The sequence below is a fragment of the Salvelinus namaycush genome, chromosome 21 (assembly GCF_016432855.1).
Source record: "Salvelinus namaycush isolate Seneca chromosome 21, SaNama_1.0, whole genome shotgun sequence".
NCBI classification, from domain to species: Eukaryota; Metazoa; Chordata; class Actinopteri; order Salmoniformes; family Salmonidae; genus Salvelinus; species Salvelinus namaycush.
The window spans coordinates 20,660,875-20,721,822 of record NC_052327.1 but is presented as its reverse complement, the minus strand read 5'-3'; the positions used below and the strand labels follow the sequence as shown (position 1 = coordinate 20,721,822).

At 45.1% G+C, this 60,948-nt stretch overlaps 1 protein-coding gene across 7 annotated transcripts; it reads right to left on the bottom strand.

The window, feature by feature from the left end:
• Nucleotides 1-3,724: 3,724 nt before the first annotated feature.
• LOC120066171 (A-kinase anchor protein 13-like) lies at nucleotides 3,725-59,117 on the bottom strand. 7 transcript variants are annotated; one of them, XM_039017340.1, is made up of 34 exons: nucleotides 58,756-59,117; nucleotides 55,560-55,755; nucleotides 52,927-55,243; nucleotides 50,201-50,280; nucleotides 35,463-35,550; nucleotides 31,635-31,759; nucleotides 29,374-29,750; nucleotides 28,514-28,570; nucleotides 27,686-27,745; nucleotides 26,464-26,635; nucleotides 26,179-26,278; nucleotides 21,879-21,921; nucleotides 21,642-21,756; nucleotides 19,046-19,202; nucleotides 16,864-16,931; nucleotides 16,507-16,570; nucleotides 15,948-16,101; nucleotides 15,591-15,703; nucleotides 15,072-15,218; nucleotides 14,582-14,835; nucleotides 14,336-14,461; nucleotides 14,006-14,123; nucleotides 13,574-13,825; nucleotides 13,273-13,349; nucleotides 12,564-12,745; nucleotides 12,043-12,125; nucleotides 11,740-11,937; nucleotides 8,988-9,152; nucleotides 8,798-8,868; nucleotides 8,105-8,149; nucleotides 7,825-7,875; nucleotides 7,232-7,696; nucleotides 6,629-6,962; nucleotides 3,725-6,493 (listed from the first exon to the last, which is right to left on the bottom strand). In XM_039017340.1, exons 1-34 carry the CDS (start codon nucleotides 59,052-59,054, stop codon nucleotides 6,435-6,437), a joined length of 7,212 nt encoding a protein of 2,403 aa, XP_038873268.1. In that variant the 5' UTR covers nucleotides 59,055-59,117; the 3' UTR covers nucleotides 3,725-6,434. The 7 variants fall into 7 exon arrangements, with proteins under 7 accessions (XP_038873268.1, XP_038873270.1, XP_038873271.1 ...); XM_039017342.1 differs by having other exon boundaries at nucleotides 7,825-7,872; XM_039017343.1 differs by having other exon boundaries at nucleotides 16,513-16,570.
• Nucleotides 59,118-60,948: the final 1,831 nt, after the last annotated feature.

Below are 60,948 nucleotides of genomic sequence, written 5' to 3'. Positions count from 1 at the left end.
CATAATATGGACTTGGTATTTTACCAAATAGGGCTATCTTCTGTATACCACCCCTACCATGTCACAATTTACCTGATTGGCTCAAACGCATTAAGAAGGGAAGAAATTCCACAAATTAACTTTTAACAAGGCATACCTGTTAATTGAAATGCATTCCAGATGACTACCTCATGAAGCTGGTTGAGAGAATGCCAAGAGTGCGCAAACCTGTCAAGGCAAAGGGTGGCTACTTTGAAGAATCTCAAATATAAAATATATTTTGATTTAACACTTTTTTGCTTACTACATTATTCCATATGTGTTATTTCATAGTTTTGATGTCTTCGCTATTATTCTACAATGTAAAACATAGTAAAAATAAAGAAAAACCCTGGAATGAGTAGGTGTGTCCAAACTTTTGACTGGTACTGTATATGTTTTTGCTGTTTGTTCTTTGTTATAGAGCCAGAAAAGATTGGAGAAGTGGTTTATCCATACATCTCCGTTTTGGATAGAAAACTTTTCGTGTTGTTTGTTTAGTGTGTTCCAATTCTATGGATTATTCCATTCCATTGAGCTGATTTCTGACCTGCTGTTCCTTCTTTTTCCGTAGTGTATTGTTTTATTGATTCACCATAGTGAAGGAGTAGACTCAGGTTTTCTGGGTCTCTGCCTCTACTGGGATCAATACAGCCCTAATGCCATAATTTACGAGTAATGTAAAAGGCTCGAAAAAATGGCCTATTCAGCACATCAGGGATAGAGAATCAATTAGCAGAAATGGAGATTGAAAAAGCAGAGGGAGGAATGGTGGGGAAGGGAGAAGAAGGGGAGAAAAACAAGAAGAGAAGGAGAGAGAGTGCTGCAGAGCGGAAGCAGCCTAGTTCTGAACCTTTAAGAGTCCAGGTGAAATATGATTTGCCAATGATGGGAACCACTGACGGGGTAAATTATGAACCACAGCGCAGCCCCCTCATCATACCCACCCCCAGGGAGAGGAGGTCCTGAGATTGATGGAAATGGCTTCAGTCCCTCTGCCTGCCATTTCCATCAGACAGTGACTGAGTTCAATATTAACCCATAGGCAGGGAGCTGCCTGCGTGGTGCGTGGGGGGGAGGGGAGAGGCAGGGAGGTAGTGTGAGCCACTGAACTGTGGTGCTTCCAAGGTGAAATATACAGAATGAAAAAAAGAACGTGAGACCTGTGAGCGGCACAGGCTTGTATAAACCCAGGCTGGCCAGTTCTACAGCTTTCATCATAAAACAGACATCAGGCAGCCATCCATCTGAGGACTGCCCGTCTCATCAATGTTGTCATCAGCAGACTCTATACCAGACAGGCTGGCCTCTTACAGTCTACGTATGATATATCTTAATATTTGATAGTCTTTCATTGATGATGCCTCTACATTTTCTAATAGCAGGAGGATATGCTTTATCCGGTATCAAGGTGTTTCCCAAGTCATGTAGGCTATAGGCCTATACTCTACTGAGGCAAATCATAAAACACTGTAGGGGAGAGTGGGGTAAGTTGAGCCACCCTTGTTTCTAGGGAACCATACACAAAATTAATAATTTGACCAAATATTAAGGAACAGTTCATCATTTCATGAGTCCGTGAAGAAAGAAACCACATAGAAAATGATTTTCACAAAGTCAAATTAATTTGTGTTTGAGGTTTCATGATGCTTGTATCTAAACCAAAGTAGATCATTTTAAGATTGTTTTATACATCAGTTGGGTTCTCTATAAGTTTCAATATGAGGTTCGAAACCTAGCATGAAAGTGCATCCTTGTAGCTGTATGGGCTAGTACAGTCAAAATGTTTACCTTGGGGTAAGTTGAGCCAATGGTTGAGACAATGGCAAGTTGAGCAAAATGACATGTTTTCTTCCCAGGTGTAATGCAAGGCACTATCACTGGGATATGAGGCAACAACTGTGTTAAAAGTGTAATTAAAAAAGTACTACGTTTTTGTTAGGTGTGAAGCATGTGTGTGAAGCAAGACAAAAAAGTGATTGTGATTGTGTTGAATTGTGTTTGGGGACTAGACATGGTGTTAAAAAGGTAGTGGTAATATTTCATTCAGTACAGAAATTTGTAGATGGCTCAACTTACCCCATACCTTAAGTTGATAAGTGGATAAGTTGTGCCAAAAGACCACTTTTTTTGGACAAGCTACGTTTGTAATGTTGTAAAGGAATGTAATGTTTACATGAATGCTGATTATTTCCAGGGATATACAACATCCTGAAATAGATGTAGATGTCTTTATTAGAAATAATACTATATTTCCCTTGACGGAGTGATGCTGAATGCAAAAAATGAACTCCAGCTCTCCACTATGTTTACTATCACACAGAGCAGCTCATTGAGGTTTGTCCTATAATACTGTACGTAAAAGGAGAATAATGACTCATATCACCAGGCTGCCACTATTGTTCTAGCGAACATACGGACAATATGTATGTGCCCATCGTCACGCAACACAACAAAGGCTCAGGTTTCTTTTGATTGTTTGTCCCTTTCCTTTCTTCCCCCAGATGGAGCAGAATGGCTTGGCTCTTTCACATTACACACCAATCTGCACCAGGAGCTGGAGAAAGGTCACTACTGACTGTGAGCAATGCATGATAATATCATCCTTCACAAGCCAAATCTTTGCTGATCTGCTCTGCTCACATTCTAATGGTGTGACAGGTCGCCCAGTCATTCTTCCACTGCAGTGGAGGGGGAGAGAGAGAGGGAGGGAGGTAGGGCCAGGGGATTTGGAAACACTTTGAAAAGGTCATACTAGCAAAGATGAATATGTGGTTAGGTGAAGTTATAATGGCAGACATCTTGTAGGCTGGAGCTCGGGGGGCTTTCGGAATTAAATAGATCTGGACCCGTGTGTGACATTTCAGAGAATCTGCCAGAGAATGCTCATTACAGCCAAAGACAGCGGTCTGTAATCCTTATCCAAATACCATTATCAATCTGACTTTAAAAGTCAAATATGGATACTAATTTGGACAACATAAAATTCAGTAACACAGAAACTAAGGGTGGTTAATGGGTTAGTTATACCACTGGTATTTTCATGAGTTTAAAAACATATTTGGATGAACCGTTCTTTTTATGACAAACTTGAGAAAAATGAGTGCACATTCTTCTGTCAAGACTTTGGATAAGATGAAGATTGGATCTGATTACAAACCATTTTCTTATCTTCTTCCCCTCCTCTTACCTTAAAGTCCTGTGTTCCTCCTCTGCGCAGTGCGGTATGGTGCAGGCCAGCTGGGCAGGGTCACTTGTCACGGACAAAGGCAGAGCTAGTCACGTCCAGAAGTGGGCTCCGCCACATCCTCTCCCACAGAATCCCTGCTGAAGCCACTCTCAGCCCAAAGAGCTAGCAGTGAGCTGGATGAAGAAGCATGCTACAGTGAGAAAAAACAGCATATTTCTATCATGTCAATGGAGTGGAACCCACCAGCTCAAAGACAGACAACGTCCCCTGCAAAGAAGAACGGCAGAGAGAGAGAGAGAGAGAGTAACAACAGGTGGCTAAATCAAACATACCCTCCGTACAGTTGGCATCAGTCAGTCAATTAAGGCATACATTCACCCAATAACTGTGAAACACAATCCTGTCCTGACTGACTGGCCATTATGTGTGGTCCAGAGGTACACCAAAGCCATTCTATTCTAGTACAAGCTATTAACACACGAAGACAAGGGTAGAAAATAGACACAGACACACATCTCAGTTGACAAACAATAATAGTTATTTATTAAGGGGAAAATGAATGTACATTTTATGCCTCCAAAACAGGGAGGACACTGATAAATAAAGCCTCATTATAAAAAGCTTAAATTGATCCAAAAATCCACAATCAATACTTTAAAAGTTTAATTTGTACATGACACATATTTACATAATTGTTGCTTTGCCCTTTTTTTTATTTTATTTTTTACATGGAATTCAGCAAGAAAATAAAAATTGTACCTTTTTAGTACAAACAACATATGACCTTAAAAGCACTGGTTTACAGTATCACTGTCAAACACACTCCAACCCCTCACAGATGCTGGTTAATAGTGCATTTCAATTTGAGCATAATATCTTTGCATTTGCGTCATGTACACAATGCGTCATGTACAACATTTCAGAGCTACTGTAGCACTGCTCAACTTCTATACCATAGACGGCCATGACAGTTCATGTTGACGGGATAATTAGCATATATTCCTGGAGGAATATAAAGTGGTAGGGTAGGATCTACTGTAGGTGCGTTCACACCTGTCAAAAGTGGAATCTGTCTATTAATGCAAGTCAGTGTGTGAATGAACCAATCAATCAAAATGCCAATGATCCCTTCCTATGCTTTCACTTTTCTAAAATCACTAAGCAAGGCCATAATACACCATGTTAACGTGGTGATTCACGTTTTATATATATGCCCAGGGGGCATTGTTGTGAGATATCAAGATGACAAATGCCACAGAGTGAATAGTGGTGGGAAAATTGACAAAGCTCTATGTGATGGTCAAAAAAAGGCAAGATTAGCCAAGGCAGAAAAAAGTAAGCAGAACAGTTATGAGTTAGTGATCAGCACCATATTTCAGTTTTACAGTCAGGAGAGGATGGTCTTTCTGTGCTTTCGCTTTCAATTCTGCTCATCGGCAGAAAAGAGAAAGAACATATCTCTGCTGAAATATTAGACTTTATGCAGCTCTGGTTATACGAATCAAAACCCGAAACTGGAACGTGGATGGGGAAAAATCCATGAATAAAATCCAGGGACATTAATTATTCTGGACCATTTGAGAGGCACAAGAGAGTTTATGGCACCACAGTCCATCAATACAAGAGCAGACTGCAGGGGAAATATGGGGTTGTGTCCAGAGTAAAGGTTTGGTTTTAATAAAAGAACAGCCTGTCCTGCAGGCTGATATATCAGTGTAATTCCAATGGGATTAACAAAGGGAATGGTTGGTCAGGTCTAGATTAATATATTCCAATATCAGCATTCAAATATTACTAGGGGAAGAAAATCATTATTTCGGTCCATTCTTGTAAGATAGCTATTCCTTAGTTTCGACTCAGTCTGGGTCATTTGAATGATTGTCACTCAATGTCAAGGAGAAAGTCTCTTCTCTTGTAACAGAGTGAATATAATCTAAAGTGCTCATCACCTTCAAACCGTGTGTGCCAGTATTGCATTGCAGTGATTGACAAATAAAATGGTTCACAAATTCAAGTGTGCAGTGGAGGAATACAACAAGTACCGCAAATGTTTCTTCTACCCATTCAGTCTGCTGGAACCGTAACAAACAGTTTTCATCATTACATTCAATTGCAAAGTGGACAATTATCTCCCTTACACAGACTCTCTTCCTCATTTGGCTCTCTCTATCTCTCTGAGACATGCTCATCTTTCTCTCCTCTGCTACAAGCTATTCTTTCTCTTTGCTTGTCTTCCATTTCTCCCAGACTCATTCATCCTCCTCTCATAACTCTGAGTCAGTCATGTTTCCTCTGCCCTGACCTTGAGTCGCTTTTCTTTAGAACTTCTAAAATGTTACCTTCTAGTCATTTAGCAGACGCTCTTATCCAGAGCAACTTACAGGAGCAATTAGGGTTAAGTGCCTTGCACAAGGGCAAAAAGAACAGATTTTTCACCTAGGCAGCTCAGGGATTCAAACCAGCAACTTTTCGGTTACTGGCCCAATGCTCTTAACCACTAGGCTACCTGCCACCCATTTGAGTGATTACATTGCAGAACTTCTGATGTAGAGTTGATGGGAGAAATTAGCCTCTAGTTCCTTACAGGCGGGAATGAAGCATTATGGGGCCCAGTGTTAAGCAATACCTTGACAAGTATGACAAGAAACACCATTGTATAAGCTTGACTCACTCAACTGGAGTTGTTAAATAGTGTGTATGCTCTCTTTTGTCATTTTGGCTATTAGGGTATACTTGAATTTGCAAAATGCAGAACATTCTATAACAGGTCCCACGGCACCCGCAGGTCTTCCCTTCAGATAGAAAATGAATGTTAGCTACTGTATACTTCATGAATGATAAAACTTCCTCTAGCCATGGTATAACTCCTGAAACTGTCCAAATCATATCTGAACACTATCAAAGCCAAGGCAACCAACCCATGCAAGCCAATCCATGCCACATCAGACTTGCAGAATCCTAATTCTGTTCATCCAAAAGTCACACCTCGACACTTCAGAATTGCAACTGGGAAGTGTCTGCATGTTTCTCTATAAAGGTCACAGGAAATGCTCTTGTCGTACTTCCTGTCCATGCCCATCCCCTTCAGGTCATTCGGTAGGGTACAGGATGTCAATGGGGTGCATATCTATCTTCCCACGCTAGTACAGCGTCTGGGCAGTCAGCTGATGCAGTCACTGTGATGCTGTGAGTGTGGGGCATTGTGGGATAGTGGAGGACCAAGAAATCAGCAGAAGAAGATCTCTCCATCGGCCTGAAGCTCTGTGACCCCAGTGTTCTGGGGATCTGTGTAGAAGAAAGATGGAGGTATAATTGAGTTTAAGACTACACTGTAACAACATCCCTCAGTGTCTAGCACAGGTAAGTAGACTTTTACCATGGCTCTATTTTCCTTACAAAGATGTGTGCTGCTAGTTGTACCTGGCTGTGATTGCTGTCCCTTCCCCTTCTTCTTCTTCTTCTCCTTCTTGTCCTTGGTCTTGGCCAGCTGCATCAGGCGGTTGGGGATTTGGTTCTGGCCCTCTGTGCTGCTCTGGGCCTTAGAGCTGGCGTTGGAGGAAGAGGAGAAGGGGTTCAGGTTCTTCCCTTTCCTCTTGGAGCCCATCCTGAGGAAGGGGTCTTTGGTGGCGGAGGAGGAGGGCAGCTCTGCCTCCCCTCCTCCAGGCTCTTTATCCAGAGAGGTGGAACTCTGGAACTTCATGGACTCCTCTGAGGTGGAGGAGGGCGTCCGCTGGGTCCTGTGTGCCTGCTCTGCCTACCGATCAAATCAAACACCACGCAACGAGAAAAATAGTTTGCTTTAGGATTAGAAGCTCAGGCTTGAGCCCAGGTGGAGGTTAGGGTAAGCAGTAAAAGGGTTATTCATTCTAAGGGCATCACTAAATAATGTATGTGTAGTCATTTGTGGTAAAACGCTGTTACATAATAGCAGTTACGTCCTTTCTGGGGCGCAGTAGCATAAGGTAGCAGACAGAGAGCAATGAGCAGCACGGTGGGATTGCAGAACCAACTGTTCTAGCTCACCTCAGCCTTTTTCATCTGCTCCACCATCTCGGCCTCCCGCCGCAGCGTCTCCCTGTCTCTGTCCAACTTCCTCTGGGCGTCCCTCAGCCTCTCCAGATCCTTCTGGTACTCCTCCTTCCTCTTCTGCAGCTCCTGCCTCTCCTCCTCCAGCTGCCCGCGCCTCCTCAACGTCTCCTCGTCCTGCTCTTTCACCTGCGCCTCCCTGTCGCTCAGCCCCGACTCCCTCACCTCCCACTCCCTCTCCCTCCTCCTTCTCTCGTCGGCGTGGGCTGCCTGCTGGCGCTGCAGGTTGGCCACCTCCTGCCTCTGCTTCTCCAGACTGCGCTGCTTCTCCTGCTCGATCAGGGAGTTGGGCCGCGAGGAGGAGGAGGACAGGGAAGAGGTGGAGGAGTGGCGGGAGGCTGGCCGCTCAGCCAGAGCATGACGCTGGTCCTCGATGAAGGTGTCCTGCTGAACCACCACTGCCTGCAGAGCACACACGGATGTAAACAGTTTTATCCCCTATACTAATGGATCGCATGTGTGTCTGTGTGCTTGGTTAGCAGCTCTTTGTGTTCTAACCAGAGAGGAGATGTGAGGAAGAGTGTCTGTACCTGCAGCGTGTTGAGGAGATCATGGAGATGTGTGACACTATGGAGGACCTGCTATTAGTCAGGAAGAGAGATGATAAAACACTTAACTTCTGCATATGGTTACACAGTAGGTACATATACAATAAAATACTTCCTATGAAATAACCTACTGCATAGCACTGTCCAGCAGAGACTAGAGAGGCGTGGGAGCAAGTAGTGATGCCTCTCTCACACAGCCAGTTAGTCAGTCAGGGATGTACAGTATGCTGGACGCCTAACATAGCGTGGGAGCCAGACCTACCTCACTGTTCCTCTTGAGCAGCAGCAGTAGGTTGTTGTTGCCCCCCTGTGGATGAAGACAAGCACAGCTGCAGTTAGTTACTGAGATATTAACAGCGCTACTGAGGCGAGGGGCCATGTTAATCACCTCCTTGGAGGAAGCGCTTGATCCCACCTGCCTGCCGGAGAGGCCTGGGCCTGAGCAGAGGAGATTATAGGCGTTCAAAGCACAGGGCTGCTCCCACACAGCCCAGCCCGGCCCAGGGGCATCACCTAGCCTAATGGAGCCTTAACGATATGGACTTCCTCAGCTTAGCTCAGACCTCAGTCCAGGGCCCAGGGCTGGGCTAATGTCTGTCTGTTAATGTCAGTGGTGGTGATGGGCAGAAGCAGGCCTACTGAGACACAGCTCAGTTTAAATCCCTCCTGATGGCATGGGTTAGGAGAGTTAAAAATAATGTAAAGTTCATGCACAAAGTGCACTGTGTGTGTGCGTGGTGTGTGTGTGTGTGTGTGTGTGTGTGTGTGTGTGTGTGTGTGTGTGTGTGTGTGTGTGTGTGTGTGTGTGTGTGTGTGTGTGTGTGTGTGTGTATGTGTATGTGTATGGTGTGGTGTGTGTGCATGTGCGTTGTGGTGGGTGTGTGTGTGTGTGTGTGCGTGCATCCTTTGCTGTGGCTCACACACACACATCTCTGAGCTTAGTTACTGTAATTACCTTCTTCAACACACTGTCTGACTCAGTCCTCCGAAGGTCTAATGAGTCCTCCCCCTCTTCTTTCTCTCCGTCTGGAATGAAAAATGGAATGAAAAAGAGGACACCTTTAGCCCACAGCTAGAGTTAATGACAGTCAGCTGCAGTACGACAGCCAGTCAGGGTACATCGGGAGAGAGGGAGGTGTTCTTACTCTTGGAGATGTTCATCTGGTGGCTGTCGAAGCCTCCGAAGGTCTCAGCGCGACGAGGCAGACACACCGGCCCCACACTGCCCCCTGATGCATCCTGGGTACTGGACACCTGCTGCCCCACGGCCCCGCCCAGACTGCCATTCACCAGCACATGGAGAGTCTCCACTGAAACGAAACAAACAAACCACACCCGTGAAGATAGGTCCTGCGCTCTGGTGTAGAGGGCTACAGAGATCATTGCGGCGTGGTTTGCATTTTTCATGCTGAGGGCGGGAGAGGGCAGGCGGTCAGACAACTGTGGGATTAATTTAAAAAAATTGGTGCAGAATATTTGGAAACGATAGTCTTTCTGCCTTGTATGCGTTAGCCTACATATTGTATTAAAATAACATTTTTCACATTATTCATACACTCAGAATTCGCTGCTTCAACTTCAGTAGCCTACCTCTCCTCTCCTAGCGTGGCATGTGAGATCAAGTGTGCCTAGTATATGTGTGGTCTCAATGAAATAGAGTAGGCTGCCTATGTGTGGCCGATGTGAAATGGCTAGCTAGTTAGAGGTGGTGCGCGCTAATAGTGTTTCAATCGGTGACATCACTCGCTCTGAGACCTAGAAGTAGTTGTTCCCCTTGCTCTGCAAGGGCCGCGGCTTTTGTGGCGCGATGGGTAACGATGCTTCGTGAGTGACTGTGGTTGATGTGTGCAGAGGGTCCCTGGTTCGAGGCGAGGAGAGGGACGGAAGCTATACTGTTACATATGCATGGGCTGAGAATCATGTGGCGGTTATCTTTCCAAGGATATGAACTTAACTATGATTAGGCTATAGTTTACTACAGTGTCTGTAAATAAATATTGATAACGGAAAGAAGTGGACGGCGCTCAACCAAAGTGAGTCGAGCTGCAGTCAGAACATTTGATCATCCAATTCATGTGGTTTGTCTGCAAGTGGGAGAACCATGTTAGGATTTTTGAAAGATGTTCTCAAGACATTTGTTTTACCAGTCGTCAGGAGTCAAACCATTATAAGTAAAGTAATGGTATGGTGGTTTTAAAGTAAGTAGTAGGCTGTTCATCTGAAATATGAGGAAATCAGTTCATCTGATTATTCTCTCATCATTGATTTCATTGACTTATTTCAGCAATTTGAGTTTTTCTTGAGTGTATTTTGGTATTTTATTAGGATCTCCATTAGCTGTTGCGAAAACAGTAGCTACTCCTCCTGGGGTTCACAGAAGACATGAACTAATACAGAACATTAATAGACAAGAACTGCTCAGGAGGAGCTGTGCGCAAAGCATGCATATGGGCTACCCTGGTGAATGAGCATTGAGCCTTTTCAATAAATATTGGTTACTCGTTTATTTGTCTTTGTCTGCAAATCGGTAGGCTATATCCAAATATGCAAAACGTAGCTCAAGACAAAGCGCAAGTGTCCCGCCCTTATCAGTCTTGCTGCTTCAAGTTCAGTAGCCGTACAGTACACGAGATCTGGTGCGCGTGTGGTCTCAATTAAATAGCCTAGAGTAGGCTATAGCCTATGCATGCGCGGAGAAGCACCGGGCAGTTATCTTTCCAATGACATTAACTTCCTAAATATGATTTGCCTATAGTTTACTACATTGCCTAGACATACATATTAATAACCCATATTTGTTCCCGTCTGAAAATCACTCCGCTCCTAAAAGGTAGGCTATAAGACGTAGCTCAAGAGAAAGTGCAAGTTTCCACTCTCTCTCCAAATCTATGCCTAGCATATTGGCTGATATAGCCCAGTAATACCGATAGCCTAATATAATAGAATACGTGAGAATCTCTTGTAATTTAACCTATTTCTTTGGTTATTTTTCCACTTTTTGTTTTTGCATATTTTGTATATATTTTATATATAAGTGAGCTGCGTCACATACGCCAAAAATAACATTGCGAGACAGCGGTTGGGTTCGCGACAAGTTCTTGCGGGAGCGGATGGGAGTTGGACAGCCAGCAGGAGGGAGCGGGCGGGTGCGGTATGAAAAGCTGGGTGCGGCGGGTGCGGGATGAAGAAATCAGTCCAGCGCAGACCTCTACTCTGGCGCAGACCTCTACTCTGGTGCTTTATTCTTGCAGTGCCGTGACATAAAATCATTCACAGTTGTGTGTTGTTTATCATTGCTATTTGCCAGGCATCGTGACCATTGCCTGGTTACATGTAAGCACACACATACACACGCACACACATCGTACTGTACGATTTCAGTAAAGACTACTACACACACTACTCTATCAGCTGAAGCAACCCGGTCAGACCTACATAAACTGGGTTACTAAGGGAGGAGAAAATGAGGAAAATATCAATATCTGGCCCATTACTCAACCTGCAGCATTAAAGCAATCCATTTGTTTTCTTTCTACACAGCTGAATCAGATTACACTTATGCATTGATTCCATCCCTGTCTACAGAGGAAAAACAAGGATATAAATAACTATGACAAGTAACCATATATCACTCTGACTTAGGTCAAAAACGTGTTTTCAGCAGTATTCTATAATCTCTCTGCCCTGGTCTTTCAGCTGCTACTGGCATTATATTATATAAAGGGGATTTTCAGGTAATTCCCTGATTACTTCTGATTGGTTCTGTGTGTCTTCTGGGGGAAATCACTGGTTGGGCCATGTGACCAAGTAATTCAATAGGTCACCAGTGATTGGATAAAGGGTCACCTGTGTTGTGTGTGTGGTCTCTGGGCCGCCGACCGTCCACTCTTGACTCACCTTCCCTCAGGGCATCCTTCATGATGGGCTCTCCCTTGGTAACGTAGTCTGGGGTGGCTCTGAACAGCATCTTGGCCCTGATGGACTGGGCTGGGCTGGTCTCCGCCGAGCCGCTGCCTCCCTCACACATGTCCCTGAACACCTTCACCTTCTCCTCCAACAGACACACGATCTGCTCGTCCTTCTTCCTCAGCAGCTCTGAGAGGAACAGACAGAGAGTTGTGTGGTTATTACCCATCTTTCACACCACCGACCACCGCTTTGGGACAAATGGTTAGCAGAACAAAAGAGAACAGGTTTTACCTCTCATCTCCCGCGCTTTGGTCTCCAGCAGTCTCTTGTCTTCCTCTGTCTCACTGGGGATTCCCTCATCGTCATCCTTCTCTCTGTTCACATACACAGTTATCAATCAAACCATTTACACTGCATGGGGAAAAAACGATGTAAAAAAACTCATTTTTTGTGAACTAACACTCACGTCTTTACTTTTTTCCCTACTAGCACTGACTTTGCTGATAGTTTCTTTATTGAGGAGAAATGTACTTACTATGACTGTGATATGTGGTTCTGCCACCTAGCTATCTAAAGATGAATGCACTAACTGTAATTCACTCTGGATAAGAGCATCTGCTAAATGACTAAAATGTCAACGTAAATGTAATGTCAAGCTAATATGCTCTATACTGTATCTGTGGATATACAATGTGTGTGTTCCCATATACATAGAATGACATATTCAAAAATAATAGAATTGCTGTGGTCTGAGGGGCTTCTCCCATTCAAGTATTTCTATATCTATGTGTGTTCCTGTCTAACTGACTCACATGGAGTGCATGGCGTCCTGTATGAGCTGCATCCAGGTGTTGCGTTCCTCCTTGGTGCTGGCCAATACCTCCACCATCTCTGGCTTCTCTATGCCTGCTGTGATCAGGAAGAGACCCCTCTCCTCGTTAGCCACCTCCCGCACAATCAGCTTCTGCAGGGAGATCACCGTCGACCGCTGGTCCTGATGGATGGGAGAGAGGGGGTGGAGGGGAAAGACATAGGAAGGAATGGAGGGAGAGGCGGGAAGAGAGAGAGGGAAGGAGAGGGAGGAAGGAGGTGAAAGGATGTTTAGACCAGATTTCTATTGAAGGATGTATAGACCAGTGGGAGGTTTCTATGGAAGATACTTTGGGGAAATGCAATGTTTAGCCCAAGGAAAAGGGAACTGAATGAAAACTCCAATCTCCACTGAATTATTAAAAAAAACTGCAGGATAGCAAAATTCTGCCAAGAGTGTAACTATGCCAATGTCACTGGTTCATTAAAACGTAATGTTTTAATGAAAATCTACCATACAATAGCCTTACACAATTTAGCTGGAAAAAGATAGATATACCTGTATTGTAACAGCAGAGCAAGCTAATCTTGCAGTAAACTAATACTTGATAGCTCTGTATTTTTTTTTTTTTTATGAATTCTTAGAGGTAGGAATACTACAGTGTGGCATCATAGGGAACAATGTGCTGGGAATAACAAAACATAACATACCAGTGAGGCAAAGACATATTTCTGGTCTTTCTCCTGGAGGAACACAAACACGTCAGACAGCAGCATGGCCTGGACATCTGTGGAAAATAACAGAGTCAGGATCAGTGGAGGAGAGAAGGGGGGAGATGGAGGGGAAGTAGAGAGAGAAAGAGAGGGAGAGAAGGGCAGGAAAAATATAGAAATATAAAGGGGGAGAGAGGAGAGGATGCGAAAGAGAGGAGATGGAGAAACAGATTGAGAGGATAGACAGGAGAGAGCAAGAAAGAGAGTGAGACAGTGATAAATGAGGCTGGTGCCGTACCCTTTAGCCTGCCTGCAGAGTTCTTGAGCTGCAGCGGTCCATCATGCAGCAGCCGCCGGCCTCGCACCAGGTCCTCCCGTGCAAACATCTGGCCGCTCTTCATCCTCTGAATGGACTTGCTGTCCGTACGACTGTACACCTCTTTTAACCGTTTCTTCTTGTCGTGTTCGTTCACCTTGCTGTCCACTGCATTTAGAATCTCCTTCACCAGCCTCAGAGCTTGGGTTATATCGTCATGGTCCTCCTCGTTCTCTGCACATGTCAAAGATCAGCATGTCACTTCAACACATATTGTACAGAGGTCAAGACTTCCCAACAATCTCCATCGCGGTTCTTTCTGCTACCAAGTGCCATTCAAAGCATACAGAATAAGACTATATAACAGTACTCAGTAGAGGTGCAGTTATAAGTCTCACAGGAGGTGTCTCTCACCTTTTGTGTGCTGCAGTATCCTCTGTAGTAACACAGGGTACTTGGTTATTCGCTGTGTCACTAACAAGATGCACTCTGGGATGCCTAGTCTTCGGACGATTGTGCTGCTCATCTTTTTCTGAAAAACAAATAAAATAGAGATACTCATATAGTGCTTCATACAATGTCTTAATGACGACTTTAGCAGATGTCAATGTGTGTTTAAATGCGACAACAACAAAAAAAATCACACCAGAGTGTTGGCACCCCCTGGTGGAGAGAGGGATTATTTTCCATACTTTATAATGGTGAGACTAGGATGGGTAAACAAACATCATGCTGACACCATACCTTGATAAAGGCTTGGAAGCGTTTGTCTTTGGTGTGAAGCTCCTTATAGAAGTTGACCGCCTCGTTGTGGCGGCTGCAGAATTTCCCATAGACTTTCTTCATGCGGTCGGCATTGGGACCTGAGAACTGAACACCACACAAGAAAATCCCGTGAGATTACTACCAACAAACCGATTTGCCTAATAATCAACATTTCTACAACATTTCCACAACGTTCTCTAAACCCCGAGTCTCCCCCATGCTGACCTGTGAGACGAGCACGTCTCCTATCTTGCGGATGAGGAAGCTACCGTCGTCCCGGCCCTCGATGGAGGATTTCCGCTTGAGTTCCAGGAGGTGTGCGAAGAAGTGTGTGTGTAGTTCCAGGAGCTCGTCCAGCATGGGGAACACTCGCTCCACCACCTGGGTATCCAGTTGCACCTCCTTCTGCAGGCCCTTACTGTACACCTCAGACATGATCCTCAGCGTTCGCACGTGGTGCATCTCTGTCTGGACCAGCTCTGGAGAGAGGCATGGGGAATGGTTATAGTGTTATAAAAAGGATATATGGTTACAGATGAGGGGTTATAAAGTGAATTCCCATTAAACAGCACCCTACTATTGTGTTTGTACTGAGTAACCGATATCCTAACCCGCAATACTGATGATACGATAACATCTCAAATAAATTGCTCGAACGAGACCAAGTATATCCCAGTGTAATGACATGAGTGGTAGCGCGACAGTGTCCTCCTACCGTAGATAACGTCCTGTCTCTTGACCACCTCCTTCTTGAGCCCCTTCACATACTTCTTGTCCACAGTAAAGGTCCAGGAGTCCGCCTCCAGATCCTTAGACTCCGCCTCAAACTCCCCCATCAGCTGGCTGTCCATCATTTCAGTCCCTACGGCAACAGACAGGAGCATGAGGGCTTGCTGTACCGTATACACCGTGAGCAGAAGAGCACGCTCCTACACATACACTCTTCATTATTGAGCGAGGATCAATACAATACATTAAAACATTGAAATAAAACAGCAGAAAACATCGGAGGCAATCTGAACATGTTGAATGTGTTTTACATTTGCTCACTCATTTGAAGCAAGCCCTACAATGATGGGGGAACATGATTAGACAATACAGGCAATGATGGGGGAACATGATTAGACAATACAGGCAATGATGGGGGAACATGATTAGACAATACAGGCAATGATGGGGGAATATGATTAGACAATACAGGCTCTGTGACTTGAGGTCTCTCAGGGTAACTCACCTTCATCGGTGAGAGACTCAGTGGACTCGTTGACCTTGGAGATCTTGTGTAGTGAGTCTGTGGACTGGGACAGGTACTTCAGGCCCTTCAGAGGCATCTCGTCCATCAATGGCCTGCACGGACAGACAGACAGGGTGAGAGAGAAACAGAGTTAGTGAAGGAGGGGCTATTAGAGTGAAAACATAAGTCCCGTACACACTCCGGCTGCACAATTGCGGTACAATGCATTAGACACGACACTTGTGATACAACAGGTCCAGTAGTGTTGATGAGCGCGTCGGCATGAGAATGTACAAGCTGAGTATGTGAAGGGGGCGATGGTGAGCTGGTTGCTGGTTGAGTGGTGTTGTGTCTCACCCTGCGATGTTGCTGATGGAGATGCTCTTGGACAGGTTGCTGGAGAGGATGCTGGTATTCCTGCGAGGCACCACCGGCGCCACCATGACCATGGCCTGGTCGTCAGGGGGCGAGATGGCAGACCACGGACGCTCCCGAGACGCCGCCGACGTGGCTGATCACAAACACAGAAATTAGTATATAGTATATTTCGTAGAGGTGTGGGTGCACATAAATGCACAGGCAGCCTACTGCACATGGACACAAACGTACTGTACTTACAAATATACATGCAGTAGTTGAGAATACATACATGCAGTACTTGAGAATACATACATGCAGTACTTGAGAATCAGTGGAGGCTGCTGAAGGGAGGACGGCTCGTAATGGACTGAATGGAATGGTATCAAACACATGAAAACCACACGTTTCATACCATTCCATTAACCGCATTCCGGCCATTATTGTGAGCCGTCCTCCCCTCAGCAGCCAGATCACATTTGCATAGATAGAAACAGACAGACACAGGTTTGCTCAGAATGACAGACATGGAATTAGTGGACAGAGAAGTATGTATTACATTTACTTCTCAACATGACTCCGGACACGGACGCAGAATCTACCACGGTCTGCTGCTTCTGCTGCTGAAAAACACAACGGAAATGCAGTATCACGTATTACGCTAAATCAATGCCAATAACAAGCCTGTTACCCATTCATTCACACTTTAGACAGAGACTGGTCAAATCAAATCAAATTGTATTGGTCACATGCGCATGTTTAGCAGATGTTATTGCGGGTGTAGCGAAATGCTTGTGTTTCTAGCTCCAACAGGACAGGCACATTCTGTTCCTGTGTGTGTGAGTGAAGACGCATTGTAGATGTGAGTGAAGATGCATTGTAGACAGCGGACAGACAGAGCAGAACCAAACGTTACCTTCATTTTGACCTGGACACACACAGGAAGACTGTCTCTGCAGCCCTTATGGACCTGTGCATTGCAGTCTGAAACGATCAGAAGAAAAACAACATTAGGACAAAGAGTTGGTCGAACAATCGGTCAAACACTGCAGAAAAAGCCTCCACTCATCCCACAGGACATAATACTGTGATTCTAATGTAAGTAGAAAAAATACAACCTTATACCTGCATCACGTGACTCATACCAAGTCAACACAGCTTCGTTTACCTGCATCACGTGACTCATACCAAATCAACACTGCTTCGTTTACCTGCATCACGTGACTCATACCAAGTCAACACAGCTTCGTTCACCTGCATCACATGACTCATACCAAATCAACACAGCTTCGTTCACCTGCATCACGTGACTCATACCAAGTCAACACAGCTTCGTTCACCTGCATCACGTGACTCATACCAAGTCAACACAGCTTCGTTCACCTGCATCACGTGACTCATATCAAATCAACACTGCTTCTTTGAACCACCCTAAACTATAGAAACAGGAAACTCTAATCTGAAAACGCGGAGAAAATGCAGGCGCCATCAAAAAACTGCTCATCTAACCACATAAAAGCAACACAATGACTAACAGAAGAATCAGGGATTAATGTGGAGTATGAAAAGGCCATTGAGTTCAAAGAGTTCCTCTGCACCTCCAGTCAAGCCCATCCAACAAACACAACAACACTTCAGGGAGGGAACAGAAGGGAAGGAAGACCACAATGAACAGGCTGTTGCGCTCTCCCAGATGGAGGTTTTAAACAGGGAGAGGGGATTGTGTTGTGCAACAGGGTGTGTGCCCTTCATTTTTTCCGTGGTCAGCTTGTGGGAGTTGTTTTGATTGTGTGTCAAACACAGATCCTGACAGACTGAATCTCTCAAAGTTAAGCTGAGAGAACAGAGAGAGGAGGCAGGTGTCCATTAGAATAAACGCTATTCGTTTATATTTCAGACAAAACTCCCTCACTCTCCACAAAGCCCTATTTGACTTTCTAGCTAGGAGATAGAGATAAGGATCAGTCACTGATCATGGTACCTCTGAATAACTAGGTCAATTGTCAAAACTAAGGGCTTGTTTCAAATCTAGGTCTGTGCTCGTCAAACCCTGTGTGGGCCGCAATGCTGTGAAACACTGCGTGTCTATAACTACGTCACTTCTAAGAAATGTGCCACGGAAACCTAACTTAGGGCTTACAGTGCAAGATCCTCCGCTAGTGTGTGTGAGACAGACAGACAGACAGACAGACAGACAGACCGAGAGACAGACAGACAGACAGAGAGAGAGAGGCAGGATGTTCGTCTCCACACAACAAAGTGCAGAGAGACAGAACCGAGCTGTAAGAGCAGAGTTGACGTCTCCCAGCTGTGTCAGGGGCAGGGTGATGCAACTCAGTGAAAGACTGAGGGGACTGAGTGGACTGGCTGGGCCGGGGGCCACATCTGTCCCGTCCCTGGTTCCATCTAACCACCCACCCCCTCTTCACTGGGACAGACCCACCCAGTCCATCACGCTTCAGACAGACTGACAACAAACAAAAGAGTTTGAGAACTAGGCTTGGGAGTAGGCTACTCTGCTGTTCTAATGCAAGCTGCTGTCCATACAAAGATGGTGGGAGGAATGTACATACTGCCGTGACAGAGAGGTTCTATACGTCCACTTCTGTTGGCCCCAAAATAAACAACATCCTCTTAAGTTCTCCTCAGACAGACCCTCGCCATGTAGGATTTCCTGTGTTTTGCTTAGTATGGACTTTCTCAACTAGACAAGCTGACTAGGCCGTTTCAGGGAACTGAATATAGTAAGTAGTCACCATTTTGTCACATGGCTTGGAACCAAAGTAAGACGTTCCATCACCAGACATTACACAATGACTGCAAACACAGCTTGGGCCCCTGAAAACCTACAGGTAGAAACCCAAAGTAATTGTCCAGAGCAGCACCAATCATAGGCCTATATAAACACCATGTAAAGAAATAGGGGTTTTGAGGGGTTAATAAAACTAGAGCACTGTCTCCTACCCTGGAACAAAAATGAATAGTTGTGTACTGTGGAATCTGCTCTCTCATAACACCTGACGTGGGCTGGTTGACAGAGGAGGAGGAAGAAGAGGAGGAGGAGGAAGTGGTTTACAGAAGAGGAGGGGGTGTCTTACTGGTACAGAGGAACGCTTCTTTAGTGTTGATGGGTTTGTTGCACTGGTGGCAGGTTGTGGAGGGGGCTGGGTTCACAGAGCTGAAGAGATGGCCGTTTAGGGTCTTCTTCTCCTTGGTGTCTTTCTCCTTACCCTGACCCTTATCTTTGTCTTTCTCCTGCAAGGGGTTAGAGACACAAAGAAAAACCGCCATCAATTATCTGAGTCAAAGCACAGTGATGCTTTCGGTAGTTAAGCAATCAAGGTCTTACAAATAGATCTCACGCTTGGATAATAGTTAGCCAAAGACGAGATGCATGAGTCACTTGCACAAAGATATACTGAGGAAGTATGCCGACATCATTGACCACTAGTCAAAAACCCCTTCCTAATATTTCCGATCTAGAAGTCTCATTCACAAACAGAAACTTAATTCAGACAAAAGGTTACAGTATATCAACGTAACCACAGACAATACACCGGGCTGACAGAAAACACACAATCAGGTGTATTGTACAGAGACACTAATTGTTGATGGGTACAGGAAACAACCAATATCCTACGATTCTGACTCAACCTAAATACGATGCTAAAATCAATTCTCCTGAAAGAGGGAAGAATGTGTGGTGAGAAGAGTATCATGGTGTGTTCCCGTCTGAGCGCTGTGCCGTGAACCAGGCACTAGTCAACTCTAAACAACGAGGCTGGAGACACTTCTTCACTTCTCATCAAAACACAAGTCACAGGCTGCCAACGAAGACTCCACACCGTTCGACGTCATAGAAATAAACTAGTAGATATGATAAACAAATACAGTACAAAGTTACATTGGGAAAGTGCGAGGCACACCTTCGACATGCAGTAGTTAGTGACTAAGTACATTATGGTGACTAACAACTCCCAGTTTCTTCCCAGAATTCCCAAATGACCAATATCCCCTACCTCATCCTGTCCTGCCTCAGCCCTCAGCTTCAGGGAGCGACCGTGTGCCAGGAGACGTCTACACAACATTACAGTAACAGTCTGTCTGTTCGCTGGTCTGGAACAACAGGCGCTACAGCCTCTACAGACAGAACACTGGCGTTCCCATGACGCCAGCCATCAGCTCAACAGGAGGAAGTGAGATACCATGTGTAGGATGAGGGGGGTGGTGGAGGGAGGATCTGTGCTGTGCCTCTGCACTGCTGTAGTCTGCTGTCTCTGTTACACACCCGCCCCACTGCAGCTTCCGGCCTCTAGCTCGCAATCTCAGCAAATTTTTCTACAGTATGTACAATGTACATACTTCAAGTATGAACAAGTCTTGATGAAAATAAAATATATTTTTGGGGATACAATCACAGGGAAATAAAATCACATGAGAACTGTGCTGATGCATGGTCTGGGCGTTACTGTTTTTTACTGTAATGTTATCAGGAAACATGGGAGAACAACTACTGTGATGTTTATTATTTGACCATGCTGGTCATTTATGAACATTTGAACATCTTGGCCATGTTCTGTTATAATCTCCACCCGGCACAGCCAGAAGAGGACTGGCCACCCCTCATAGTCTGGTTCCTCTCTAGGTTTCTTCCTAGGTTTTGGCCTTTCTAGGGAGTTTTTCCTAGCCACCGTGCTTCTACACCTGCATTGATTGCTGTTTGGGGTTTTAGGCTGGGTTTCTGTACGGCACTTTGAGATATCAGCTGATGTACGAAGGGCTATATAAATAAATTTGATTTTGATTTTTTTGTTGTTGAATTAAACCTAAGAGAGTGGTTTGTTTTCGCAGAAGCAGTGATGCCATACAGACGGCTTTTTGAGAAAGACCACAGCATGCCTCTGTTTCCTGTTTGACTTCCCTACTGCGTGCAGAACAGGCGCCTCGCTCTGCTACTCACAACTCACAGACGGATACACTTACCTAACAGAAAGATACTCTAAATCCCTTCTGAATACATGTACTCTGTATAAATGTATCCATAGAACTGTATGTATTGAGAAGCCTTTGAACACCTAATAATCCATTTGATTTAACGTCAGAAAGACCAAGAGGGAACAATAGCGCTAGGGTCAGAGTGAAAATGTACTACTGGGGCTTCTTCAATTCAATTAACCAATACAACTTGATTTATCCTCTCACATACAATTCTGAGCCAGGCCCTGTGCTCTGCTAGTGCAGGAAGTGGAGGAGAGGAGGAAATGGAGGAGGAGGAGGAGGAAAGGAAGAGAAGCAGGAGGAGGAGGAGGAGGAGAGGAGGAAATGGAGGAGGAAAGGAAGAGAAGCAGGAGGAGGAGAGGAGGAAATGGAGTCGGAGGAGGAGGAAAGGAAAAGAAGCAGGAGGAAATGGAGGAAGAAAGGAAGAGAAGCAGGAGGAGGAGGAGAGGAGGAAATGGAGGAGGAAAGGAAGAGAAGCAGGAGGAGGAGAGGAGGAAATGGAGGAAGAAAGGAAGAGAAGCAGGAGGAGGAGAGGAGGAAATGGAGAAAGAAAGGAAGAGAAGCAGGAGGAGGAGGAGAGGAGGAAATGGAGGAGGAAAGGAAGAGAAGCAGAAGGAGGAGGAGAGGAGGAAATGGAGGAGGAAAGGAAGAGAAGCAGGAGGAGGAGAGGTGGAAATGCTGAATGGACAGACTCACCTTGTTCTTCTTAGTACTCATTTTGCTCTTGAGGTAACTGAAAGTGCGGCTGACCTTGGTCCCTTGTCTCCCCTCAGTGTAACTCCGCAGGGGACCCGGGTCCTCCTCAGAGATGCTGAACCAGACAAGGAAAAATGCACTGAACATACGGCCATTTACACTTGTTCTGCTGGAGAAATAGCAATCATAGTACACACTGTAAGAACAGCCCCATTGAAAAGAAAGTCTCTGTCGTACCTGTACTCTAGTGATCCAGAGGTGCTGGAGTAGGATCCCAATCCTACGGTAGAAATAGAGAGAGGGGGTGATGAGCTGGACCAATGGAAGCATGTTAAAATAACATGTTGAAATTACAGACTGGAATTCCTCTGTATAAAATCATAGACTTACAGTATATAACCATGAAACAGGCTTGTCATATTTTTATCAGAATTGTGGTTCAGTACATGTATAAATGACATATTACATAATCATTACAAGACATTTCCAAGCAAAGGTGATATCACATAACACGTTTGTACAAACATCCAACTGAAGGACGGGTTACATGTGGAATTGCACACTGGGTAATATGGTTAAGGACATAGCCAATTAACATAAAAAATACATACACTAAGGAATGTGAACATAAGACATCATATATTTCCAGTAGTAGTCATGGGCGGACAGTAATAAAGAAAGTTACTAGGGCCAAAACACAGTCCTCCAGCAAAGCTCAATAAGGCACACATCACGTGACAAACACGGAGACACTTTCAAAAACTGCCATGCAACATCTCTTACAGCTCTTAATGTAGCTCTGAAATGCTAGAGCAGCGAAAGCCCTCTGAAACGTCATCCCCCAGTAACGGCCAGGGATTTTCTTCCTATCGTTCGCCCCCAAAATAATATACAAGCCGTTCTTACGAGGCTCAAAGGAGTGTGAAAGCAGCAGTGAAATTTCCTAAAGGAAACTCAATCCTTTTTAGCAGCTGTGAAGCCCAAAAGGAACACTTTGAAATGTGTTTATGTGGATTTCAAAGAATGGAGGCTAGGGGGAATAAATAGAAGTGATGGAAAGAAAAAGGGGAAGAAATATGTGGAAAACTCACAGGAGGGACATAGTATGCATGGCAGCCATGTCAAATACAATAGGAAAAGGGCTACTTGGGGACCTGGGGAAATCTGTGCTAGGAGAAAGCTGATTCTTTAGTCTCAGTTCGATACCAATAGTGGGAAATAGATTCTGGGGTCATGGGCGTCTCCTGCAGATATTCAATAAGGGCAGAATCAATGATGATGATGATTCCATATGGCTGACTGGACTGCAGAGGGCTTTCTACTCTGAAGCGGCAGTTTTTATTCTTATAAAAGATCTCATTGAGTCTGCTGCTGTTGCTAGGTTTTCAGCAATGTACAAATCGTTCATAAATACAACGCTCTTAAAAGGACAAAAGAGTCAATCTTGTCCTTGACTGTTTCATGAACATTTAATAAATATGTGAACATCTTGGCGGATTTTTAAAATTTATTTTGAATTAGACTGAAATGAAAAACATGGACATGGTTTGGCATAATCCTTTCATTCTTCTTCAGTTCTTGTCATGGTAACCAAGATTTTCAGAACTAAGCTGTAGGCATTGCTTTCATAAAATAGATGAAGCCATAGTCAGAAAATAACATAGAGCACAATAACTCAACAGACACAATTAGTGCACTGGTCAGACTCGCCCAATTTACAAGACTAATAGTCTATGTGGAAGCAATTGCCTTATTCTATTCATAAACACTTTGCTTGAATTTTCACTAAATCGACTTTCATTACCAATGCATATTTGATCACCTGTTCAGTTTTGGTGACTGCAGATGAGAACCTACTTGTTTGAAAACAAAGCTATGTACATGTTGAATTTCTCTCAAACCAAATGACCTGTCTACAACTTCAGAGACATTGACCCTGTTAAGGGGAGGGGACCAAACAGAGATTAGGGTTGGATTTAGAGTTTAGCGGGATGTGACGTCCGTTTAGTGACACGGGCAGAAGAAGAGGCACACTACACAGGAAGCAGCCAGGGGCTAGGTGGGCACTCAGGGCATTCTGGGAGCTGTACAGTACTTACTCACAACCTCCTCCTCATCACTGGAGGAAGAGCCAATAGAAAAGAATGTTCTAGATTTGGGGATGCTGAAGGAGAAGGAGATGCGTCTCTTTGGTCGAGTCCGTCCGCTCGCTATCCAGTTCAAGGGTACAAAAGACATCAAATCACGCGTTAAATGAGCACAAGAACCTGGGCGGAACCTCAATGCCTTCCAAGTGATCAAGTGAGCCCTACACAGACTTGACCTCATTCCCTTCCAAGTGATTGAATGAGTGACACCCCACACAAAGGGACAGCGAAACCAGAGAAGGGAGAAATCACCGCCCCAGTGATAGTGAGGAGAAGCTGTAACAGTAGCCTCTGTTAGCCCCAGAGGAGATTGGGATTGAGAGGGGTGAACTAACCACCTGATTGGATGCTGTTCCTGTCAACTGTCTGGAAAATGCACAGCAGAGGTACAGAGGGAAAATGGACCTGAAGGACGAGGTTGGAAACAGCAGATGACAGGAGACTTGATTGTTGGATAGATAGAGGCCTGGCCTTTTGTGCCACCATAGACAGAGAGAAGGCTGTAGTGCAGGGAGGTCAAACTCATTCCACGGAGGGCAGGGTCTGCAGGTTTAAAAATGTTTCCCTTTCCTGCAGTCAAATGACCAAATCGCCCTCTAGTGGCCTCATGAGTGGAACGTTATTAATATTTTTCATAATTGTATAACTAATCAACTTTGTTTTTTTTTAACACTGAAAATCCTGTGTTTCTATGTCAAAAGGTTTCAGTCTTCTGTGATGTATATAAAGTGTAATATTGCGATTCAAACTCAAAATTGAATACATTTCAACATCTTATTTTAAGCCCATAACCATGTGTGTGTGGTGTATACTTTTGTTTTTAACTTCTTTGATATAGGGGGCAGCATTTTCACTTTTGGATGAATTGCGTGCCCACAGTGAACTGCCTCCTACTCTGTCCCAGATGCTAATATATGCATATTATTATTACTATTGGATAGAAAACACTCTGAAGTTTCTAAAACTGTTTGAATGATGTCTGTGAGTATAACAGAACTCATATGGCAGGCAAAAACCTGAGAAAAAATCCAAACAGGAAGTGAGAATTCTGAGACTGGTCGATGTTAAAGTCATCGCCTATTCAATTCCCTGTAATATATGGATCTGTTTGCACTTCCTACGCCTTCCACTAGATGTCAACAGTCTGTAGAACGCTGAATGAAGCCTCTAGTGTGATGTGGGGCCGGATGGGAGGTGTTTCAGTCATTGGTCTGGCAGATTGCCAGTTCTTGCTCACGCGCTTTCCTCATGATATCGCCTTGCGTTCCATTATTTATACAGACATTAAGGAATTCTCCGGTTGGAACGTTATTGGATATATATTATAACATCCTGAAGATTGATTCTCTACTTAGTTTGACCAGTTTATTCGACTTGTAATATAACTTTCTGAAGTTTTTGTCCGATGTTTGCCTGCACCTGCGCGAGCGTTTGGACACGTGTACTACACATGCTAGCAAAAGTAGCTAATTGGACATAAGTAATGGACATTATCGAACAAAACAACGATTTATTGTGGAACTAGGACTCCTGGGAGTGCATTCTGATGAACATAATCAAAGGTAAGGGAATATTTATGATGTAATTTCGTTTTTCTGTTGACTCCAACATGGCGGAGAAATGTTGTTAAATCTGAGCGCCATCTCAGATTATTGCATGGTGTGCTTTTTACGTATTTTTTTTTTTTAAATCTGACACAGCGGTTGCATTAAGAACAAGTGTATCTTTAATTCTGTGTAAAACATGTATCTTTCATCAAAGTTTATGATGAGTATTTCTCTTATTTGACGTGGCGCCAATGTAAACCGAGATTTGTGGATATAAATATGCACATTATCGAACAAAACATAAATGTATTGTGTAACATGATGTCCTATGAGTGTCGTCTGATGAAGATCATCAAAGGTTAGTGATTAATTTTATCTCTATTTCTGTTTTTGTGACTACTATCTTTTGCTGGGAAAATGGCTGTGTTTTTCTGTGGCTATGTACTGAGCTAACATAATTGTTTGGTGTGCTTTCCCCGTAAATCCTATTTGAAATCAGAACATGTGTAGCTTTAATTTGGTGTCTTTCATGTGTGATTTCATGAAAGATTGATTTTTATAGTATAGCATTTTTTCTGGATTTTGGCCAAGTGGGACGCTACCGTCCCACTTATCCCAGAGAAGTTAAGTAGATTTCTTTAAGAATACCAAGAAACACTGGTCGTGACACTGATGTAGCCCACTGCAGTACAAGGTGAGGGGAGTTCCTTACTAATCAGTGACCTTAAGTACAAGGGTGGAGCGAAAAACTCGCATACACCCGGCCCTCCGTGGAATGAGTTTGACACGTGTGCTGTAGAGGGGAACCCAGAGAAAGTGTTAAGGTGTTAGAGTGAGCCTCACCGTCCAGGTCTCTGTGACTGATGGCCAGCATGGACACCGACTTGGTGAGCACTTGGTGAGGTATGAGGGGACGTCTCACAGGCATAACTCTCCCTGATAACTGAAATAGAGGAGAGAGAGTGTGATCAGTGAGCTGTCTGCAATCAAATAAAACACGAATCACTCAGCTACTGTGCATACAGAGAGCCACTCTACACGGGAAGTTACAAAGATTCTGCGATTGCGCAAGTCTTTGCGCAAGCAAGTCACAGGACCCATATGGCAAAGATAAGCCTGGACACATACCTGGCTGTCGAGGCTGCTGCAGTAGTCGCCAAGGTCTGACTCCTGCTCCTCTGTCAGGGACAGAAGCGAGCCTCTCTCCTCACTGTCCAGGCGGGTCACACGTCCAGCGCTCCCCACGTTGGCGGAAGCCTTCCCAGCATCCTCCTCTCCAGCCAGGCCCTCCAAACTGTAACTGCAGCCACAACACAACTGTGTGAGTTACTGAAAGCATTTTGCTTCGGGACAATAGATACTAACGCCCCGAGAGATGTTTAAACCAGAGGCAGGCAGTGAACTCACACCCAGCAGATCCTCATGCTCCAGGCAGATGATCAATCAGCTGGCTCAAAACTGAAACCAGACACATGTAGCGCACAAGTACATGCACATGTAGACACTGAACTAGATCCCTGCAGGACGGCAGTGAGGAGATGATGGGAGGAAGGAAGGAAAGCATGTATAGCCAAAGAGGAATAAATGAACACCAGCACAAACAGGAAGGAGCACATACATGCAAACCTAAACATAATATAAAGGGGAAATAACTGAAGTATAATAAATATTTCCCCCCCCCCAACGCTTCAATTTCAGGTTGGCAACCTAAAGTTTAGTTGATTAAAAAGATGTAGAACATTTAAGACAACAGAACAATTCATGTTAAATAACAACTATCAAATAACACACTTGAGATCATGAATGTATAAGAAATCAGCATTCAGTATTGGTGTACAAAATAACTTGCACCTCGTTCCCGGCTGTGTATTCATCGGTCCTCTCACTGAAGCTGCCAAGCGAGGTAACTGAAGTAAAACCATAACTCACATGTATGGCTCACTGATGACGATGCTTATATTGGTTGTTTTAAGCTTTGCCATAGTTAACCAGCAGTGTAGCAGTAAAATACGATTGTTCTAAAGATGCTTGATGCTTCCTCTCTAAATTCTAGCTTCCTTGTCTCAGAGAGAGAGCGAGAGAGAGAGAGGCAGAAGAGAAGTGACTGCATCCCTGAGGTCGACCACGACCGACCAACAAAGTGACAAAGACAAAGAGACCACAGTGAAAGCAGCAGTGACAAAGCGCACACCAAGCCAGATACAGTACATCCCGCACAGAGCACAGAACATGCAGGGGCTCCTCTCTCTTTTTTATTTCTCATCTTGTTAATCCTCCTATACTGTCAGTGCATTCTTTCCATCTTTATTTCTCTCCCTAGGCAGTTAGTTGACAAACAGTGATGGCATACCTTCTGCTATCAATCTGTTCCGGGTGAGGAGGGGGGATGTTGGAGGGACACCAGCTCATACTAACAGGGAGATGCCAGGGAGAGGGATGGAGAGGGACAGGAGAGATGGGTGGACAAAGGGAGGAGAAACAGGGTGACGTTATTACAGGGTGAAGGGGGGTCAAAGGTGAAAGTGGTGGGTTAACGATTAATCCTGCAGTCGGATGTTATTAATATTGTTCATTATTAATAAACATTATTTTCTTTTTTTTTTACAACAAAAATCTGATGTTTCTTCTATGGCAAACGGTTTTGTTATATTTCAGTCTTCTGTGAAGTATATAAAGTATAATATTGGGATGCAAACTCAAAATGGAATATATTTCAACTCTATATCTGACATGGTGCAGGTGTCTTCTTTTTAAGCCCACAACCATGTGTATGAGGTGTATACTTTTGTTTCAAAGTAGATTTGTTTAAGACTACCAAGAAAAACTCCCTGATTAATTTTTTATTTTATTTTATTTAACCTTTATTTAACTAGGCAAGTCAGTTAAGAACAAATTCTTATTTACAATGACAATGATTTAGCCCACTGCAGTAAAATGTAGGCTTTTTCCCCCCCCATTGAAGTGGTTTGATAAAGTATTTTATTGGAGGAAAATACTATTTTGCTTGGATTCCACTCTCTCCAGACATAATTTGACAGTACTCTCATACTGTTTTAGAAATGACTTTTCCATAGCATACGTGTGATAAAGGTAAAAGTAGGTTTAGCATTTTTTTTCCGTAATTGCAACACACCGGGGAGAGTCAGAATGGAAACATTGAGAAATAACTGTGTGGTACCTTCTCCTATGAAACGTTGGCTTTCGAGGCTTCCCCTCCCCTTGACTTCGCAACGAACTGAGAAGATGAATGGAGAGATGATCAGAAGACATGAAAGGTGGGACGGACAGAGAGTGATGGGAGCACTGACAGTACAATACATGACCAAATGGGTGAAAATGAGTAAGAAGGAATTGGTAGCAATAAAAACAAAGGCTATTCAAGGCAAGCCTCTGGATAGTGTCTCGCAGACTGAAACATTGAGCAGAATGAGTGATGATGTCAGAGGAGTGATGGTACAGTACTTCGCAAACAGCTCGCGCAGCTGTTGAAAGAGGTCAGAGGTCAGTGTTTAACCTTTGACTGGGACCAGGTCTTTCCCACAAAGTCCACTTACACAGAGGAGCCTCCAGGCTGACTATACTGTACACAGGCCCTCTGAGGGACAAGCACAGATCACAAAGACATAAACATCAACACACACACACAAACACACACACACACACACACACACACACACACACACACACACACACACACACACACACACACACACACACACACACACACACACACACACACACACACACACACACACACACACACGGCCGTATGAGGACCACTCCTCTGGGAGCCAGTCTCTGTCCTAGTCTCATCCCTGTACACTGTACTTCCCAGGCTACCAGAGTCTCAAGTGACTCCACAATAGATATAATCATACTGAGGACTAGTCAGAATACTGTAGGAGTTGGCGGTGTATGGTTCACACAGATGATGACGTTTTACCACCATAGCTATCCTTCCTGGGGAGTACTGTATGTTTATGTGAGTGTGTGTGGGGTACATGTAAGAGGTCAGTGTCTGGGTCTAAGAGGACTCACCTGCGTTGGTTCACATCCGTTTCTCCTTCAGGATTCTTCCCCGGGCCCCAGCTGTGCCGGCGGAACGGAGAGAGCGAACGGATACACGGGCGCATGACGGCAGAGCATACAGGCACCTCTGTCAGCTTGTCTTTCCTCTCCTCCTCCTCTCCTCCCTTCCCTGTCGTCTGCCAGGTGTCTCCAGAGCTCCAGCTGGTCCGAGTTCCCACCGCCCCCGCCACGGCCCAAGGAGGGCCCACGCTGCCCAGGGAGGAGACACTTAGGGGACCTACACTGCCCTGAGAGCTGGCACTGAGGGGACCCACACTGGCCACGTCGTCGATGGAGGAGAAGGACACTGACACCCCGCTGGTGCTATCCCTTGGCCCATCCACAGCCTGGGGACAGAGAGGACCCAGAGAGACCCTGTTAACCACTGGAGTCAAAGTCAACACAACTCAAAGGCATTATATTTGGGTGCAAAAAAGAGGGAGAGCTTCTTTTGCATCAAGTATGAAGACAAAGAGAGGTGGTCATGGGAGAACGGGGTATGACTTAGTGACACAATTAAGTAGTAGCTGTGTGAAAACATCATACTTCAAAACCATCCAAGGTAACTTTATTTTAGAGGATATTGCAATTCAAAAATAAAACGGACCAACATGTCACGACTCACAGATCTTCTTCAGTGTGCACAATATATTATATATTAAGGTTGGGAAAGTCTGTAGGGGACTTTTTTGCTGGAACAGACTTATTTTAGCTGGAATTGCACATTATAACCTAATCTAACATGTATGGTAAGCATGATGCCAAATGTGTCCCTAAATGTCAAAACAAAAATATCCTGTATCATTGTCTCTCAGGCTGTTTCTCACACATGCCAGGCCTGGGAGGTTAGGCCTGATGATGACTGGTCAGAGCTGCCATTAGTCTGAGCTTACTGCGGGCTTCAGACTGGCGAGAGGAAAGGGCAAGGCAGGGAGAGAGACATGCTGATGGGAGAGAGAGTTTTTTCCAGCCCTATAAAGGTTACATAACAACTGAAACACACACCCTTTAGGGAGGCAGGCTGCAGATGATCTTCATTGGGAGTGTATCATTAGTTTTCACATTCTCCAGCAGTGCCAGCGCTGGGCGGGTGTTAAGCTAACGGTCGGCCGCAGTGGCTCGGAGCATAATAACCATACAGGCCTCTTTATGAGAAGGCTATGGAAAATTAACTTCCAGAACAAATGACTCAGCCTGCCTGAGATCACGCAGCAGGGAAGCAGTCAGCCAGCTAACACTCTCTACACAAACACACACCTACACTAATCACACGCAGTGACGCAGTCACGCACACACACAAACGCACATTTCGAAAAAATGTTCTAGAGAAAATTGGACTTGGAATAGGATCGTTTTAAAAGAGCCTTCGAGGAATGAAAAGACTAGTAGAATTGAGTCATGTTACTCAGGTCCTTTTTTGGTCACTGCCTGCCTGTCTCTGTCCAAAGTGCTGAGGTCACCCGAAGTTTCAAAACCTGTTGCGTAATGACAAACCTCAAGAAGGAAGGCGGAGGAGCAGTTAGAGGGGACTTGTGTAGCTTCTCAGGAAGAAAACATTTGTTAACGTTTCTTACATTTGACTCATTAACTTACTCTTTTTTTTTTTTTTTTTTTTTTTTAACATACCAACATGAAAACCTAATGAAATAAACCATGTAGCCTACAGACTGAGTTAAAGTTAGAGTGTGCATGTGTGGTTGAGTGCTAAGTAGATGCCCGGAGAGGAAAGGACCTCATGAGGGCAGAGAAACCAAAGCCTGTTGAAACCAAAGAAATGAGGATCAAGGCTGTAGTGGAAAAACAGCTTTGGAGTGCCGTTATGCCTCAACCGCCCTCCACTGAGTGTACACTATGAAAGAAGGGTGGGGGACAGGGCAGGGAAGGAAGGGCGGTAAAGGAGAAAACGAGGGGGATGAGGTCATAATGGGGTTTGCTGGCCCAGGAAGGAGGGCTCATGGGAGCCTGCTGATGTCACATGGTAGAGGAAGCTAACCAGTCTGCTGTGGTCTGAATATGCATTAACAAACAGACTAGCTGGGAAATCAATGGAACTACATCACCAAAAACATACAACAGGGAAGACATAGACCGTGTTGCTTGTTTTCTAGAACTGACTTATAATGTACTCATATGCTATCATGTCATAGCCGATGAAGACACCTACTCCTGTTCTTCCATGGTATTGTGACTAAAAGCGAGTGTCTGGGTCCAGTCCAGTGTGCTGTGCTCACCTTTCTGAAGACACTGTCCTCTCCCAGACTGTCCACATCACTGATTGAGTCTCTCAGGGCACCAGTGGTCGACAAAGAGCCTCCAACACTCTCAGAGCTCTCAGAGCACGGGGACACAGGGAATTCTGTGAGAGAAAAGGGGTATCAAGATGAGTGTCAGATATTCACCATGGCCTTGCCTTGTTGTGTGTGTGTTGGAGTGTCAGTGTGTGTGTTTGTGTGTAGGGCTGTGGCGGTCACTAAAAATTCATCAGCTGGTGATTGTCAAGCAAATAACTGTCTGTCTCACGGGAAATTACCGTTAATTAGCATAAACACGTTTAGCATCTCCTGGCTTCAACGCACAGCCTACAAGCCACTGATGCAGACCTTTGGAACATCTACATATTAAAAAGTATAATAAATCCATGTAATATAGCCTACACCATCACAATGAATCCATGATTTATTTTAGACAGTTCTAAAGAAACATGATATGAAGAAAATGTAGTCTATTTCAGAAGAACAGAATAGCATACTATGAGTTGTCCTTATGTTAGGCCCTGATCTTGCTATGCCATATGGCTGTGGGCTACACTAGTTCATTAAGCAGACAAGATTTGCTTAGAGTTCCGTGGCATTATTTTATATTATGAAGAATACAACTGAACAAAGCTGAATAAAATAGAAAGGATATTTTCTCCAAATGATTTGAGGGAATGTGGCTATCCTGTGTTGAGCGGTTAATAGAAAATAGGTACTCCTATATACTTAATTTAGAGTTATTAATGTAACTTTAGTTGTTCTACAAACGGTGGGCTATATGTTTTGATTTTTAATACATTCTAAGGCTGCATGATGAGACTCCAATGATGATTTGAAAAATGTCGCTTGAAAGGCATGAGCTCTGCTTTGTTTTTTCACAGGCTGTACACACTACATCAGTCACTCATTCACAATTTGACAAGCACTTGATGATGCCTACAATTTCACGCCGGCATCCCCTGTGTGTGGCCATAATGTGCCCTACAAAAACTCTATGCCTTTTGCGCCCGTTGTGCCCTCCGAATCACCTCTCACTCACATGGCTCTCCGTCACGTGATCATGTCTTTCTCACAGGCTACAAGTGAAGACAGACACATTGGTTACGCAACTGAGCGCATCCTAATCCAATTCTGCGGCGCATATTGAAGAAATTGGAAGAACTGTCCACATTTACTTTCGTCAGCCAACAAGATGAGTAGGCCTAACGAACAGCAAAAGCACTAGCCTATGTCAATCTACTATCCCCCATAGCACAAACATCAACCTATTCTGTTCTCTGAGAGAAATAAATATTCCAAACATAGTCTGGGACAGTTATGGGATGCGATAGATCCCAAATTAATACAACCACGAGCATCCCAAACATTTTTTTACGCAATGTAGCTGACGCAACATATCAGAACGTTAAGCTTAAAATGTTGATAAACTATTAGACTATTTCTTCACATTATAAGTGCAGCAATGTGAACATGGCAGTAGGCTGTAAGCACGAATGTTCCATTAGCAGGAAAACACCATTATCAAAAGTGACCGCAAATGCGATTATTCTTGTAATGCTTTTATTATAAAAGGTGCATTTTAATGGTGAAAATGATCTTCCCCAAACTTAACTCATGCGCTGCTTATAAATGCCAGTTAGGCTCTTTTAGGCTTCATTTTAAGAAGTTATTTGGCCACTTTAGTTACTTTAGATACAAACCTTATCAAAACGTATAGGCCTATGGGCTAGGCTACATGAGGTAGAAAAATTAGAAAAAGTCGCAAAAAAAGGCATTGTTTCTTATCCTGGGCATCATTCATAAGTGATAATATATAATTCACAATTGATAGGCTAATATTGTCACCCATCAAACTATTCTTGATTTAATCTTGTCTTTACATATACTAAATAATATATGTGTGACATTTCTTTATTTTTTAGAATGGACCATTATCATTCACCTGTATCGAAACAGGAGCAGCGGAAACATAAATGTAATCTATGCACTTAAATAGCGAATGGAGGACGCTTTTCCTGTGGTTCATTTTCATGCCAGCCAGGTAGGCTATATTCCTGTTTTAAAGAGAAGCAACGTGCTTAATATTAGGAAAGTTGAGAAATAAATCTAGCCTATAGAAAGCTGATGGGATTTTCCTCTTTTTAGTAGAGGCCATCACTCTGTTTTCTCACGCAATTGCACAGCCGACAGAAACCTTGCGCAACATGAGCTCATGGGCTCTCATGAAGTGTTTGATTAGATTTTCTGATTACATTTGCATTGATATCAGAGTGATTAGAGGGACAATAGAGTGCTGAGTACCAGGCAGTTAGCAAGTTTGGTAGGCTACTAATGCAGCATCAGAGCTTGGAGAAGCCTTATTACCGTGACTAAACGGTCACATGGAGTTTGACTGCATAAAGACAGTGAAAAATAGGGTCAACTCAAATTGTCCGTGTAGCCATTTTGTTAGCTATTAAGTTAGGGATAGAAGCTGTTCAGGGGGCTGTTGGTGTCAGACTTGATGCACCGGTACTGCTTGCTGTGCGGCAGCAGAGAGAACAGTCTATGGCTTGGGTGGCTGGAGTCCAACATTTTTCCCTGTCTTCCTTTCACATGATCAGGAAGAAAAACGTGCTGCAAAGCTGTGTTGCATTGATAGTTGCGATCCTCTTGGGTATGATGTTGATGACGTCAGATGCAGAAAAAATTATAAGCTCTTTTTTTATTTTGACAAGAAGGATTTTATTGTTTATGAGTGGGTTGCTGTTTTGTCATTGTTTGGCCTAGCAACCAGAACGGTGGGACTGGAAGCGTCTCAAAGGGAGGGGACAAAGATACAGAGATGCTAAGGACAATGCAGTGATATGGATACCTTTTTAAGCTATGATGGCAACTGATCTCTGCACAGATGTGAACACTAGTCTAATTCCTATGACATAAGGTATTTTCTTCAAACTGATCTCTGCACAGATGTGAACACTAGTCTAATTCCTATGACATAAGGTATTTTCTTCAAACTGATCTCTGCACAGATGTGAACACTAGTCTAATTCCTATGACATAAGGTATTTTCTTCAAACTGATCTCTGCACAGATGTGAACACTATCTTCTTCAGACATCAAAGGTGGTAGGTTGCACAACATGCTAACCTAGTCTACATGTACGAGATACATTGATTGATACTATGGGGACACATGGTACAGTAGGGATAGAAGTTCAGATGAAAGCAGGTCCATGCCATCCCCATCTTATCTGAATCAATGACCTTACCATTTTAAGCCTTTCACTACTCTTACAGAGCGCTGCTCTCTTCTCTACAGTACATCTCAATCCTCTGAAATTAAGTTACAACCTGGTCTTTCCAACTGAGATCTTCCAGAAATCAAAATATATTCTGACAAGTGCTCTTCCATGATCTAAGCAAGGACCTCCATACCCCTGACAACCCTCCTAATCTTCATTTCTGCTCTTCTCTATCTCATATAACCTGTATGATAACTGACTGCCTGGCAGAAATAAACTCAGCATTGGCCATGTCATGCCTGCCATGCCTGGTATTGGTCAATGCAAATTATTCTGAATAGTTATTTTACTCTGCTGTCCCCATAGGAGAACCCTTTTTGGTTCCAGATTGAACCCTTTTGGGTTCCATGTAGAATACTCTGTGGAAAGGGTTCAAATGGAACCCAAAAGGGTTCTACCTGGAACCACAAGGGTACAGAACAGAAAATGGTTCTTCAAAGGGTGCTCCTATTGAGAAAGCCGAAGAACCCTTTTAGGTTCTAGATAGCACCTTTTTTCATCATCATATTTTGACTTACCTGTGGATTCTGTTATGGTGGTCTTCACCTGTAATGTAGGATCAGTGCAGGGCTGGACAGGGTAGAATGTCTCCTTCTCTCTGTGGATCTAGAAACAAAAATACATTTGGGATCAACAAGACCGAACTGATACAACAGATGTCTTTAGTAAAGTAGCGGTAAGCATATTTTTGGGGTGGAGAAACAAAATTACTACTGAATATACACAGTATTTTTTTATCTTCAAAAACCTAAGAATACGAGAAGAATTCCTAGTATTCTCAACCATGCTGTCTTGGCAGGTTGGTGTTATAGAACAGTCAGACAGATATACAACAGTATTAGTCTCAGGACATTAATATTGATGGCCTCTACTTTGGAAGACCCAAACCTACCACAGAACACAGAAGACCTACCACAGAACACAGAAGACCTACCACAGAACACAGAAAACCTACCACAGAACACAGAAAACCTACCACAGAACACAGAAGACCTACCACAGAACACAGAAGACCTACCACAGAACACAGAAGACCTACCACAGAAAACCTACCACAGAACACAGAAGACCTACCACAGAACACAGAAGACCTACCATACAAGACCTACCACAGAACACAGAAGACCTACCACAGAACACAGCAGACCTACCACAGAACACAGCAGACCTACCACAGAACACAGAAGACCTACCACAGAACACAGCTTTGCATAGGAGAAGAAAATACATTCCTACAGGTAGAGAGAATCTAATCAAGTGAATGAAAGACCATAAACATTGGGACTGTGCCTCGATCTGACTCAATAGGCCCACATCTGGCCTATCCCCTGGACCCAGGTCTGCTACAGTCAGCCTTCAGTAGGCTCTCTCTCTCTGTGTCTGGAACTGGCTGTGTTGAGCTCTAGCTGCTGCTTACCATACGTGCTGCTGATGGGAATTTGGACCGGGAGTCGGAGAGGAATTCTGCCCACATGTAAACATCAGGCCTGATTGACATTCAGCTGACAGCTGCTAGCAGTCTGAGGCTCTAGGCCACACTGGGCACCCAGGCAGCGGTTGTTGTGGGGGCTTAAGTGCCTTGCTCAAGGGTACAACAGCAGGCAATGGCATCTAGGCGGACCCAGGATTCAAACTGGCAACCCTCAGGTTGCTGGCTCGCCTCTCTGACTGCTGGGCTACCTGCCGCCTCATGATCAGTGTTCACTGTTCAGATGGCAGTAAGAACAGAATGGAGGAGGAAGAATACCACCCAACCCTCAGATTAAAACAAAGAGAGTGAACAGAGAAGAACTATTACTTTTTCTAGTAGATGCCCTTATTAAAACCAAAATACATTAGTTGAAGATTTCAAGAGTTACAATATGGTAACTACAACAACTACACCTCTCTAACTACAACAACTACACCTCTCTAACTACAACAACTACACCTCTCTAACTACAACAACTACACCTCTCTAACAACAACAACTGCACTTCTCCAACTACAACAATGACACTTCTCCAACTACAACACTTCTCCAACTACAACAACGACACTTCTCCAACTACAACAACTACACTTCTCCAACTACAACAACTACACTTCTCCAACTACAACAACGACACTTCTCCAACTACAACAACAACACTTCTCTAACTACAACAACGACACTTCTCTAACAACAACATTTACACTTCTCTAACTACAACAACGACACTTCTAACTACAACAACGACACTTCTCCAACTACAACAACTACACTTCTCCAACTACAACAACTACACTTCTCTAATTACAACAACGACACTTCTCCAACTACAACAACGACACTTCTCTAACTACAACAACTACACTTCTGTTATTACAACAACGACACTTCTCCAACAACGACACTTCTCTAACAACAACATTTACACTTCTCTAACTACAACAACTACACTTCTCTAATTACAACAACGACACTTCTCCAACTACAACAACGACACTTCTCTAACTACAACAACGACACTTCTCTAACAACATTTACACTTCTCTAACTACAACAACTACACTTCTCTAACTACAACGACACTTCTCCAACTACAACAACGACACTTCTCCAACTACAACAACGACACTTCTCTAACTACAACAATGACACTTCTCTAACTACAACAACGACACTTCTCTAACTACAACAACGACACTTCTCTAACAACAACATTTACACTTCTCCAGGGAGGGGTTTATTGAGAACTTGGCCATGGAGACTTCCATGAGGACAGAGAGTAGATTCATACAGCTCACCGTCTGTTCCTCATCATCCATCATCAGCCCCAGACATCACACCCATTGGCAGACCACTCATCATGTGATCAGGTCGCCAACTACAGAGCCAATCCTCCCACGCCTTGTACATGTGTTCATGTACGTGTGTTTGTAATAAGTGTGTGTGTGCCTGCTTGCGTGTGTGTGTGCGAGTGTGTTTACATGAGTGCATATGCGAATGTACTCGTGCATGCAATTGTGACTGCATGTGTGTGTGTGTGTGTGTGTGTGTGTGTGCGTGTGTGTATGTTGAGGTGTTTGTGTGTGTATCCAGGAAATTCTCCCCTCACACACACACGGCTGCTGATACAGGGCCTTATTGTTCCGCCCCTGCTCAGAGGGACAGGGTCTCAGTGTCGTGACACAAGGTTGTGTGGGCGTCGCCCCTCTCTGTGTCCGTCCAATCACACAGCTGCTGCTGCTCAGAACCAGACCAGGGGGACAATACGGACAAGTGACCTAGAGATACTGTCCTCTCAGACCACACAATGGCTTTATCACAATACACAACCCATGGTCAGATAGACAGACCACCCACGGTCACATCTCAACATGTTTTTATCACTTACAGATGGCCTACAGTCAGATCTTGTATTCTCCTTAACATGTTTTTATCACTTACAGATTACCCACGTCAGGACATAAGCATAGTTTATCACAAAACAGAGGATACTTTAAGGCCTTTACCATTCCTTTATCACCTATAGATGGCCTTAGTGTTGACTAGGCTTGGGGAGGTATACTGTATATACCGTATACCGGGTTATTTGGAAAAATGTAAATAGCGTCAAAACTATTTATTTTAAGTTTTTAAATACATTTGAATATTTGTAGCTACTTTTTAAGTTATTACCAGCAGTCAACTTGTGCAATTTCTTAAGAGATAAAGCAGATTTCATTCTTAATTTCACCTGTCACAAATATTATGAAGCTTACTGTAGTTCCTCAGTTGAGCCAGTCACGTGTTTGTTTGTAAATAGCACAACGGGAGAAAGCATTATTATTAGCACAACTGGAGAACACGTTAGCACAACGGGAGAAAGCGTTAGCGTTAGCACAACGGGAGAAAGCATTAGCACAACGGGAGAAAGCATTAGCACAACGGGAGAAAGCGTTAGCGTCAGCACAACGGGAGAAAGCGTTAGCACAACGGGAGAAAGCATTAGCACAACGGGAGAAAGCATTAGCACAACGGGAGAAAGCGTTAGCGTTAGCACAACGGGAGAAAGCGTTAGCACAACGGGAGAAAGCATTAGCACAACGGGAGAAAGCATTAGCACAACGGGAGAAAGCGTTAGCGTTAGCACAACGGGAGAAAGCGTTAGCACAACGGGAGACCGTCCATAGCGTTCTATATCTATTGGCGAGTCTCTTGTGCAGAGCGCAGAAGGTGATGAAGTTACAATTGTGCTGTATGCAATTCACAACTAAATGTTTGCCATCAGATGTCTTATAATGGCTTTCTGCCAGAAGTCAAAGACCTCTGGATCAGTTCTCTCTACAGTTGCCATTTTTCCCCTGTGCTTTCTTCGTGTTTTTGTCCTTCAGAAAAGCATACATCACAACTTTGCACAATTTCACTTTCGCTTGTAAATGTCCCCACTCACCGAAAATTACATTCGGTAGCTACAAGCTACGCTTATATATAGCTTTATGAGATGGATTTGCCTGTCTTTGCAATTAGGTTATGTTTGTTTTTAATCTCGTTAGCATTTAGCTAACAGCGTACACGTGATTTTGCAATTAGTTTGTGCTAATTTTCAGAGCGACGGTAATCAAGAGATATCAAATACAGAACACATAAACCTCAGAGGTAGCTCAGTATATCTCCGCTCCGAAGGCTCAAACAGACACCATACAGTACATTCTCAAAAAGGACAGACTTGTAGGTTACGGGGTCAAACATGATGAAGTAGAAAATTCTAGTTCATTGTCTATTTGGTTTCCACCACCAAGAAAGGAAAGCTGAAGAAGGTTGGGATATTTTTGTTATAGTGGAAATATATCAGTCAGTCAGTTATCTGTCTGGACTAAACGGTTTAGCAGACAGAGTGGCCGGAGAATAAAACAGACAGTACAATGGAACTATTAAGAAACCCTGAACAAAGGATCCATTGGTTACTTTGATTTATGACTTGACGATTAAGTTATGGAGTAATTCCACTGCTTTCTTGAGCAATAAAGACAAGTGCACTGACGTTCATTATTAGTGACAACTGACTTGATGGCAGAACTGATTGAGTCTTGTAAAAGTTCATTATATTTAAAAGCATTAAACTCATTAAAGACCATACGCATTTTTGTTCTGTGTGCGTGAGAGAGAGAGAGAGGGAGGAGTGGGAAAGAGAAGGAGTGGGTGAGAGAACAAAGTCTATGTGTACATGTTTCTCCTCTGTAGGGAATGTGAAAACATGTGGATTTCCCCAGGCTTGTGGTTAATTGTCTTTCCCCCACTAGTAGAATGTGGGGGCAGGGGGCTTCTTTACCAGGGTTCTGTACAGTCTTAAAGTGGCTAGTGGACAATGCACAAGGCCTCATTGATGGGCCTGCCTACAGCCCAGTGCAGCACTGAGCAGCCTCTGTGTGCCCTGCAGCGCTGGGCGGAGGGAGAACACTACACTCTTATCCTCCAGAAGCCCAGCAGACACACACACCAGACAAACACATGTAACGTACAATATAGAACACGTGTACATATCGTACACAACATGTTCAGGTATGGACACATTTCCCTTCTTATCCAACAATGGATAATAGTTTGTTTTTGTTCAAATCTATTTCATTCTATTCTACAATTGTCACTGGTACAAACGTAGATGAGCGCATGCATTTATATTGTAGATCAGTCTCCTGCGCTGCCTAGTAGATCTGTCTCCTGCGCTGCCTAGTAGATCAGTCTCCAGTCTCCTGCGCTGCCTAGTAGATCAGTCTCCAGTCTCCTGCGCTGTCTAGTAGATCAGTCTCCAGTCTCCTGCGCTGTCTAGTAGATCAGTCTCCAGTCTCCTGCGCTGCCTAGTAGATCAGTCTCCAGTCTCCTGCGCTGTCTAGTAGATCAGTCTCCTGTCTCCTGCGCTGCCTAGTAGGTCAGTCTCCTGCGCTGCCTAGTAGATCAGTCTCCTGTCTCCTGCGCTGCCTAGTAGATCAGTCTCCAGTCTCCTGCGCTGCCTAGTAGATCAGTCTCCAGTCTCCTGCGCTGTCTAGTAGATCAGTCTCCAGTCTCCTGCGCTGCCTAGTAGGTCAGTCTCCTGCGCTGCCTAGTAGATCAGTCTCCTGTCTCCTGTGCTGCCTAGTAGATCAGTCTCCAGTCTCCTGCGCTGTCTAGTAGATCAGTCTCCAGTCTCCTGCGCTGCCTAGTAGATCAGTCTCCAGTCTCCTGCGCTGTCTAGTAGATCAGTCTCCAGTCTCCTGCGCTGCCTAGTAGGTCAGTCTCCTGCGCTGCCTAGTAGATCAGTCTCCTGTCTCCTGCGCTGCCTAGTAGATCAGTCTCCAGTCTCCTGCGCTGTCTAGTAGATCAGTCTCCAGTCTCCTGCGCTGCCTAGTAGATCAGTCTCCTGCGCTGCCTAGTAGATCAGTCTCCTGTCTCCTGCGCTGCCTAGTAGATCAGTCTCCAGTCTCCTGCGCTGCCTAGTAGATCAGTCTCCTGCGCTGCCTAGTAGATCAGTCTCCAGTCTCCTGCGCTGCCTAGTAGATCAGTCTCCTGCGCTGCCTAGTAGATCAGTCTCCAGTCTCCTGCGCTGCCTAGTAGATCAGTCTCCAGTCTCCTGCGCTGCCTAGTAGATCAGTCTCCTGCGCTGCCTAGTAGATCAGTCTCCTGTCTCCTGCGCTGCCTAGTAGATCCGTCTCCTGCGCTGCCTAGTAGATCAGTCTCCTGCGCTGCCTAGTAGTTCAGTCTCCTGCGCTGCCTAGTAGATCAGTCTCCTGCGCTGCCTAGTAGATCAGTCTCCTGCCCTGTCTAGTAGATCCATCTCCTGCGCTGTCTAGTAGATCAGTCTCCAGTCTCCTGCGCTGCCTAGTAGATCAGTCTCCTGCACTGCCTAGTAGATCAGTCTCCTGCGCTGCCTAGTAGATCAGTCTCCTGCGCTGCCTAGTAGATCAGTCTCCTGCGCTGTATAGTAGATCAGTCTCCTGCGCTGCCTAGTAGATCAGTCTCCTGCGCTACCTAGTAGATCAGTCTCCTGCGCTGCCTAGTAGATCAGTCTCCTGCGCTACCTAGTAGATCAGTCTCCTGCGCTACCTAGTAGATCAGTCTCCTGCGCTGCCTAGTAGATCAGTCTCCTGCGCTGCCTAGTAGATCAGTCTCCTGCGCTGCCTAGTAGATCAGTCTCCTGCGCTGCCTAGTAGATCAGTCTCCTGCGCTGCCTAGTAGATCAGTCTCCTGCGCTGCCTGGGAAAAGGAGATGATCAGCTATAAATGGATACATGTGGGTTGAGAAGGAAGTCCCTGGTGAAAATAAACCCAATATAAAGAATGGCAGACTTCAGACTTGCACTTTCCACAGTGACAGCCAATGTCTGGCATGACTCAGAGGCACAGCAAGGGAGAGGAATGTCCTTGGAGAGAGCTACATTTAAGTGCTTTGCTACAGTACTTACAGTGCAGACAGAAACAACAACACTGCCAAGCTTAATTTAGGCCCAAACAATCAATACACGCCCTTGGAATAGGTGGAGTTATTCTGAAGCAGAGACATAACTGGAGAAAAACATTTCAGACATGTTTTCTCCCAGGAGTTGGACTCGAAAGACGCTCTACCCTGGTCTATCTGTCACCAAGTTCACTCTGCCCTCCTCGCCCTTCAGGGAACACAACACACAGCCTGAGAGGGAGGACCAAGGCTAAGGAAGGGGAGATTTGATCTGACCACAATTCATCTTCATTTTTGGGGTGGAATTGCAATAGGGCCATCTAATATGGACCATCTTGTCTATTCCCTTTGAAATATAACAAACCTGTGCATAATGACATCCTTTAGGAAAAAGTCATCTCCTAAGCAGATCTCTTCCCCTCTGTATTGAAGCCATCCGAATCTAGTCCAGCCTCATGCCTGTCCAAAACTAGTCTGGCCTGGGTTCTGACACCCAGAGATGATGGAGAGCAGAGGGGAGAATTCCCAGGTCCCATGCACAAAGATAGAGCCTGACGCCTGGCCCCAGAGATGCAGCCTGGCCTCTTATCACAAACCTCAAATCCACAGGCCACTCTACTCTGTCCAAGCGCTCCAACATGCTCTGCTTTGGTCTGGGCTCTCTCAGATAGATACAGTGTCCTTCCTTACCAGTAAATAAATATATATATATATATATTCACCAACCCAGAGCCCACATGCCACATTCCACTGGAATTACAGCGCTGTTCCCAGTCCCACCAAGCTAAAGTACAGAGAGATGCTCAAAGTGGTGGTGAAGAGATGCTGAAAATATGACTTAAACCTGAGCGGTTTGGTGGAGCACTGATTTGTCACGTCACTGAAACACCTCCCTTGCCTTATGCTGAAAGCACCGCCGTGCCATTGTGTTTCGCAGAACACAAATTCAGGGTTTTCCTGAGTTCGGAACTTGTAGCTGTGTGTCTCTGTGGAAAAACAGGATCTGATCGAATGAATCTGTTGAGCTAGATGAGGCAGGCTTTGACGTGATACTTGAGGCAAAACTGATCAAAATCAGATATGGTGCCACTAGTAATAGACAACATTTGGAGACAGAACACAGACAGAGGAATTTACACAAAGTTTACATAAATTATATACAATCCCGACACGCACAGACAGCAGAATATGCATCACATTCAGAATCCTAGCATTGTATGCCGTGACTCACACTTTGCACACAGACGAAGTGTCATCCAAAGTAAACAGAGAGAGAAAGAGATTGAGAGGAGGAGGGAGCGAGAGGAGACAGAGAAAGAAAGGGAGAGGGAGAAAGAGAAATAAAGAGCGAGAGAAAGATAGAGAGAGGGAGAGAGAGAAAGAAAGAAAGAGAGAGAAAAGAGCATGGACCACTTCCTGAGATCTGGCCAGCAGGCCTTCATTCTCCATCCAAAGACAAAGTCCACCCTGAGAGCACACTCCTCAAGGCTGTCAGTGAGCCCACCTAATAACGGCTCACAAACACTCCACACCTCTTGAGCACACACTGAAGAACGGCTAAAAATTAGACACATCCGGACAAATACTAACACACACAAAGAGAGTAAATTACTCTCCCGTTACACGAAAGGTGACAGTCATCTTCCCAGTGTAGATGTGAAATCTCAGTTGTTACCACGCGGATACAGCAGAGAAGAAAGGCTAGATGAAAACACGTCATGAAATTTGCTAAGAAAACCTACAGCCTGTATTTTTTCTCTCTTCCATGACCACATCCACAGGCGTAGAGCGCTCTCTCACACATGTGGCAAGTAAAAAGATTCTCTGTCCATTCGTACCTTTATCAAAACGACATCCACTGTTCTCTCCCCCTTTCCACGCAGACTATACCTCCGCTTGTGTCGCTCGTACATCTTTCCAGGCAGTGAAAAGTAGTGGTTATTAACAGAAAGGCGCTAGATTCCAACATGAAGCTCAGGCTTGTGGAGTCCTTTGTGAAGTTTGGGGGAAATGAGCAACTCTTCCCACATCTGCTCACAGAACCAGCCCCTCAGTCTGACCCTCCCTTCTTTTCCTTCTCCCTCTCTCACACACACTCCTCCCTCCTCTCCTCTCTTTCACTGACGTTTTTTTCTCTCTCCTTTCCCCTATTCATCTCTTTTCCATTTTCCAATTCTTAAATTTCAACTCCTCTTATCCTCTCGTCAATCTGCATCTATTTCCTCTCCCCCCCGTTTCTCCGTGTGGCGACGAGTTGAACAGCTGTACCCAGTGGGTGCTGTGATGCTGAGCGGCAGGTAGAGAGTGTCTATGGAAACAGGCTGATAAGGCAGCCAGCCACGAGAGAAGCCACTGTGATGCATGACCTGCATACTGGCTGGCTCCAGAAGAGGGATGCTCTCCTACACACTGTGCAGTGAGGAGGAACAGATAAGATAAACTATAACTAGAGACATAGTCAACTGCTGTAGCTTGTCCCATAGGTTTGATGTAATAACACTGCTAATAAGGACAATATCTTTAGGAATTAAAATCATATGTTTTCTATCTTTATTCAAGTATAAACATGGTCCTCATGATCAAAAACACCCCAAGCGTATCACTTAGAATTGGAATCTCAATGCGTGTAACATGTTCTCAAACCCTGGGTGCCGAAGCTGAGGAGAAAGCAGAAGTGTCCTCTGTGTGAAACACTTGAGCAGGGAAAAAAAACTCCACATCTGCAGACAGTCATCAATGGAACGGACAAACAGTTGGAACCATGGCAACCATTACAAACTGTCCACATGACGCGCACACACAGAGAGAGAGAGAGAGAGAGGGGGGAGAGAGAGGGGGGGGGAGCGAGAGACAGAGACAGAGAGAGAGAGAGAGAGAGAGAGGGGGAGAGAGAGGGGGGAGCGAGAGACGGAGAGAGAGAGAGAGAGAGAGAGAGAGAGAGAGAGAGAGAGAGAGAGAGAGAGAGAAAGAGAGGGTTGGGGCTCCTTCGGTCTTAACACGTCTGGGCAGCTGAGTGGAACGAAACACAACCCCTGGAAACAAGAGCAACTTGCCCCAATTCCTACTATTCCCCAGGGCACGGCTTGTAACATTATGGGAGGAAAACAACAGACCCAGATACGTGACATGCTAATCATGTTTAGGGGACTTTTCTAGAATGGCAATTCTCATTGGTTAAAACCACTACGGAGGGGGGGGGGGGATTTGATCAATACTTCATGATTTCTTCCAGCCTCTCTTTGTGCTAACAAAGGACTGGCTTCTATTCTCATACACAGAGGGTCTGAGACTGGGCACCTATGGAGTTCTGGGCTGGTATCGGACCTGTAGTCAACAGCACCTAGGTAGAGAGAGAGAGAGGAACAAACTGCACGGTTGCGTGTGTCCTCATATCCTGCTGTACAACTACAGAGGGAGGGGAAGAGATACCAGAGAGGAGGATGAATGGGAAGGAATAGGGACATGGGTAAAGAGACACACAGACAGCCAGACCCACCCTAGTCAGATTCAGTGAGCGATGAACAGACTCACTGAAGAATTCACCGCAACTAGCTACCCCCTGCTTTCCCCCAAACCAAACAATATGGAGGAAAATATCCTTCCTTTTATGCACCGAGCAGCCTCAGGACCTACAGTGCCCAGGCAGCCCATTCCACTGCAGTAGGTAGGAGTGGAAGATTTATAACAGTCTCATCATGCTTGGTTTGGTAACCTGTGAAAACTCAAAAATCATAAACCATCACAATTCCTGACTAGAATGCAGGCTGTTAAGCATGCCTCTGCAAGATTAAGACAGGCAATATATTACTGAACCAAACTTTCTGGCAAAAATATATTTTTTATGTAATCTGTATTTTTCTTGTTAACCGTTTGAAATGCAGTACACATCGGAAGGTAGTTATACCAGAACACAACACTAGAGGGTGCCTGAGGACACACAGAGCTGGCAGGAACATTCATTATGGTTTTGGCAGGCAGCAGCAGCACAGTCTGTCAGGACTTCCTCCTTTCCTGGCTGCTCTCTGCAGTACTCGCAGTTGTTTTACGAAGATTACTCAACTGTACCTCACACAAACTCATTGACACTAAAAGCTGTGTTGCATTCATACAAATCAATTAACCAAACATTCTGCATCACACTTTATAGCAATGTAATGTCGAGGCTAATTCTGAACTGTAGTGCTCTACGTTGTTTTGTATACATTCTCTATTTATCGTTGAAAACTTCGGCCATCAAACACGTTCAAACAGACCTCTGGTGCGGAGTCCGTCGACCAAAATGCGGCTCCAGTTGATGTTAGACTGCCCTCTCCTGGCGACTAACGTTAGCACCAAATTATTATTCCATGCAGCTCCTCCACTCTGTAACAGCTCACAGGTTGTCTCTCTGACAGGTTGTCATAATCAGCGAGGCGGACATCAATGACGTGATTCCATCAACAGAACAATGAGGAACACTGCTGGAGCAAACTGAATTAGACTGAAAGGATCTGAGAAATGGCATCTGCTTTCACTCTCACTGGCTGGCACTGGCAGATATTTGTTTCAGGTGGAAGAGCACTGAGTGGAGCAGGCCCCGGCATGGACCTTCAACAGCTGCTAATAGGAAGACATGAATGAGTCCTGCACTGCACCCAATCTTCAGCTGTCTCATAGTCAATCAATCAATCGCATTTATTTCTAAAGCCCTTTTTCACATCAGCCGATGTCACAAAGTGCTGTACAGAAACCCAGCCTAACACCCCAAACAGCAAGCAATGCAGATGTAGAATCACAGTGGCTAGGACAAACTCCCATGAAAGGCCAGAACCTAGGAAGAAACCTAGAGAGGAACCAGGCTCTGAGGGGTGGCCAGTCCTCTTCTGGCTGTGCCAAGTGGAGATTATAACAGAACATGGCCAAGATGTTCAAACGCTCAGATGACCAGCAGGGTCAGATAATAATAATCACAGTGGTTGTCGAGGGTGCAACAGGTCAGCACCTCAGGAGTAAATGGCAGTTGGCTTTTCAGAGCCAATCAGTCAGTTACTGTATACATCATGTCTACAAACTCTGTTTCTATTTTCTAACTGACATTAAAAATCAGATGTACCCTGATCCTCGTACTAAGTGTTGTGGTACCCACAGCCTTGGTTCCATCCAGTGTCTGACTCTGATAGACATTCAAAGAGTACACTACATTGCCTCTTAATTCTCTAACTGAAACTAGACTCAGTACGCTGAAAAAGATCTTCATAAAAGAGTTTTGAAACATTCTTCTCCTCTGAGACGTATGTGGTTTACGTGCCACAGACTTCTGGCTGGCTGGCAGGCTGTCTGGCTGGCTGTTGTGTTTTACCTGGTGAGCTTCTTATAAGACAGTCCTCCAGAGTTACAGTGTAATTCCTCTCAAAGGCTAACAATGAAGTACAGAGGGAGTCTGGCCAAGAGAGAGCAGTGACAGTGGCCCTGTCTACATGCCACTCTCCAGATAAGCAGCACAGCTTAGCCACATTCACAAGAGGGGGGTGAATTGCAGAACTAAATCACCGCTAAACAATACACCTAATCCTTCTTGCATGAAGACAATTATCATACCAGAAGAAAGTTGCCTGCAGATTGCGGCGTGATCGCAACAGAGATATGACATGGCTGAAGCATACAGTATGACATCATCTCAGTCACATAGGCCCTGTGGACTATGCTGACAATTCCGCACCACACAAAACAACCCAAGAAAATTATAGAGAATCACAAAGAAAATCACAGAGGATGCCTGCCCACAACTGCACGGTCAGTCCCTCACCATAACACAAGACCTACTATACAATAGAAGGTCACCTTTCAGAACCAGGTAGTCAGAAACAGAGAATGACAACGGTAGGAAACAATATGGCTTCCCATAGGAAAAGGTGGGCTTCTAGAGCTGCGTGGGAGAGCAGTGCCCTGACCTGCTGGTGTGGATGTCTCCTGCTGCTAATCAGACACTTCCTTCCTTCCTCTCTGTCTTCACACTGCTGCTGCAGCTACTGTCAGTGGGACTGTGTTATCTCTGCCTCCCTCTCTACGGCTTGTTTCTCACCCCTCATATCACTCCTCTCAGGGGAGAGAAGAGACGGTGAGGTCATCTTTTATTTTTCTCTCCTCCTGGTTAAACAAGGTAGGGCGCACGCGCGTGCGTGCGCACACACACACACACACACACACACACACACACACACACACACACACACACACACACACACACACACACACACACACACACACACACACACACACACACACACACACACACACGTGGCCACAGCTTTCCCATATCTGCCCACCTGACCTTTAGAAGGCAGAGTTCAGCTTGTCAGGCCGAGAAGTGCGTCATGTTTGTACGGACTTTCCCAAAAGTGAACGCTAACAACATGAAAAAAAAGGGTTTATTTAGTGAGGTCAGGTGGGAATGCTTGGCATGGAACAGCGATAAGATAATCGCTTCCCAGAAACAAATGATCTCCCAGTCATGAAAAATGTTACATTAATCAGACTATATGTGACTTCAACTGATTTGTGGGGACAGGAGTCAGAGTTTTACTTCTGTTCCAAATCATTAGAGTACCAAGAGTTTTTCGATCTGTAAATTGATAAAAACATGAACGTGATATAATGATATTAATGATTATTGACTAGGTGTATTACTACCATTACGCTGCTGTTCATTGATTATGGATTGCTTTTACATTTAGTATATATGTATTTATTCTGCTACTGGTCACTACTACTCCTGTTTACATCTACACCACCGTTCAAAAGTTTGGGGTCACTTAGAAATGTCCTTGTTTTTGAAAGAAAAGCTAATTTTTTGTCCATTAAAATAACATCAAATTGATCAGAAATACATTGTTAATGTTGTAAGTGACTATTTAGGCTGGAAACGGCTGATTTTGAATGGAATATCTACATAGGCGTACAGAGGTCCATTATCAGCAACCATCACTCCTGTGTTCCAATGGCACGTTGTGTTAGCTAATCCAAGTTTATCATTTTAAAAGGCTAATTGATCATTAGGAAACCATTTTGCAATTACGTTAGCACAGCTGAAAACTGTAATGCTGATTAAAGAAGCAATAAAACTGGCCTTTTTTAGACTAGTTGAGTATCTGGAGCATCAGCACTTGTGGGTTCGATTACAGGTTCAAAATGGCCAGAAACAAAGAACTTTCTTCTGAAACTCGTCAGTCTGTTCTTGTTCTGAGAAATGAAGGCTATTCCATGTGAGAAATTGCCAAGAAACTGAAGATATCATACAATGTTGTGTACTACTCCCTTCACAGAACAGCGCAAACTGTCTCTAACCAGAATAGAAAAAGGAGTGGGAGGCTCCGGTGCACAACTGAGCAAGAGGACAAGTACATTAGAGTGTCTAGTTTGAGGAACAGATGCCTCACAAGTCCTCAACTGGCAGCTTCATTAAAAAGTACCCGCAAAACACCAACGTCAACAGTGAAGAGGCGACTCCGGGATACTGGCCTTCTAGGCAGAGTTCCTCTGTCCAGTGTCTGTGTTCTTTTGCCCATCTTAATCTTTTCTTTTTATTGGCCAGTCTGAGATATGGCTTTTTCTTTGCAACTCTGCCTAAAAGGCGAGCGTCCCGGAGTCACCTCTTCACTGTTAACCTTTGAGACTGATGTTTTGAGGGTACTATTTAATGAAGCTGCCAGTTGAGGACTTGTGAGGCGTCTGTTAATTTATGTCTTAATTTTTATATGTTTTCTATTTTTTCTATTATTGTCTATACTATTATTACTATCACTGCATTGTTGACAATGAGCTCTCAAAGTATCAACTTCCCTGTACTGTTTTCCACGTGTGCACGTGGAGAATAAACTTTGACACTTGAAACGTTAACTCACCAGTGTAGAGTCTTCCGTGTATTCGAGAGATTCCTTCTTTCCCTTCTCTTCTCCCTGGGCTGGACAGACCGTGTCTTTGTCTGGGGAGTGATACAGTATGACACAGGTATGACACAGACAAATACGGAACCTAACCCTTTGACCCTATGAACAAACTAACACAGAATCCTCTCCGTAAATGAAAACTTCATTTCAACTCAAGTTCAAAATATGAACTCAAAATAATGAATCATACCAGTAGTATCTAATGTATAAACAGCATATGCCTTGACAACCGTTAGAAAAGCAACAATAAACAAGCTGTCATGCATGAAGAGAGGACAATGATCTCTATTTATACTACATCAGTGTAGAATCAGAGGATCTATTCTGCTCCATATTCCCATCCAGACAGGAAAAGGCCTGGGTGTAGCCATGTGCTCACAGACTGCCAAGACAGGGAAGGCTCTGAGTGGAAGGATACCTTTATTTTCAGAGCCTACTGTAAGGTCTGGTGAGATCATTGTACTGCTGCTTGGATACGTAAATACACACACACAACCCCATTCACAATCACACAGCTCTCTAGATGACTGACATGGAGCCTTTGACCTTTTCAGACTGACTCAGGGACGAGAGGCCAGAGATAGGCTTGGGTGGTATACCATATATACCGGGGTATTTGGAAATAGCCACAGGATGTTTTTTCAATACCGTTTAAACAATTTCTCTGAAGTTTTTGAATAAATTCTCATATTTAAAGCTACTGTACTTAAAGTAAATCCCTGCAGTCAACTTGTTATATAGGTTAGGAGATAAAGAAGATCGCAATCTTAATGTACATCTGCCACATAATCTTTCATTATGAAGTTTACCGGTAATCCCCAGTCATGTGGTGTTTCTTTATAAGCACACAACGACGAAAGACCGGAGCCTTGTGAGTCTCTCACTGTTGTGCAGCACGCGTCAGGCGAACTACTTACGTATGGAATTCACAACTAAATGTTTGCCAGCTAGATATCTTATAACTATTAAGGTAACGGGCTAAAATGTGCTAAATGCTCTGCAGTTGTGCATTTTGTTCGCTAATTTAGTATCTAGTTAGCTATCTAGCTAAGTGGTTGGTTAGCTTCTTCCAAAATCCTAACAGCAGAAAATCCCCTCCTGGATCAAGAGCCTTGCTGTCTAATATTTGTTTTGTGCTTGGAGTAAACTGCGAGTAGCATTTCTGATCTCATTGTAAAACTTTATGAGTTGGGATGTCTGTCCTGCAAATAGTTTAGGTCAGAGACTGTATAAAATGTTCACATTGCGCTCGTTAGCATTTAGTTAGCATCCTCTATGTAATTTTACATGTACTTGTTAGCATTGCTAACCTTCGGAATACAGACGCTAAGTGTTGTTTGAAAATAACGCCCCTTTTGTTCAGTGCTGGTATTACGGAATATCCCGGTATGGCACAAGGTCTGTATGAAGGTATGACAATCTGGATACTGCCCAAGCCTAGCCAGAGAGTCTCATATAATGTTTCTCCTGAAAATCAAGCTTCTATAATTTACATGGTATAGCTGACAAAATGTGTTAAAAGTTACATTTCAATATAATCTACATTCTGTTTTGAGGTAAATATTCTGTGGTTCAACCTCCACAGAATGCCATGACAAATGACAGCCTATCCCCGTTTAGCAACAGTAAAAGCTCAGGCATAGCTGAACTAATGGTCACATGCTCAGAATCATACGACAGTGTGCTCACACAGAAAAGACGGTGCAGTTAAGAAAGACGCCAAAAATGCACACCAGGCCTGAATTTAGCAGCTGGGATATAAAGTAGAGGATATATAGTAAAGGGTTTATGTACATGAAAAGTGAGCTTCAGATTTTCCTCATGACCCAAATCTACTTGAATTTGAGCTTGTACTAACTAGTGCAGCTGGACGATATGAACCAAAAAAATGGATAAATTGAAAATTCTTTGGCGATAATGATAAATCAACAACAGTAAACATGTTATCTCCCACGAATGATGCAGCGCCCCCCTTGGGCCAAGCAGTATCATTTTGTAAATGCCGGCTCTCTATTGCACGACACGTCATTCACCTAAATTTTAACAAAATCGGCCCTGTGTTGTCTGAGATGTTGTCTGTGGCTAACGTACAAACATGCTAACGTACTAACGGACAGAAACAGATCCACAATCCCCTAACCAGTTTCCTTGTGGGGGAAAAAAACTAGAACAACAGTAGCTGCTTTTGAAAACGGTATTTTTCCCGCAATTGCATTTTGAGTAACGGTCATATGCTTGAGCTTCTCCCCTCCTCCGACAGCTGAACTGGGACAGATACTTTCAGAACATGAGTCGACATAATGCATAGGCTATTACCGTTGACCAAATAATGGTTTTAGAACAATCCACAGGAGCGTTGTGTAGCGAAATCCCCGACATAAGCGAAATGCTTCGGTAGGAAGAAGGCAGTGTCGATGTCTGTAATTTTCATTTTTTCATCCCAACTCTACTAACTCATCAAATCAAAGTGTATTTGTCACATGCGCCGAATACAACAGGTCTATAGACCTTACTGTGAAATGCCTACTTATGAATCCTTGAATGAAATGTTTAAAATAAATGGTTTCTTCTTCTTCATCTATATTAAAGAATCTACAGGTGAGCAAAGCAAAAGCATAGCAAGATCAAGCTATAAAAGGGCCATGGGCAGTTACCATTGTTTTATCATTGTGTGGCCTTACCTTTCACAGAATTGTCAAGTGGTCTCAAAGCTTCAGAACACTCCACTTTAGTATCCAGCATTCTCTCACTCACTCCATCCAGGCTGGCCAGTGTGTCTGGGGACTGCAGGCCCAAGGACAATCCACCGTCTACTTCCACTGAGAAGCTGTGCTTCTCCTCACCCGGGCCTGTTTTACTGTCTAGCTCCGAGAGGGAAGTCAGCTCTGGACTCTGGGCCGTACCACTGTCAGAGTCACTGGCTGTATGTAAATCTGCAGGTGTGGCCGGTCTCTCTGGAATAGCCTCCTGATGTGTCAGCTCTGAGGATCTCTCTGGGGAGATAGTGGAGGAGGATGTGATGACCTCATCGCTCTGTCTGTCCACAGCCCTTTCATCATGTAACAACATGTCTGTCTGAGGGTGGGAGTCTCCACACTCTCTGCTGGCTTCTACACTCTCTCCCTGGGTCAGACTCAGGCCTGCTAGTCTGGCCTCAACTTCATTCTCATTCCCAGGTCTGGCTTCGGATAGGTCACTGCTCTCCTCTCCTTGTAGAAGATGAGGCTCATCCTCTCCCTTTGAGGGGTTCTTGTCCATCACATCCCCCTGTAACTCTCCAGGTGAGACAATAGGACCCCCGTCCAAGGTAAGGGTCTCAGTGGCCTCAGACACAGTGACCGCTGACCTTGGTGCAGTGTCTTTGGGTCCAGTCTGATGCTCACTCTGGCTGTCAACAGCCTCCGGTACACGGCTTGCCTCCAGCATTGAGTTGGAGTTGCCTTGTTCTATGTTTGCTACAGCAGCTGCTACTGCTATGGCCACCACTGCTACAGCTGTAGCTGCTATCTCCTCCCTACACGGCAGAGAGTCTGCCTCTTCTAACGATGCCCACTGTACAGACACCTTCTTCTTTGCAGGGGTCTCCTCTCCTGTGACTGTCCCCTCTTCAGACAGTTTGTCTGCGGAGCAACTATCCGACTGGACGAGTTCCTCCTCCTCACAAGAGGGTGTGAGGTCTGTGACATCATCAGAGTGTTGTGGCCCCATGGTCCACTTCTCTACGCTCGGCCTCTCTACAACCTCAGCTGTCCTTCTGGCTGAGTCGGTGGACGCCTGTTCCTCCCATTCCTGCCCAGCCTCGTGGCCCTGGCTGTGGGCACCGTCCTGGTTATGCTGTGGTGGTGGTACCACTACCTCCACTGTGCCCTCCGCCGTCTGATCCAGGACCTGCTCACTGGGCTCTGGTGCTGTAACGCTACTGGGTCCGTGTGAACGGCTGCTCTCGCTTTCTCCCTCTGTCATACTGGGGCTCTGCTTCATGCTGTTTGTGTCAGTCTCTCCACTTCGGCTGCTGGCTGACTCAGTGCTACAGTTAGCCTGTTGGCCGGGGTTTCCTGCCTCTCTCTTTCTCTCGTGTGTACCGCCACAATCACCACCTCTTTCAGTCTCAGACCCCCGGGTCTGGCTCCTGTTATTGGCCAAATCATGCTCCTCAGAATAACTCGTCAGCGCTGTGGTGATTTCCTGTCTTTGTTCGGGGTCTTGTGACTGTGCAGCCTGTGCCTGATAGCGGCTCACAGCTCCTGTCATTGTCTGCAGAGTACATTCAGAGGCGGCTTCCGCGTACTCCACCTCCAGCTCGCCGCCATGTCCGCCGTGCTGCCCGTTCTCCACAGGAGTCCCAGCCACTATCTGAGCCCAGGGTGCTCTACAATCCATCTCCTCGATGTTGTCAGGCTCCCCCTGCCTTTCCATAGTCTTTTGAGCACTCGTGTCCCCACAGCTGCTACTGCTATTGCCTGTACTCCTCTCCCCAGTCTCCAGGGGCCAATGCTTGGCTTCCGGGTGTTCCGGGTGTTCCTGGGACTGTGCGTGGCCCATGGCTGGCGTAACCGTCGTCGGAAAAGCAGCAGCCTTATCGCCCGTCTCAGTCTCTGCTCTCCTCTTCTCTCTCTCTTCCTTGTTCCTTTTACGGCGCCCTGCCTTGCTGCTCTGCCTGGCAGTGATTACGCCTGTCCTCTCTCTATCAGCTTCCTCCTGCTGGTTTCCACAGGACGGTGTGCTGAAAGCTTGAGTCTCACCCTCCCTCTTCCGCCGCTGTGCTGCAGCTTCACTTCTTTTATCTAACGCCTTCACAGAGTCCTTTACTGCTGCCTGAGCAGGGCCCGCCTCCCCTTCCTCTGGCTGGCCGTTCGGACAAGGCCACGCCCCTCCCGCGAGGTGGGCATGGCTGTGTTGGGGGTGTAAAGCTGTGTGCGCTGACGTGTTGCTGATGTCGCTGGATCCTGCTGTACTGTTTAGCTCGTCTGGTGACTGCTGCTGGAACACATGATCTCCCTACAGTACAAACAGAAATGCAGGGTGAATAATTGTCCCATTAATTAAACGTCAAATACACACATTATACATCACACATTACACACAGAGATCTTCACTTCATGTCAAGATAAGACATGCACAAAATGTTCAGAGCAAACAAAACCCACAGGTAACTTACAATAGGCTAGCTAGCTGGCCAGAAGATTTGATTCTGGGTTCTGAGATTACTTAGTGTATGAGAATACGGCAAGTAAGTCATAGTTCAAAGCAACAAAGTGAGACAGCAGACAGAGTTGAAAGCAGACGGAGTTAAATGCAGAGTTCTATAGCTCACCTTGTTGTCTCTGTGTGAGCGGATGAGTTTCTGTAGCTCCTCCACCTCTCCCTGCAGGCTGGGCGGAGTTTTCCCTGGCACCGTGTCCACCGTCAGGGTGTAGGTGTTCAGTCTAGGGTGGTGCTGCAGCGCTCGGCCTCCTGGGTAACACTGCCTCTCCTCTGCCTTTATCCGGGTGTCCGGCGAGGTCTCAACCCTGCTCAACACAAACAGAACACACCTGGTCAGAGCGGAGGTAGCCAAAGCACTCAGCATTGACTCAGCATTCAGCAGCACTACCTACGCCCATATTATATCAGCTATTGTGACCCACAGGTTCATTCCCAGGGTAGGCACCGGAGACCAACCTTTCACCATTCCACCGCCGACCTCACCACCAAGCTGGTCAGCTTCATTGCTACTTCTATCTCAATCAGAGAACTGGTATTTAATGAATTGTTCTATGATATCGGTGGAATTGAAAAAGTAAACACCACTTCTCCCTTTCTAATCTCCTCCACCAGTGAAACCAGTTCTACTGAGTTACAAAGAGGAACAAAAAACAAAGAGATCAATCATAGCCGTGCTAAAATGACGTTTTCTGCATGAACCTATTCTAAACGCCTCTTGTAATGGCAACATCCTGGGAGGGACTTTAGTAGTGTACTGTCCTGTTGAGCTGGCTCTAGGTGTGAGTCTCTCTCTGCCTGGGTTGAGTCATCTGTTCTACTCTCTCACAATGAGTGGAACTGACTCTAATCAACTCAGGGGTGATGATGTCACCACTGGTAAGCTCCGGTGAGAAGGACACAAAACCAAAACAATCTGATGGAAACAAAGGGCATGAGGGAGTCATTCAGTAAATGGATGGGATGAGTAAGATCGTACCCCTCTAGCCCCATGCAGCCCCTGGGACAGGAGTGCAGACCTGGGTTCAAATACTATTTGAAATAATTTCCAATACTTTATGCCGTGCTTGATTGAGCTTGCCTGGCTTAACGGACCAATAGAATAGTTCCAAAACCCTGCTCCATATCCCACTCCAAGCAGGCTAGAGCAAAAACTCAATGGTTGGAAATAGTATTTGAGCCTTGGTCTGCAGGAGCGATGAGATCAGAGGCTGTTCTCACCTGCCTCTTGGCGCTCGGTGCCAGCACAGGGCTGAATGGGTCTCCATGGCAACCCCCTAACATCATTCACTGGGGAATGAAAGGCAGGACACGGCACGGGGGAAGAACAGAACAGAGCCACGTTGTGGGACCTGAGTAGGGAACCTGAATGCAGCCAGGACCCAGCCTCAAGCTCAGGAGCCAGGGGAGAGAGCTTTTAACAACACACAGTTGCCATGAAGATAACTGTACTATAATTTTTTATTTTTTTATTCCTTTATTAATGGTATATGACCTAACCAGCTTATTTCTACAGCCAGCGGGTGGAATGTACACAACTATGCTGTTGGGATTCAGCCATGACACCTAACTGTTCTCCTGTGCCAAATAAACCGCCGGCTGTCCCTGACCTGAACTAATCCTGTCTCAGAGCATTTAACGTCAGAAGCCAGGTGACTCAATCTCTCCACTCCCAGCTTAACTCATTTCAGGAATCTTTAAATACACTCCCGAAAACTACACCGAACAACAGCCTCCCCAACTACACCAAGCAACATTAGAGAGATGAACATGGGTTGGTGTCTATGTGACTGGTCTAACTGCTACATTCAGACGAGGAAGAGCAGGAAGAGTGGGTAAGGAGAAATCCCTGGTCTAGTCTAGTGAAAACAGTTGCTTTGTTCTCCTCTGTAACACACACAGTGCCTCTGAGGAGCTCCCGCCAGTGCTGCTCTCTCTCTCTCTCTCTGACGGTGATCGGGTGTCAAAGCCTCCACCAAACCAGGCCGAAAGAGACCCGACAGAGACCGTTGACCCAGGGGACAGCAAAGCAGTCTGTGTGACGCAGACAGAGAGACACCATGCAGTGTTGGTGCCTGAGAGTGTCCCTATGACCCGGTCACAACTGTTCCACGCAGGTCCCTGTCTGGGACTGGGTGACATCTGAACCTCAATGTCATAGAGAGTGATAAGTGACCTCTGGTGAACTCTGTAATGAGGTCAACCGTATGCGCTCAGATGGAGAACAAATCACCACTGTGTCACGGACGACACTGATGGTAAGCAGGTAAGCAAACTCGTTTGGTGAGGTGCTAGTTGAGGCTGTGGCTGGGAGCAAATTATCTCTATTAGATAAACTGGAAATGCAGTTTGTATAGTAGTTCCATGAAACCACTGTTTCCCACCATCTTCACTACGACTTTTTCAGTGGTAAATCTGTCATCTGTGTTTGGGGGAAGTAACCTACTGGGGCTGCTGAGTTAACATTGGTCTAGTTTTGAAACCAAAATGTTGGCTGGGTGATTTTTTTTCTTGTGTTATTTTATAGCTCAGATGTTTGAGAGCACTGGTAACCAATCCCATACAGCTGGTACAGCCTGTGAGAACACAGAGTAGCATACGAGCTGTCCCTCCTGATTCTAAAACAGTACAAAAAAAAAAAAACGGACGTCAAATGTATGCCATCGTGAGGCGCCAGCTAGGTACATTTTGTGATTTTTGTCCCAGGAAGACGAGCCATACTGGTCTGGCTTGACGTACTTAACAAAGTGCATATAGCGTTGGACTCTGTGCTGACAGCAGCAGTTCGGAGCGAAGCTGCAGAGTTCATCCTTGGTCTGTCTGCTTGTCTCTGTGTTCCCCAAACACTCCAAACACATTTCAACATCCCCAGCTCCTAACTAACCAGAGCTGTTCCCATTCCCACGGTTACATAAAGACACCTCTCGCTGGTTTGGATCCCAAATCCTAATGAGCTCGCTTGAAATTCTTGCCTATTCATCTGTAGGAATGCAAGGGTATGTGTTAACGAAAAGGGCGGCGAAGAGCTACCTAACGACGTGACCATGTTGAGAGCAATTAAATGCTGTGGAGAGGGTTGTGCATTTCATTCACAGATAACATTCTGAAAACAGCAGAATATATTATGAAGACACCGTTTCTGCTTTTCTTTCACACGTCCCCGAGGTAGTAGAAATGACTGGCTAGCTAGCTTACTCCTATAGAAGCATAATAATCGTGTATCTGAAGGTTATCACTACTGTAGTAAAGGTTGTTCATATGTAGGCCCTGTGTGAAGTATATAGGATGGGACCCAGGTGAGTACTTACCCAGTGAAGAGCTGCTGTAGCTGGTCGTGGCCCCTCTTCTCTGCCACGCTGACTGGTGTAGAGCCCTGCTTGTTGGGCAGTCTGAGAGCCTCTCTACCTCCTGGCTGCTGGAGCAGGAACAAGGCCACCTTCCGCAGCCCGCGCCGAGCCGCAAAGTGCAGGAGGGTCTCGTGTGGACCGGGCTCAGCTGGACACGACAGGGAGGGAGGGAGGTTTACACTGGGCTCAGCGACGGTCAACAGTTCCAGTCCTCTCACTAGAACACGGCACACATGCAACGATGTGCTGCCAGCAGGCATCCAACAACACTCCAGCTTCTGCTTAATAGCCGACGTGTTTACTCTGCCCCTCTGTGATCAGTAACCTGTTTGGCAGTGCAGTATGTTCACGTGTAAATCCCTAAGTGCATTTTCAGGCATGCACGGGCCGAGCGCCTCCCTCTCTCTCCTCTCCCTAACTCCTCCCACCTTTGCTATAAGCCTGAAGTGATAGCCCTGTCAGAGTCCCGCCCTCCTAACCTGTGTGACCCACCGTCCTGTCTGAGTCATGTGTCTAATAACCCCGCCCCCTATTTCCCTCTCACACACCCCTCCCACTGGTCAGACTGCTGATCCTCTGCTTCAATACACACTGAACCAGCAGGAAGGCCTGACATGGAGGTGTGTCTTTTACTACAAACCATACAGCTACAGTCCCATTTCAGTGTGGGTAATTAAGTCGTATGGAGACTTTCTCCCAACGCAAGACAACTCACAATGGTGTATTAGGAGATTATCTGCAATGTTACAGAAGGCTCTATTCTGAGAGCAGAGAGCCTTGTCGACCGGGCGGTCGCCATTACTATCCCAGCAGTACAAAGACACACAGTGGGAGGATTGTTCTACTTTGGTTAATGAGAGGCTGGGAAAGAGACTGCCCTGGTTTCAACGGCCCACTGGGAATTCAACAAACCAATTTGGAGCCCCCATAAAAAGAGGTGTTGCACAAAAAGGAGTCCTACTAGAAACGTAATCCGGTACTGAGGAGTTGGGGATTAAGTCGTAGCGGAGCTGAGGGTGCTAATTTAACACCGTTTGCACCAGGTCTGACACCAGGAGTCTATGTTTGAAGCAGATCATTTGAATGACTGCTGCACATCAGAGCAGACCAGAGTAGAAGGTTTTCTTGTCTCATTTTCCTGTGAAATGCTGTCAGAGAAAAATGAACTAAAAGAAGAAACACGTACTCTATTGCATCACACTGACAGACATACTCAATACAATACAAAACGTGCATACAATGGCAGGTTAGCTGGTTTGTAACATTGATGGGAAACTATCCAATGTGAAAAGGAAAATCAACCCTTGTCCTGACCTCTACTAGACTCAGTTCAGTGCATCTGATTTGTAGAAACACGGAGACAATATGAGCATGGGCCGCCATTTCCTCTCTGTCAGCCACATTCTATGGTAGGACTCAGCGTATTCACTCCAACAGCCACTTACAGGAGTAGGGAGAGACCCTAACAAATCAGATTTTCCACCAGCGCTGGATTCTCATGGCTGCCTCTCCCACAAACCCTCAGTATAACTGCTACGCGAAGCGCTGGAATGCTAGCAGATCCTCTGTTGGCATTTAGAGTGTTGGCAGTCGATGTGACAAGGGATAAAATATGCCTTTAGGAGTTTTACTGCATTTTTTCATGATAATAATGGCCCTCTGTGCTTTATTTCAACCAGAATGAGTTGTTGGCTGGGGCTGGGCACTGGGGCCGGGCAGTGCCAGCAGAGCCAGTAGAGAGAGAGAGCCTCTGGACCTAAGGCCCGCTAGTTCCAGGGCTCACCGCCTGTCGTCCAGGTACCCGGGACCAGCTTCAGGAAATGCCAGGGCTGGAGAAGGCATTACACAGCTGGCCCACTCAACCGTTGGGGGGAGGAATTTAACCTGGCTGCAGGATCATCTATCCTAACAGACCCCCCCACCCCCCCACCCTTTTTTTCAAACATCAGAGAGTTTTGGAATCAAATATTATCAGGGGCCTCAGGTAACAGTGGAACCGGAGGAGATGCGAAGCACAGAGGAAATAGGCAGAGTCACATGTCCCACCTCATAAAGGACTGCAGTGCTTTCATCTGAGTGCACGTCAGGCCCAGAACCACTTGAAACATATAAACCAGTCAATCTGACAGGTGTTTCTAGCTCGCCATACATTGT

Coding starts and splice junctions, on each gene's coding strand:
- LOC120066171 (XM_039017340.1), bottom strand. CDS start 59,054: ATGCCTGCTGGCAGCACATCGTTGCATGTGTGCCGTGTTCTAGTGAGA. Junction 55,244..55,559: donor GCTCACACAGAGACAACAAG/GTGAGCTATAGA, acceptor TTTGTACTGTAG/GGAGATCATGTGTTCCAGCA. Junction 16,932..19,045: donor AGAAGCGTTCCTCTGTACCA/GTAAGACACCCC, acceptor TGATCGTTTCAG/ACTGCAATGCACAGGTCCAT.